This window comes from Sapajus apella, unplaced genomic scaffold (assembly GCF_009761245.1).
Source record: "Sapajus apella isolate SASKATOON/1434 unplaced genomic scaffold, GSC_monkey_1.0 scaffold69, whole genome shotgun sequence".
Taxonomy (NCBI): Eukaryota; Metazoa; Chordata; class Mammalia; order Primates; family Cebidae; genus Sapajus; species Sapajus apella.
Window position 1 is genome coordinate 10,136,073 of NW_022437009.1, and position 70,790 is coordinate 10,206,862.

General features: G+C 50.0%; 1 protein-coding gene across 2 annotated transcripts; it reads right to left on the minus strand.

Moving 5' to 3' along the window:
* Positions 1 to 22,126: 22,126 nt before the first annotated feature.
* On the minus strand, positions 22,127 to 42,344 carry CSF1 (colony stimulating factor 1). 2 transcript variants are annotated; one of them, XR_004260293.1, is made up of 10 exons: positions 41,944 to 42,344; positions 38,622 to 38,744; positions 37,327 to 37,389; positions 35,567 to 35,737; positions 31,056 to 31,203; positions 28,884 to 29,896; positions 28,245 to 28,297; positions 27,865 to 27,923; positions 24,078 to 24,234; positions 22,127 to 23,939 (listed from the first exon to the last, which is right to left on the minus strand). XR_004260293.1 is itself a non-coding variant. In XM_032249827.1 (9 exons), exons 1-8 carry the CDS (start codon positions 41,980 to 41,982, stop codon positions 27,878 to 27,880), a joined length of 1,656 nt encoding a protein of 551 aa, XP_032105718.1. In that variant the 5' UTR covers positions 41,983 to 42,344; the 3' UTR covers positions 22,127 to 24,234; positions 27,865 to 27,877. The 2 variants fall into 2 exon arrangements, 1 of the variants encoding a protein (XP_032105718.1); XM_032249827.1 differs by having other exon boundaries at positions 22,127 to 24,234.
* Between the last annotated feature and the right edge of the window lie 28,446 nt (positions 42,345 to 70,790).

Consider the following 70,790-nt stretch of genomic DNA (forward strand, 5'->3'; position numbering starts at 1 on the left):
TGGTTCTTTCAGAAGCTCTTGTAAAGCAGGCCTGGTGGTGATGAAATCTCTGAGTGCTTGCTTGTTTGAGAAACATTTTATTTTTCCTTCATTTATGAAGCTTAGTTTGGCTGGATATGAGATTCTGGGTTGAAAATTCTTTTCTTTGAGGATGTTGAATATTGACCCCCACTCTCTTCTAGTTTATAGGGTTTCTGCTGAGAGATCTGCTGTGAGTCTGATAGGCTTCCCTTTATGGGTAACCTGACCTTTCTCTCTAGCTGCCCTTAGAATTTTCTCCTTTATTTCAACCCTGGTGAATCTAACGATTATGTGTCTTGGGGTTGCTCTTCTTGAGGAATATCTTTGTGGTGTTCTCTGGATTACCTGGAGTTGAGTATTGTCCTGTCTTACTAGGTTAGGAAAGTTTTCCTGAATAATAACCTGAAGAATATTTTCCAGCTTGGATTCATTCTCTTCATGACATTCAGGTACACCTATCTAACATAAATTAGGTCTTTTCACATAGTCCCATATTCCTTGGAGACTTCGCTCATTCCTTTTTACTTTTTCTTCTCTAATCTTGTCTTCTCATTTCATTTCATTAAGTTGGTCTTCGACCTCTGATATCCTTTCTTCTGCTTGATCAATTTGACTGTTAAAACCTGTGCATACTTCGCGGAGTTCTCGTATTGTATTCTTCAGTTCCATTAATTCACTTATATTCCTCTCTCAATTGTCTATTCTCGTTGGGATTTCGTCAAACCTTTTTTCAAGGTTCTTAGTTTCTTTACATTGGGCTAGAACATGTTATTTTAACTCATAGAAGTTTCTTATTATCCACCTTCTGAAGCCAAATTCTGTTATTGGAACGCACTCATTCTCCATCAGGCCTTGTTCCCCTGTTGATGAGGAACTGTGATCCCCTGTAGAGGGAGAGGCATTCTGATTTTGAGTATTCTCAGCCTTTTTACACTGGTTTCTTCCCATCATTGTAAATTTATCCACCTGTCGTCTTTGTAATTACCGACTTTCAAATTAGGTCTCTGAGTGGACGTCCAACTTGTTGATTCCTGGCGCCGAAATCTGAGCAACCCACTGCGCCGGCTCAAATAGCGGCATTAAGATTCTTGGTGCTTTTCTGCCCAGGAATCTCCGGTCTGCCTTCCCTCTTGAGTCCCTTTTTCAATCAGCTGAATGGGCGACTCTGCCTTCCCGGAGCTCCAAACGTCGACCAAAAGGGGACCTAATCCTGTTTACTCTGCACTGAGAACTGTGGCGCCGGCCACAAGAGCCACACTGGTGACCCGTGGGGTTCCTCCACTGGGAATCTCCTGGTCCGTGAGCAACAAAAATTCATCTGAAAGTGTGGCGTCGTCTCGTTCTCTGCACTTTCGCTGGGAGCTACAATCCTGAGCTGCTAGTAATCGGCCATCTTGGATCTCTCTCAAGAATAAATGTTTAATAATCCTCAAGTTTTAGTTCCAAAGAATGCAATAATAAAGACATGCAAAAAGAGAAAAATAAAAATATAATTGCATTTGGATTCCTTGGCACTTTATTAACTAGCTAATTTTCAAAAGAGAGAAAATAGGGAAAATTAAATCATAAATGAAAAAGGAAAGCAATTTTTAAGCAAATTATATTTTTAATACTTGTTGAAAAGACAATCAGTAAAGTTTAATATGCATTCCTTATTAAATCTTCGCAATTTAGATGCAGAAATTTTTACACTCAAATGAGAAGAACAAAATATGCTTACTCCCAAGAACCAATGTCATAATTACTTGAGAAACATGAGACTTGCTTTTCTGGACAACAGAACAGAAGGCTCTCCCATGTCTATTTTTCTCAACATGGTATTAGAAATGCTGGCAATCGCTGTTTGGGAAAGGCAATAAATAATTAGGGTAAAAAAATACTACTCCTGTTGACATGATTATATACCTGAATGTTCCAAGAATAGCAACCCCTAAATTACTATAAATAATAAATGAATTCAACAAAGAAGTGAGCCAAAAGAAACCCATATAGAACAATTGCATTCCTGTCAGTGAAATATAGCTGCATATTAATAAAAACATAAAAAAAGAGAAAGATTCCATTCATAACCACAAACCAAAAATAAATTTGCTTGAGGATTTTCTTTAAGCCACAAGATTTATTCTAAGAAAATTATTACACTATGGCTGGAAAAGTAAAGGAGGATATGAACAAGTGGAGAGATATACCAGATTATTATTGGAAAAATACACATATAATAAATGTGACAGTGTTTCAAAGTTAATAAATTTCATGCAATACTAGTTTAAGGCCTTACAAAATAATTACAGAAGCAGAAAAATAGATGACAATCTTAGAAAATAAGATACAAAAAATGTAGGGCTTTCACGGGATTAGAAAATATATTACAAAAAATACATTGATCAGAACTTTCTCAGCACCACAGCCAGGGTGGCCAGGAGAAGCTGAATCAGACCCTGCCTTTCCTTCGTGCAAAACCATCCTAGACTTTTTATCTGCTTCTGAGTAAGCACTGCAGTCCTTACAATGCATGAGCTGGCCCTGCAAAATCTGCTCTCACCCTTCCATGTCTGGTCACCTCTCCTCTTCTGTCCCTCACTCATTCCACTGCAGTCACCTTGGCCTCTTGCTAGCCCTTGAATGCATTAGGCACTTTCCAGGTCACAAAATTTGATGTTCCTTCATACTTGTGGTTCTATCTGGAACCCTTTTTCTCCCACATATTTGCATGCTTGTTCCCTCCCCTCCTTCAGGCTTTGCTAAAACAGCATCTTCTCAATAAGGTCCTCCTTAAGGTTCCCAGAGAAAAGTTCAACTTTTCATTCGCATGCCTGGCTCCATATCACTTGTTCCTATCTTGTTTATTATTCATTTATCAATGTATCTATTTTTTAAATTGTCTCCACCGCCACCAGAATGATATAGCGCCATGACAGCAGGAACGTTTGTTTCATTAACATCTGTATCCTTGGCACCTAGAACAGTACCTGGCACATAGTAGGTGCTTAATACATATTTGTTGAATGAATGAATGAATTAATTAATTAATGAGATAGAACAGAAATTCCTGTGTCACTGCTATTCTATTTTATAAACTTAATTTACAACAAAGCAGAAGCAACACAACAATGCAGAAAGATTTCACTGCTTGCTAATTGTGTAAGCAATGGAATAATAGAGAGTTTAATATCTTAGAGTAATATATCACATTATGTGTAATAATAATACAGCACGGTGGCTCAGGCCTGTAATCCCAGGAATCTGGGAGGCACAGGCACGCAGGTTGCTTGAGTTCAGGAGTTCAAGACCAGCCTAGGCAAAATAGTAAAACCCCATTTCTACAAAAAAAAAAAAAAAACCCTAACAAACAAATTAAAAAAAACAACAACAACAAGAATTAGCCAGGTGTGGTGGCACACACCTGTAACCCTAGCTACTCAGGAGACTGAGGTGGAAGGATCACTTTAGCCCAGGAGGTTAAGGCTGCAGTGAGGCCAAGACTGTGCCTCTTCACTTCAGCCTAGGTGACAGTGAGACCCTGTCTCAAAAAATAAATAAGTTAAGTAATAATAATAATAATAATACGTTTCAGATGGATTAGAGTAAAACCTACACTACTTCTTAAATTTTTTTATTTTTTTTGTTTTTGAGATGGAGTCTCGCTCTATCACCCAGGCTGGAGTGCAGTGGCATGATCTCCGCTCACTGCAACCTCTGCCTCTCAGGTTCAAGCGATTATCCTGCCTCAGCCTCCTAAGTAGCTGTGATTACAGACGTGTGCCACCATGCCCAGCTAATTTTTTTCTTTTTAGTAAAGATGGGGTTTCACCATGTTGGTCAGGCTGGTCTCAAACTCCTGACCTCAAATGATCCACCTGCCTTTGCCTCCCAAAGGGCTCAGATTAGCTGAGATTATAGGCATGGGCCACCGTACCCAGTTTAGTATTTTTTTAAATGGGAAAAAACAATATGGTTATCTCATGTTTGAAGGCATCATAAACGTCTGACTATTGAAGAAATGAAAAAATGTATTAAGGACAAGTTAGGGAAATATAAACATATAGTTTTGTGTGTGTGTGTGTGTGAGTGTGTGACAGGGTCTCACTTTGTCCCTCAGGCTGGAGTGCAGTGGCACGATCTTGGCTCACTGCCACCCTGACCTCCTGGGTTCAAGCGATCCTCCTGCCTCAGCCCCAGAAGTAGCTGGGACTACAGGCACACACCACCGTGCGGAGCTAACTTTCATATTTTTTTGTAGAGACGGGGTTTCACCATGTTGGCCAGCCTGGTCTGGAACACCTGACCTCAAGTGATCTGCCTGCCTCGGTTTCCCAGAGTGCTGGGATTACAGGCCAAATATATAAAGATTTCTCTGAACTTTACAGTGGCTAAATACAGGACTAAGCTATAGAAATAGAAGATGTGAAAAATATAATTATTAAAAGCTTATCCCCAAACAGAAAAGAACAGGTGATAAAAATACTTAGCTTGTGTCTATTCCACTCTGTAAATCGTCAAAGGAGATGAATAGTTTATTCCCCCCAAAAAGGAAGAACAATTATCACATAGAAAAATTTACAGCCTTGAAAGGAATAAAGAGAAGCCAATTTAAACAACTTTAACATATCATTCTGGAACTATTAGACTAGCAAAAAGCTAATAAAAGTCACCTTATTCTAATAAATCCCATGTCCACAGAACTGTGGGGAAACAGGTTTTTATATGTTGCTGAGGACAATATGAGTTTGTGCAATCTCTTAAACAATAAAAGGATATGCATCAGAGGCAGTAAAAATGCTCATATCTTTCGAACTGTTTACTCTGCTTTCAGAAACTTATCTACAAGGAAGTTAATAAATAAACCCCAAATTAAGCAAACCAAAAGAACAATCTCTTTCATACTGTGTAAGAAACAGAAAAATTGGAAATGACTCAAGTGCCAAATAATAGAGGAATTCTAAGCAAATTTTCTTATAATAGCACACTGGACGACTAAGATGGAAAATATGGGGACTTTTTTTTTTTTAAATATGAAAGAACATGAACCTCAACACAGCAGTGCCACCACCTGAGATGCTGAAGTGATTTTTCTGTAATAAAGCCAAGAGAGGTCACCCCTGGGACCAGAATTCTAATCTTTGCAACAATGCACTGCTCAGAACTTATTTTACTAGGTAAAGAATCCTCTTATGCAGGGTTAAGCCAACCTGCCAGACTGAAAAGTCTAAGAAACTCCCTGGTGAGGCTTGAGGCTTAAAGTAATGATTTCATTTCACTTCATGGACACAATTAACTAGGCCCCACAGACACACGTGTCCTGCAGTAAGAGGAAGGGAGGGGCGTGCCCAGGCAGGCAGGACTGAAAGGTTCAGAGGCTGAGTCCAGCTTCATTAGGAACTGGGTGCCCACAAGGGAGGAAGGAAGCCTTAAGCCTCGCTCCTGGAAACTAGAGAACTTGGCAGGGAGCATTGGGCCAGGGAGGAAGTGCCTTTTAAGGCTGTAGGAGTGGCAGGCCTTGGGACGGGAAAATTCCAGAGTAAGGATCCAACGTGAGGGAAGCTTGTGTGAACCCCGAGCCTTCTGTAAATGCCACAGGATGCCTGAAAGTTCTAAACATGACACATGGCAAGATGAAAAGGAGCTATAATTTATTTGTCCAACTTATGATGCAGGTAAACAGGAAGATGAGATGTTTTCGCCTACCTGCATACCAGTCTGTCTGGCTTTGAATTCTTTTTTTTGGGAGGTGGGGGGATGAAGTCTCACTCTGTCACCCAGGTTTAAGTGCAGTGGCACGATCTTGGCTGACTGCAACCTCCATCTCCTGGGTTCAAGCAATTCTCTTGGTCAGCCTCCCAAGTGGCTGGGATTACAGGTGTGCACCACTATGCCCAGCTAATTTTGTATTTTTAGTAGAGATGGGGTTTCTCCATGTTGGTCAGGCTGGTCTCAAATTCCTGACTTCAAGTGATTCTCCTGCCTCGGTCTCCCAAACTGCTAGGATTACAGTCATGAGCCACCACACCCAGCCATGACTTTGAATTCTGACTCCACCATTTATTAGCTGTGTGACCTCAGGCAAGTCACTTACACACCTGAGGCTCAGTTTAGTAACAGTACCTTCCTGTTAGGGGTGCAGTGAAGGTGTGACAAAGCAGGAAAAGCTCCCACGCTGGGACTCTCATTAACTGCAAGCTCCTGCCGTTATTTTGCACTCAGCATATCTTGCCATGCAGGAAAGTGCCTGGTAGCACAGCTCAGAGAACAAGAAAGCCTGGATCAGGTCAGAGCATCAGGAATTTATAACCAAGAGTTACTGAACCCCGTGAGTATCTGGGAGGAGGAAGAAAGAAAGTCTTCTAGTCATTTACACTGGAGATGCTGGGTTGGCATGGGGAGGTCAGATGCTCTAAGCCTTCAGGTCTCAGATGGGCTACGAGGCAGGTTTCTCCCCTCACCAGAGGCCCTCTCACAGTCAGCCTCAGGGCCCTGGCTAGAGGCAGTTCTCCCTGAATTGCTTCTAGTGATGCAGGACTGGTCCCTGGGATCACTTGGCACTAGACCACAAGTGCCTTAAAGCCCCCACTGTGTGAAGATAGATTCCACATCCAAGAATTTAGGAAGGAAATAGTGCTTTTTTCTTCTTCTTCCTTCTTCTCAACTAACTGCCTGCCCATTAGTTGAGAGTGGGTAGTATCAAAATTAAACTCTGATGCATGTGCATTTTTCCTGGAAAAGTGATGGATTTGGCTGGCTGAGGCAGCGGATGGACAGGCAAGTGCAGGGACTAAGTGAAGGGGTCTGGAGGAGGGAAGAAATGTCTTCAGGGCCGTTTTAGGAAGCTTTACTGTGCAGTGTGTTGGGTAACCTTCTCCTCTATGTCCCAAGATAATTTTGCTGAAGACTAACATTTATTGAAAGGCTTTTTAAAAAACGTTAGCTTTAGACTTCTTTGGAAGGTTGTATTGTGGTGCTTCTTAAGGCAGAAGCAATAGAAGTCCGTAAGTATGGGATTGTTTATTCACACAATCGTTTTTATTAAGCACCTGTTGTATCTGAGGAGTCATGTCAGGAGATGGGAATATAGAGGTCGATAAGGTACAGTCTTTGTCCTCAAGTTGCTCACAGTGTCCTGGAGATACAGATAAATATACAAATAATAGGTAAACTGTGGGTATAATGACAATTGCGGCAGGCTGAATAATGTTTCCCAAAGAGTTCCAGCTCCTCGTCTCTGGAACCTGGAAATGCCATCTTACCCAGGTGGGCCCTAAATGTGATCAGAAGAGTCCTTATAACAGGAAGGCAGAGGGAGATCTGCCCACAGGAGGGAAGACGATGTGGTGGTGGAAGCTGCCATTGGTGTGTTGGGTACTGAAGATGGAGGAAGCTGGCACATCCCAAGGAAGGCAGGGAGCCGCTAGAAGCTGAAAAAGTCAAGGAAACAGATTCTCCTCGGGAATGTCTGGAAGGAACCAGCCCTACCCACACCTTGACTCTGGCCCACTAAGACTGATTTCAGACTTCTGGCCTCCAGATCTTTAACAGAATACATTGAATAAATTTGTGGGCAGTTTTTTGGTTTGTTTTTGTGACAGGGTCTTGCTCTGTCACCCAGGCTGGAGTGCAATGGTGCCATCTCGGCTCACTACACCCTCCACCTCCCAGGTTCAAGCGATTCTTCTGCCTCAGCCTCCCAAGTAGCTGGGATTACAGGTGTGAGTCACCATGCCTGACTAATTTTTGGTAGAGACAGGGTTTCACTATGTTGGCCAGGCTGCTCTCTAACGGCTGACCTCAAGTGATCCACCCACCTTGGCTCCCAGAGTGCTGGGATTACAGGCATGAATCACCACACCTGACCAAATTTGTGTGTGTGTGTGAGTGTGTGTGTGTGTGTTTTTCCTGAGACAGAGTTTTGCTCTGTCTCCCAGGCTGGAGTGTAATGGTACAATCTCAGCTCACTGCAACCTCCACCTCCTGTGTTCAAGCGATTTTCCTGCCTCAGCCTCCCGAGTAGCTGGGATTACAGGCACCTGCCACCTCGCCCAGCTAATTTTTGTATTATTTAGTAGAGATGGGGTTTTGCCATGTTGGCCAGGCTGGTCTTGAACTCCTGACCTCAGGTGATCCACCCTCCTCAGCCTCCCAAAGCACTAGGATTACAGGAGTGAGTCACCACACTCGGCCAATTTGTGTTGTTTTAAGTGACTGAGTTTACAGCAATTAGTTACATTGGCAATAGGAAACTAATACACCAGTGTTTAGTGAAATAAGAGGCACAGAATGGAATGGACATCCTAATTGCCCTGTTGATGTGCAGCTCATCCAGGTGTCAGAAGGGAATTCAGAGAAGTGCTGCTATTGACTCTTGCCATGAGGGAAGTTGGGAAGGACGTGAAGACCATCTTTACCTAGTACTGTGAGGTGTGGAGACGTGAAGGGATTGTCTGGGGTCATACATGTTCATTTATTGAGCATCTGCTCTGAACCAGGTCCTGTGTTGGTTTTGATGGGATGGGAAAATAATTAAGGCAGGGTTCTTGCCCTCAAGGAACTTATAGTCGAGCAGGGGAGACTTGGCATAAAAGCTCTGGGTTGTCCTGACTTTGGGCCAGTTACTTAACCTCTTTGGGTTTAGGGCCTTCTGTGCAAACCATAGAAAGAGCTGCTTCACCAGATGTGAGGACCAAGTGATCAAATACATGCCAACTTTCTTTGTAATCTGTAAGGCATTATAGAAATAAGAGGTGTTATTGTAATTAGGCATTAAAAAAACAAGACACGCACCTACGTAGCTTGAGGCATACAAGAAAGACATAAATGACATAGTGGAGATTCAGATGGAATGACACAGAAGAGATTAACTCAGCCAGCAGGATCAGGGCAGCTTTCTAGAGGAAAAACGTTTTAGCAGGTTGTGGTGGGACAGGAAGTAGATGCATCTCAAGAGGAGCAAGAGTTCAAGGAAGGGCAAGGAGGAAGAACTTTTACAAGGTGTGATTGTGAGTGGCTGGAGATGAGGTTAAATGGCTAAATGGGAGATTGGGCCTTGACTGTGAAGAGATTACCTGTGTTCTTTGTGGGTGACTTGAACCTCTGGATGATGAGGGATTACAGTGGTGTGGAAGTTGGCACCTTGATAGGGCTAAATCTTAACTTCTCCATAAGTCCTTCTCAATCCTGCCTCTACCACCTCATCCCAGCTCCTCATTAAGGTGCCCAGAACAGAACCCAGGTTGTGTGGCTCCGGTCAGTACTCCTTTCTCCATCAATTCTGTTTCAACACCAGGCAGAGCTAGGAGCTCAAACTTACTCGTGTTTTTCCCTTTAAAAAATACTGTTGAAGTTTTTTGTTTTGTTGTTGTTGTTGTTTAGAAAATTGCTCATGTTGGCCAGGTGTGGTGGCTCACACCTGCAATCCCAGCACTTTGGGAGGCCAAGGCGGGTGGATCATCTGAGGTCAGGAGTTCAAGACCAGCCTGGCCAACATGGTGAAACCCCAACTCTACTAAAAATCCAAAAATTAGCCAGGTGTGGTGGTGAGCACCTGTAATCTCAGCTACTTTGGAGGCTGAGGCAGGAGAATCGCTTGAACCCAGGATTCAAGTGCCCATTACACTCAAGCATGAGCAACAAGAGTGAAACTCCATCTCAAAAAAAAAAAAAAAGAAAGAAAGAAAGAAAAGAAAATTGCTCATTGTTAAATCATGCAAAGGATGAAGACAAAAGTCTCTGGGAGAGATGGACATTCATTGTGAGTCAAAAAGCCAAATGCTGTTTAAAGTACGTTGTACTCGGACCTCTGCTGATACTCTCATATCAAACAACATTGTGCTGAGAAATTGGTGGAGAATATTTGCACTAGAACAAAAATTCTGGTTCAGAGTTTTGTTCCTGGTTAAAAAATAAAAAAGAGAAATGATCAGTCTGGAAGTTGTATTCGTCTTCCCCTCTCATTTTGTTTTTTCCAGCTCCACAGACATTAACTGGACGCCTTCTCTCCGCTGGTCTGTGTGCTGGGTGGTGGGTAGGCCTGTGAATGGAGTTCAAGTCTGGTGATGAGGGGGTGTCACAGGACATTCGTCTACCTCAGTATTTGAACTTAATTCAAAGAGTTACGACTTTTAAGGAAGGCTCTAAAGTCCGTTTAAAATTTTTCCTCCTTTGCGTATTCTTTCCTGATAATTTGCTAGATGGACTCTCTCTCTCTTTTCCCATCCCTCAGCCTCTCTCCCTTCTCCATACCCTTTCTTATAGGTAGGAGTGATCTTTTATTCTGCATCTCCCAGGACAGTTAAGATTTCAAATATATTACACCACGATCCCTACCTTACAATGAAATGCAAATATTTTGACAACCAAGCAACAGCTTCTGAAATACCTGTGTCCCCCAAATAATAAAAACAACAACTTGCATGGTGCTATTTTCCAGGACAATTTAAAGGTAAGAACTATACTATCATCATCCCCAATTTACAGATGAGGAAACTGAGTCACGGAGAGATTAAATTATTTACCCAAGGTCACTTTGGTCAGATCTTGTGGCTCAATTTTTGGCTCAGAAAATATGGTCTGCAGGGCCGGGCATGGTGGCTCATGCCTGTAATCCCAGCACTTTGGAAGGCCAAGATGGGTGGTTCATGAAGTCAAAAGACAGAGACCTTCCTGGCCAACATGGTGAAATCCCAACGCTACCAAAATGCAAAAATTAACTGGACGTGGTGGCATGCACCTGTAGTCCCAGCTACTTGGGAGGCTGAGGCAGGAGAATCGCTTGAACTCAGGAGGAGGAGGTTGCAGTGAGCTGAGATAGCACCACTGCACTCCAGCCTGGCGACAGAGCAAGACTCTGTCTCAATAAATATATGGTCCACAGAACTGCCTATCATCTCTCCTTCGGTCCTGAGGCATACAAACTTTTTTTCTTCCCTGGCCTTGTCTGAAATCTTTGAATGTACAGAACATAGAAGGTAAAAGCTGTCTACAAAAAATTGTAGTGACATGGAAAGTGTTCATGATTATGACATTATGTAAAAAATCAACATAATACTATACATTCATTATGACATCGACTATGTAAAAATATAAACATACTATTAAAATACTGGAAGGAAATACACCAGAATGCTGACAGTAGTTATCCCTGAGTGGTGGAGTTAAGAGTGATTTTTTAAAATTGCATTTTAGGTTTTGGGGTACATGTGAAGAACATGCAAGGTTGTTACATAGGTATACATGTGGCAGTATGATTTGCTTCCTTCCTTCCCCTCACCTACATCTGGCATTTCTCCCCATGCCATCCCCCCACAACTCCCCACCCCCCACTGTCCCTCCCCTATTTCCCCCCAACAGACCCCAGTGTGTAGTGCTCCCCTCCCTGTGTCCATGTGTTCTCATTGTTCAACACCCGCCTATGAGTGAGAACATGCGGTGTTTGATTTTCTGCCCCTGTGTCAGTTTGCTGAGAATGATGGCTTCCAGGTTCATCCATGTCCCTACAAAGGACACCAACTCATGGTTTTTGATGGCTGCGTAATATTCCATGGTGTATATGTGCCATATTTTCCCTGTCCAGTCTATCATCAGTGGGCATTTGGGTTGGTTCCAGGTCTTTGCTATTGTAAACTGTGCTGCAATGAACATTCGTGTGCATGTGTCCTTATAGTAGAACGATTTATAATCCTTTGGATATATACCCAGTAATGGGATGGCTCTGTTGCCCAGGCTGGCGTGCGGTGGCACAATCTTGGTTCACTGCAACCTCCAACTCCTGGGTTCAAATGATTCCTATGCCTCAGCCTCCCAAGAAGTAGTTGGGATTATAGGCATGCACTACCACACCCAGCTTATTTTTGTATTTTTAGTAGAGACGGGGTTTCACCATGTTGGCCAGGCTGGTCTCCAACTCCTGACCACAGGTGATCCACCTGCCTTGGCCTCCCAAAGTGCTGGGATTATAGGTATAATCCAAACCCAGCTACTTGGGAGGCTGAGGCAGGAGAGCCTCCAAACCCAGCCAAGAGTGATTTCTATATTCCTATTTATAGTTTTCTGTATTTTCCTGTTTATCTATTATCAGCTCATGGTAACTTCATAAAAGGAAAAACAGTTTTAAAATAAATCATCCACTTAAAGGAAGACATGAACACCACGGAAGAGACTGGTTGACTGAATGGTCATCCTCGTGATCTGTGTTCTCCCAAGGGTGGAGCTGCATGATGAGTAGATTTGTGTATGTGACACATTGCTGCATTTAGATGGTCTATATGTGGGGATGTAGATTTAAATCATGACTTATGAATGAGGAAACAAAAAATGTCTCTTCTTCATAGAGTTTAAACGGTCTATGGACTTTGGAGGAAACCAGTCCAGGAAGATTCAAGTATTAGAGCTGCAAAGGGGCTTCAGAGACCCTAAAATCTAATCCGATTTTCTTACAGATCAGTATCTGATGCCTGCTTTGTTCAGGGTATTGACGTAAGTTAACACAGACCAGGAAGGAAAAGAAGTTTGAAAGCAGAAATGGAAACCTTGTATCTTCCTCTGTGCTGGTCAAATTTCAAGTCTGGCCTTGCTGTCCTGGTAGAAGGACCCTTGGGCATGCCTCCCATGGCTGCCACACTAGTCTAGCCCTCCCAGAGATCTCTGCTGCTGGAGGGATCATGCGTCTGTGGCTGTGTGAGTGATTTGGTCTCATGGTGAATGATTTGATGGAGGGCACAGGGCAGTGAGGCTGGGCTTTCTGAAGACTCAAACCTACCAGCCAGACCAGCTAAACCAAAGGATCTTCTTTCCTGGCCTTCCTAATGAACTCTTCTCCACTCTTGCCAGGCTCCCGTGACCAGCAGACTAATTTTTGTGACCAAAATAGCCACTCAGAGTCATCAAACAATCAGTGACCACTCAGCAACAGACTAGCAATTTCTTCTATGGCCACACTGTTTAATATGTTTAGATCTTGCTTCAAGGTAGCATTTTGCCATTCTGTGGGTCAGCAGTACCCAGCCTTTTTGGCACCAGGGACTAGTTTCACGGAAGACAATTTTTCCACGAACCAGGGAGTGGGGGATGGTTTCAGGATGATTCAAGTGCATTACATTTATTGTGCATTTTATTTATATTATTAAATTGTAATATATAATAAAACAATTATACAACTCACCATAATGTAGAAGGAGTGGAAGCACTGAGCTTGTTTTCCTGCAACTAGACAGTCCCATCTGGGGGTGATGGGAGACAGTGACAGATCATCAGGCATTAGATTTTCATAAGAAGTGTACAACCTAGATCCCTCACATGTGCAATTCACAATAGGGTTCATGCTTCCATGAGAATTTAATGCCAATGCTGGATCCGACAGGAGACAGAGCTCAGGTGGTAATGCCAGCAATAGGGAACAGCTGTAAATACAGATGAGGCTTTGCTCACTGGCCCACCACTCACTTTCTGCTGTGCAGCCTGGTTCTTAACAGTCTATGGACTGGTACCAGTTCCTGGCCTTGCTGTGGATGACTTCAGAAAAATCACAACTTCATTACAAAAATACAAGCTTTATAAAATAATTTTTCAGATTATAAAAGTAATATAAATGTAGTATTAAAAATTGGAAAATGTAGAAGGAATAAAGAAATTAAATAACCCATAATTCCAATCCTTTGTAATAGCCTCCATTAACACAGTTGTTTTTCCTTGCAATGAATGATTCCTTCTAATCTGTTTTCTATGTGCAGATACATGGTTTATCTTTTTTTTTTTTTTTTTGAACAGTCTTGCTCTGTTGCCTAGGTTGGAGTGCAGTGATGTGATGTTGGCTCACTGCAGCCTCCGCCTCCCAGGTTCAAGTGATTCTGCTGCCTCGGCCTCTCAAATAGCTGGGATTACAGATGTGCACCACCATGCCTGGCTAATTTTTGTATTTTTAGTAGAGATTGGGTTTCACCATGTTAGCCAAGCTGGTCTCAAACCTGTGGTCTCAAGTAATCTGCCCACCTTGGCCTCTTAAAGTGCTGGAATTACAGGCATGAGTCACTGCACCCAGCCCCATATGTATTTTTTATTCTCATCTATTCCTTAACATTAGATGATTAGCATTTCCTATATCATTCAATATTCTTTAAAAACTGTGACCAGTAATGATTGCATAAAATTCCACTGTAAATGATAAACTATCATTATGTGACTGTTCTCCTAGTATCGCACATTTAAGGCATCATGAGGGCAAAAGGAGACAACTGGTTCTAGATACCTTCTGACCAAAGTATACAGTAGCACCTATGAAGTGTTCTTATCAAAAAAACTGATCCACAACCTGATTAAATCTAGATTGAACTTCCAAATTTGTAGAAAATATAGGTGACAGGGGAACACGTTAGTGACACTTTGAGGCTGCAATCAGAAAAATTTAGATTCTGGGAAACTCTATAGGACAAATAAACAAGTTTTTCATCAGATAAACTGCTGAGGGAAAGAGATGAGGAGAGAGGGACCTATAGAGGAAAAGCATTAAGAGACATATTGACTAATTGCAATGTATGAATATTGGGTCCATATTCAAATAAACCTTTAAAAAATGGGGACAAATTAGAGAAATCAAAGTACTAACTCGGATATTTGATGACATTAAGAGATTATTACTTTTTAGTAATGAGTATTGCAGTTATGTTTTTAAAAACAAATCTTTGTCTTTTAAAGATTCATACTGAAAATGTTATGTTTGAAAAAGCATATGTGGGATTTGTTTTAAAATATGGAGTAGGGGCAGGGAATAGTGTGTGGTAATACAGATGGATGAATATTGGCTGTAATTGTTCAATACAGTTGAACATTTGATGAGTACATGGGGTTTCATTTTACTATCCGTTTACTTTGGTGCTTTTTTATTGAGACAGGATCTTGCTCTGTTGCCCAAGCTGAAGTGCAGTAGCATGGTCTCAGCTCACTCCTGGGCTCAAATGATCCTCCTGCCTCAGCCCCCCGAGTTGCTGGGACTACAGGCACACACCACCACACCCGGATAATTTTTGTATATTTTGTAGAGGGACACTTCATCACGTCACCCAAGCTGGTCTCAAACTTCTGGACTCAAGCAGTCTACCTGCCTAAGCCTCGCAAAGTGCTGGGATTACAGGCGTGAGCCACTGTGCCTAGCCGGTACACGTTTTATATTTGCCATCATTAAAACTTAGAAAAGAAACAAAGGAAAAGCAAGTCAGCATCTCTGACAGCGTGTGCTGAGCTGAGCCGTGGAAGAAAGAGTCCTGAATAAGATAGATGTCATTTTAATCCCAACTCTCACACTTGCTGGTTGTGTGTCCTTGAGCTGCTTACCTAACCTCTTAGAGCCTCAGAGCCCTCACTTCTAAAACCGATCTAAAGCCTGCCTCACCAGGTTGTTGTGGGGAGAAAACATGACACTTTCTGGAAAAGGGCTTGGAAAACTAAGGAATGCTGGATATTTTATGTTAAAGTATGAGTAGCGCGTAGGGCCGAGGAACCAAGAGGATGCGCACATTCCCCCTCCTCAGGGAGTTCAGGCGCCCCATTTTCTTTGCTGGTTGCTTGAGAGTGAAGTTTTCATTGAAAAATACTCTGGTGCACCATTTTAATTTTCTTATCATTTCTGTCATTTCTTTTATCGTATATTTTTGAGTTGTTTTCCCAGTGGTTGCCCTGAGGATTACCATTAAAAACAATCTAGTTCAAATTAATTCCAATTTAATTGTGACGGTACACAAAACTTTGCTCCTATTTGTCTCTGTACCTCCCCCTCCTGTATGCTGCTATGTTCACAAATTATGTCTTTATACATTTCTCCCATTGACCTAGATTTATCGTTAATACTTTATGAATTTTTTTAAAAAATCAAATAGGAAAAAATACATTTATACTGTCTTTTATGTTCACCTACATAGTTACCTTTACTGGTGGTTTTATGTCTTTGTGTGGATTCAAGTTACCGTCTAGTGTATTTTCAAGTTCTCCAGAAGGACCTTCTTGGTATTTCTTTTAAATTAGATCTGCTTGGTGACAAACTCTTTCAGTTTTTGTTTATCCAGAAGTGCCTTAATTCTTGCAACATTTTTGAAGAATAGTTTTGCCGGATGTAGAATTTTTGATTGACATTTTTTTCCCTTCAACGCTTTGCCTATGCCATCTCACTGTCTTCTAGCCTCTCTGGTCTCTGAAGGAAGATCAGCTGTGAGCCTTATTGAGCATTCTTTACATTGGATGAGTTACTTTTATCTGGCTGCTTTCAAGAATCCCTCTTTGATGATGGTCACCAGAGGCTGTGAAGGGTAGTCAGGACAGGAGTGAACAGGGATGGGTAATGGGTACAAAAATGTAGTTAGACATAGAATCAATAAGATCTAGTATTTGACAGCACAAAGGGATGACTGCAGTCAGCAATATATAGTACATTAAAAAATAACAAAAAGAGTATAATTGGAATGTTTGTAACAAAAAGAAATGATAAACACTTGAGGTGATGGATACCCCATTTACCCTGATGTGATCATTATGCTTTGTATGCCTGTTTCAAAATATCTCATGTATCCCATAAATATATACACTTACTATGTACCCATACACATTAAAAATGTTTTTAAAGTCCCTCTTTGTCTTTTGAAATTTTGATTATTATGTGTCTGTGTCTCTCTTTGAGTTGATCCCACTTAGAGTACATGGAGCTTCTAGGATGTGTAGATTAATATCTTTCATTAAATTTGGAAAGTTTTCTTCAAATATTCTTTTTTGTTTTTTTGAGATGGAGTTTTGCTCTTTCCCCCAGGAGTGCAGTGGCACTCACTGCAACCTCTGCCCTTCGGGTTCAAGCAATTCTTCTGCCTCAGCCTCCCAAGTAGCTGGGATTATATCACAGCCCAAGTGAGGACCCTGCTTCCACCACTAAGATTCATCAGCCCCTAGTCTTGGGTCCGTCTCCCCAGAATCACTACAGCGTATTGAGCTGCAGATGTCACACTTGGTGGTCCTGATCCAGCCTTGTCCATGCAACCCCAGCCCAGGCCTGGACAACCTCCCCTAGAGATCTGGCTAGCTGTGGGAAAGCAAATTTCTAGCCCTTTCTTCTGGGAAAGTCATAATCAGGCAACATAAGAATGATGCAGCCAGGCACAGTGGCTCACACCTGTAATCCCGGCACTTTGGGAGGCCAAGGTGGGTGGATCACCTGAGGTCAGGAGTTCGAGACCAGGCTGGCCAACATGGTGAAACCCCTTCTCTACTAAAAATACAAAAGTTAGCCAGATGTGGTGGCATGCGCCTGTAATCCCAACTACTCAGGAGGCTGAGGTGGGAAATAGCTTGAACCCGGGAGGCAGAAGTTACAGTGAGCCAAGATTATGCCACTGCTCTCCAGCCTGGGTGACAGAGTGAGATTCCATCTCAAAAAAAAAAGGAAGAAAGAAAAGAAAAAGAATGATGCCAAAGCCTGTTGCCAGCTGGAGTGATCAATGCTCAGATGTCATCTGGGCCAACAATTAACCAGGGGCTTGGGATATGCCCAAAGGGTGAGCAGGAAGAAAACACATGGGTCACAAAGGACTCAAGCCAAGAGAAACCAGAAGGAGGGACTGCCAGTCAAGAGAGGCCCTTCTCAGAGGCCCAGGCAGTGGACACACCACCCAGGAGAGGTTCATCTTTCTTTCCTGTTGGATTTAGGCATAGCAGCAAGACTGAGAAAATAGGAGTCTGTCATAGGCACCTTTTGCCCAGTTTCAGACTACACAATCCTTTTGAGGGGAAGAAGAAGGAGAATTCTAAGGCCCTGGGGACACTCAAAGCCCACCAAGCCCGCACAAGCTAGCCACTTGTGCAAGAAGCATTTGCTAAATGTCTGCTAGAGTGTGATGTTATGGTGTTGTATTTGAAAACAGCCAGATCTGGCTTTAAATCCAGGCATTTCTACTTGCCAGAAGCCATGGCCTTGGCTGAGTTAAGTTTCTCTAAGCCTTAGTTTCTACATCTATAGATGAGGATGTTAGCACCTAGCTTACAGGGCTATGCAGACTAGAATGAGACTGCATTTGTATAGAGTGCCTCACACATACCAGTAAATAGTAAATAGCCTTCCATTCGATCTTGTTGACAGCTCTGGACAAGGAAGAGAAACAGACCATGCCTCACTGCTTGTAACCCTTATACGACTTCCTTTGTCTTAATCTTCCTGAAGGCCTGCAGAGTCCAGCATCCCTGGGTCAGCTTCCCTATCAGGTATCTTCCTAATTCTGTTCATACTTTATGACTAGATATTTATCTGTGTGATTGTTTTACTAATACCCGTCTCCTTCACTGACTCTTTCATTTACCATTTTGTCCTCAGTGTGTAACGATCAATGGGGAAACAAATGAATAAATAAGGATGAGGCCCCTGCCTTCACAGACCGCACTAGATACACACACATGAAGAGGACACAATAGCAGAGTGGCTGGGGGAGTGTGTCCAAGACCTCAGAGCAGGGGCAGGGCCTGTGGCCCAGAGAGGTTAGAGTCCAAGTAGCCCTCCTCCAGGAATTCACTCACCAACTCCCTGACCCAGCCTTCTCTACTGCCCCAATCCATAACTTCTTCTGACTCAGCCGCCCAGTTGGTGAGCTGAGTCAGTGTGGACTCTAGATGGTGCCATAGGGGTCGACCTGTGGGCTTTCCTGTGGTGCAGCCGCTTCACCATGGGGCTTTCCAAGCTGGTGTGGTCCACCTTGCTCCCTCAGCAGTCCCAGCATTCAGGAGCAGAGGCTGGTCACCCCACTACTCCTCCTAGAGCCTGAAGAGGGAAACCAGCAAACAAAAGTGCTGCTCTGGCAGAGGAGGCCTTCACTGGCACAGGGGACATGTGCTCACTGGGAAATGTGGCCTTTTTTCTTCAGGGCTGCTTGGTCACTGCCCTCGCCAAATGACTTTAGTGCCTTATTCAAGGGGTCTTTGGACACTCACCCAGGACCCACATCTAGTCCTCCCACCAACCCCTTCCTTGCCACGGGCCACAGTCTGCACGAGGTTAACCTCAGGCTTCTTCCTGGTCGCCTCTGATTCACTTTCCTGTCTCTGGCCGGATGGTGGTTTGGGGTTTGGCTGTGGCCTCTGCTTATACAGTCCAAGCCAGAGTTCCTGACCCTGCTCACCGGCACCCGTAGCAACCCAAGGCCGCTTTCCACTCCAGTATTCTACCTGGCTCTTCTCGTCGGCCAGAAATCCCTGAGCCACAGGATCTCTAACTCCTCATCCCTGTGGGAAGCACCCGGCTCTGCCACCTTCCTCTGAGAACAGTCAGGCCCTGGCAGCACACTGGCCCCCCAAGCCTTGCCCAGAGGGGAGCGATCTGTTCGGCTTAGGCACTGTCAGACCAGCTGGCAGGCACAGCCTCAGTACACACTTTATTCAGGGGCAGCCCTTTGGAAGCCACAAGGTGCTTTTGGGTTTGTCATTTCACCTGAACTGCAGTCTAGGTATACCTGGACTAGTTCTATAGATGAGGGGAAATGTGAGGCTCAGAGAGGTTAAATACTCAAGGTCAAACAGTAAGAGCCAAGATTCAAGCCAAGAACCTACGTTCTGTTGTTTTTTGGTTTTGGGTTTTTTAGAGACAGGGTCTTGCTTCCTTTCCCAGGCTGGAATGCAGTGGCACAATCAGGGCTGACTACAGCCTCAGCCTCCCGGCTCCAGCTCTCCTCCCACCTCAGTCTCCCACGTCGCTGGGACTACTGCTGTGTGCCACTGCATCTGGCTGATTATTTGTTTGTAGAAATGGGTCTCATTATGTTGGCCATGCTGATCTCAAACTCCTGCACTCAGGTGATCCTCCCACCCCGGCCCCATCAAAGTGCTGGAGTTACAGATATGAGCCACCATGCCTAGCCAGTTCTCTGGTTCTCAATTCAAAGTGAATTTTGCTCTCTAGGTATGATGCTTCCCAAGCAGCCCCTGCAGCACATGAAGCCCAGGAAGGGCCTGCTGAGATTCTCACGTCTTTCTGGGGACTCTGGAAGGGCAGCTAAGGGGAAGGGGTTTTTTGCTCTCCGCATCACCAATCCTTGCTTAGGTGCTTTGAAATGTACATTCCATCTACCACGGCCCAGTGATCAGATAGGGCTCTAACCTAGCCCCATCTCCGTCAGAAGCCAGGAAGACTCTTCTGCTGAGACTCCTTCTGCTTGGCCATTGAATGGCAGTTTTTAGATACTAATCTCATTTGGTAACACCAGTAAGGCCTCTAGAAAAGGCCGCCCATTATGTCTGGTCAGAATTTGCATTACAAGGCCTTTGTTCATGCTTTCAGTACCAGCCTTTGGCACATAATTACTGAGCCCTACCATGTGCCAGATACTCTTAGGCACGAGGGCACTAGGCGCACATCCCCCTTGAATAAAAGGAGGGATGTAGCAGTGTCTGCCACTGATCATGGGCTGGTGGGACAGACAGACACACAGGCCCCAAATTCCAAATCTGTAGGAGCACAGGGGAGGAAAGAATTGAACTAGGGGGGCCTCAGGGGCTTTAATCAGGCTGGGAAGCTTCTCAGAGGAGGACTTTTTTTAGTTGGGCCTTGAAGAATAAAATGTAAGTTTCTTCAAAAATCTTTTCTGGGCTCTTTTGATAGAAAGGGAAGAGCCATCTTAAGAGAAATGACAAGGGACAGGGTGGCAGGAGTGAGGCCACAGAAAGGGGTGACTGAGACACCTGAACACTTAGCCCTGGCCAGATTTACTTGATGCCAATCTTGGCCCTGTAACCTTGGTTCCTAAGTCCAGGGACCTAATCTTTGGGATAGCACTGTCCAGTAGAATTTCCAGAGTGATGCAAATGTTGTGTTTCTGTGCTGTCAAGCATGGAAACCACATGTAGTTACTGAGGCCTTGAAACGTGGATAGCGTAGCTAAGGAACTGAATGTTTACTTTTACTTCATTCTAATTAATTTAAACTTAAATAGCCGCCCTACCTGACAGTGCAGTTATAGATACTTCTTACCCTGGATCACATTTGAATCACTTGAGATGTCTTTTAAAAGTTCTAGGTTGGGCACGGTGGCTCATGGCTGTAATCTCAACACTTTGGGAGGCTGAGGCAGGCTGATCATGAGGTCAGGAGATTCAGACCATCCTGGCCAACATGCTGAAACCCCATCTCTACTAAAAAACAAAAAAGTTAGCAGGGCACGGTGGCACGTGCCTATAGTCCCCACTACTCAGGAGGCTGAGGCAGGGAATCACTTGAACCTGGGAGGTGGAAGTTCCAGTGAGCTGAGATCACGCCACTGCGCTCCAGCCTGCTGACAGAGCAAGATTCTGTCTCAAAAATAAAAAATAAAAAAGTTCTGATGTCTGGTGCCTGAACCTCACTCCTAAGAGTCTGATTCTGTTGATCTAGGTTGGGGCTTGGGGATCAGTATTTTTTTTAAATAACCCAAGTGATGCTCCGATGAGCCAGTGTTGGGAACCACTGATCTGAAGCTGTCTACCACACCCTCAGGGATGGGGAGGCCCCGCTTGTCATAGCTTTGCCCGGGATGTGTGTTCGGGCCTTCAACTGCTCTAGCCGGTCCTAACACCCCTCTCCCCATGGAAAGCCACATCCTCAGTCTCCTCTCCAGCTCCAGTAGGAAGGTCGAGCCCTAATGAGGGCCCTCACACAGACTCCTGGCTAGCAGGGGAGAGCCCTGCTAGCCACATTCACTTCCCAGCCTGGAGACAGGACTCATTCATCTCAGAGCCTGCAAGGACCTAGCCAGCTCCCTCTGCCCTGGCCAGCAGGGCTCAGCAGTCAAGGACCCTTATCCTCGCAGGACCCGGGGTCCCTTGGCCAGAGCCCAACCAGCCATTTGCCCAGGCTGGGCTAGGCTAGGCTAGAGCAGGGGCTGGTGAACAGGCCTGAGGTTTGGCCACTTTCTGCCCTTTTTTCCTAGGAGCAGATATGCAGATGGATGTGTTTGGGACAGCAATAATACAGGAGGTTTTGGTAACAAGACTGAAACTTGGAGATAATCCTCCTCCCCTGTGTACCGTGGAATAAGGCTCTCTAAGCTGGGGTTCATCCAGCAACTGCTGCCTACCCACCCTGATTTTTGCCACCCACACCCCAAAAGCAACTTTTCCAATGACTCATATGGCAGCTTGTGCACTTCTTTTATTATTAAATATATAAGCAGCTTTCTATTTTTTTAAATAGATATTTAAATGACTTTATATAAAATAATTCACCACTTCCAAGTATAAAAACAAAATCTCACAGTACGGGAGCCAATGTCCCCTCTTGGCTTCTCAGAGAACAGAAGGGGTTCCTGAGCAGGTAGCCTGGGGAGACACCAGAGGTGGCTCTGGGGCTCCCTGTTCTCTGATGCCACCAAAAGCAAACAAAGAGCTTCTGCAATGGGTTGGATTGCTTTTTTGGCCTTTAAAATATTATATGTTTAAGGTAGAGGGATGAGGAAGGAGTGCCTTTTTTTGTTTTTTTCTTCCATTTAAAAATATGTGTTTTCTAGCATCAAATATAGAGGCTGTGATGAGAAGGCTAAGCCCCACGTGCAAGTTCACTGCCTTCCCTCAGTTGTCAGCATCAGGGCAGGGGAGGTGGGGCCAGAAGACCCTCACTTTCCTGGGCAGGAAGGGAAGGCCATGGGCCCCACGGCATGCCCAGTTAGGGCAGGGTCTCAGTGGAGGGCCCAGGGCCGCAGGAGAGAAGGCACACAGCAGTACGAAGGAACCAAGGGGCAACTGGCAGCCCTGTCGCCCGTTGGCTAGATCTCAGAGCCACCACCATGGGCTGGCCATGAAGTGGAGGCCCTCCAAGCACTGGAAGCTGAGGCCCGGATCTCCTGGTTCCTCTCCCACCCTGGCTTTCCTGGATAGAGGTGACAGTAGAGGGGCTGGATGAGGGCTGGAGGTCATCACTGCCCACTGAGGTCAGGAAGCAAGAAGGGCAAGAAGAGGATGGGAGCTGGGTGCCAGGCAGGTCGGGCCAGGATGCAGCCCAGCCCAGGGCTCCTGACAGGGACAACCTGCTCGGCTCCAGGCTCCTGGGGCAGCAGGAAAGGACCCTGGGCTGGGAGTGCAGACCCTCCCCTGGCCTCAGGGGTATACCTATATTTCAAAGGCCATCTTCAGTCAGCACTCACCCTGCAGCCTCTCTGTCGGTGCCCTCCCCTCCCTGGCTCTCTCCCACTAGTCCCTTCCCTCTTGGGAATATCAAAGTGCAAGATGCAGAAACCTGGGCAAACAACACAGCCTAAAGACCGGCTCTGGCTGGCAGTCCAGGCGGCTGTCCCACCCCACTCCACCCCGGGGAGTCAAAGGCCAGGTCAGGAGAAGGTCAGGGCGGAGGGGCTCCCCCAGTCAACTGGTGAGACCAGCTCAGTGCCGGAGACTGGGAAGAGGTTGGGGAGTGGAGGATGGATGGATGCTGGCTCATGGATCGATGGAGGCAGGCTTCAGCAGGCAGGTTCAGTGTTCACAGTGCAATGGCGTCCTTCATGAGGGGAGCCTCTGCTTGGCCTCCCAGAGAAGCTCTGGCAGGTGCTGGAGGGAGGAGACGCAGAGGCCAGGCCTTGATCCCCCTCTTGGCATCTTTGGCAGGTCAGGCAGGTCCTGAGGGCAGGGCTGGCCTCCCCTCTGCGCCTGGCAACCAATACAGGGCACTTAGGTGAGCTGAGGGTGTAGACCCCTCAGGCTGTCAGTGCAGACCAGCAGGTCCAGAGGCCTCCTCTTCCCGTCTCTCAGGCTGCACGCCTTTACGGGAAATCAGGCTGACACGGCCCGCCCCACAAACTTCAGAATCCTCTCTCTGGAGACAGGTTCCTGCCTGTCCAGGCCGGGATCCCTTGGCACTAGGCGGGTCCTCTGGGTGCAGGGTTCTTCCACTCCTTAGCATCCACCATGCTCTCCCACAAGCCACAGGCTGGTGGGTCCCTGGCCCAGGTGCTGACCTAGAGGGGGGTGAGAGGAGGGTGCAGCCCCTGAGAGAAGAGGGTTCTGAGCCGGACCCGCCGGCTCAAGCCCATGGGAGCCTCCAGGGCCCACAATAAATAGTGGCAGCACGGGGAGCACCCTCTGGCCTCTCTCACTCAGTCAAGGGTCTGTGGGTTGAGGCAGAGGGGCCCTGGCCTTGCTGCTCTGGTCCAGTCCTGGCAGGCAGGAGCTCTGATGGAGGGCAGACCACATTCCAGGTGGTGGATGCCCCATAATGTCTCCTCCCATGGAGAGACTGTCCTGTGCATCCAGCTGTGGGAGAGAAAGAAAGGCTAGTCAGCAGAGTGGGAGTGCGGGGAGGGTCACTGAGGACATGGGTTGGGAGGCGTGGCATTCCTGTGGGCTCCTGGCGGTGCTGCAGGCGGGACTTCCTTTCCTCCCTTCCCTGGCCTTTCCAGACGCCACAGAGAGACTGGGCGGCTTTCTCTGGCACCAGCCCAGGCCTCTGGCCAGACTGGCCTCACCTCCTACCTCCTCCTGGGGAACCAGGGGCCCCAGTGGAAGATAACGGAGCCCCGGGAGAGGTCTGGGCAGGGCTGGGAAGAGGGTTACTGCTCAAGAAGACAGCTGCGACATGGAGGGATGGGGCACTTGGACCCTCCTCAGGCAGAGTCACCTCATTGACCTTGGTCCAGTGAGCAAAGGGTTATTCCTGCTAACACTAGCAAAGAAGAATCTTTCATTTCTACCTCCACACCATTCATCAGAGAGGAGCATCAAAGATGATGTCCAAGACAATAGGGTGGAGCTAGTTGAAGAGGAAGAACAGGGCCAGAGAGGACAAGTCTGGAGATAGTGCTGGGACAAGGAAATTCCCACACTGCCATTTGGCATGCTGACCCCTAAGCAACCCAGCCCCTCCTGGATGGGCCGAGGGCTTTGCCTCCTGCATCACCCGTGGGAGTCAGGGCCTTGTCCTCTCCCCCTCCACACCCATCCTTGTCCTCTTGCCCAGCATCCTCAGGACACTTTGTTCCCAGAGCAGAAATCCCCTGGATCCCATCCAACAGTTTTTGACTTTGGACTTTGTGTGGAGCCTCCCTCCCAACATCCATAGGCCATACTGGGTAAGGAGGAAAGATGGAACCACAGCCTCTGGCTTCCTGCCCATTCCCATGCTCTGGAGGGCAAGAAGGGGAACCATAAACTGGACATGAGCCATTCTGGGTACAGTCAGGACACAGGCCCTGCTAAGGCCCAGGAGGAGAGAAGGACCTGGTGGGCGAGTTCCAGCCTGCTGCCCCATCTCCCAGCTGCGTAGGGATGAGGGGCTGCTGTCTGCATTTTCTGTGGCTCCAAGTCCCTATCTCAGTCTCTGCCTCTATGCTTCCCTCTCTCACTTCTCTCATCAGAGCAGCAGTCAGTCTAGGAGCTGGCACTCAGTCTCTCCAAGACCACTGGTGCCTGGCCTGGAGACCACTTCAGGGCTGGACCTGCTGAGCCAAGTGGGGTCTGGATGTAGTCCCTGCCCTGGGTTCCCTCTCCGAGTGAAATATTGAGAAGAAGAAGAGGAATACTTGGGACAGGACTGAGAATAAGCAAGTGGGGAAAGGAGGGTTGGTGGGTAGAGGGATGGGACAGAGAGCCAAGACCATGGCAGGGTGTCTGGGAGGGTGGCGACCAGTGGGGAGGGTAGTGTGGCACTGAGCCACCAGCCACCAGTTCTGAGGAGGCCTGGGTCATTTCACAGTCTTTCCAGTGCCCCAGCTGACCCATTCACCCATCTTAGCCCACCCCACTGACAAGGCAGACCCCAGGATTCCAGATATGTTGTTACTGCTGGCTCTTGTCTAAATAAGTTCCCTGGTTTTGAGCATTTGCCAAATTCCCTGTCTCTCTAGAAGGGGCCCAGACCTGTCACTCCACACATGGGAGAGCCCTGTGGCACTGGCTTGCACTTGGTAAAGGTTGTGACTGGAAACTTGAATGGGCCACCCCAGCTAGTCAGCCAACCAACCAGTCAGTCAGGCAATCAGCCAGTCAGTTGGTCAATGGGCTCCCCAAGCAACAGCTGGGCAGTTAGGCAGTTACCAGATGGTTGGTTGGTTAGTCAGTCACCCAGCCAGCTGGTCAACCAGTCAGCCAGAGTCAGTCAGGTAGCTGGTTAACTGGTCAGCTAGAGACTGGTCAGTTAGAGACAGCTGGCCAGGGTCAGTCCGTGAGTCAGCCCTGAAGCACTCAGTCAATATTTATTGCATGTTTGGCAAATATGGAAAGGCCTTCTCTGTAGTAGAACCCAGGATGGACAAAGAAACGCAAAAAAAGTGGAAGATGGTCCCTGCCCTCAAGGGGCTTACAATCTTAGGGATGTGGAATGTACATACACACATAAAATAAGATTTAAAAAAAATATGAACACAACATTCAAATAAGTGCAAATTAATATACTATCAGCCAAATACAAAAGGGCAGGAGGGGCATGACTGAAAGGAGCAGTCACAAGTTGTGGAGAATCCAGGAAGGCTTCCTATTGGGTGGCTGTGGGCTTGGGTGGGAGGGAGAAGATGTGGGCCAGCTCGGGTTGGGGGCCAGGGGTGAGGAACAGTAGGGTCACATCTACATCAACAACATGGGCAAGGAGAACGGCAGCCACTCGTCAATGTGCAGGAGCCACAGCTGGGATGGCTATGAAGATGACAGAATTAGGATTTCAAACAGCTTCAGTAGGCTCGGGTGATGGCAGAAACCAACAAGGTGGCTTTAACAAAGGTGAAATAAACTGCACTTTGGTTAAAAAAGTTAAGTTGTCCAAGTACAGGGTAGAGAAGGTCTGGCTTGACAGAGATTTATGAGAAATGAAACTAGGGGTTTTAATAGACTGCAAGCTCATCATGTAACAGTATGATGCAGTTGTTAAGAAAAAAACTAACGCAATGTTAATCTGCACGAATAGAAGAATACTGTCCATATCAAGGAAGGTAAGAGTCCCACTGTACTCTGAGCTGGTCAGACAACATCTGGAGTACTGTGTCCGGGGCTGGGTGCCACATTTTCAGAGGGACATTGACAAACGAGTGTGTCCAGGATGGTGAGGGGTCTGAAAACCATATCATATAAGGAACGTTTGAGGGACTTGGCTACACTTGGCTTAGAGAATTCTCAAAGGGGACATGGATACCTGACTTAAATATCTGAGGGCTTTCATGGGAAAGGAGGGAAGACCAGTATGGAGGGGGCAGGGAAGCCAGTTTTGCCTCGAACGAGGAAGTTGTTTCTCCCAGTCTGACTGGAAGATGGCATAGGCCGTGGCTAGCACGGGGCTGGCCTGGAACTGGGAGTGTGTGACAGGCAGCTGGCTGGCTCCCTGTAGGGTACATGGAGAGGGGCAGCCCCTTTGGGGTGGAACCCAGGGCCAAATGACCCCTGAGAGCCCTTCCAAGATTCAGGTTCTCTGTCAACATGATCCTAAAAGCAAGGAAGCAGGACTGACCTTGGCTTGGGAGGAGGGCCAGATGGGGGAGTGACCTGGCAAGCCACTGCTGTCAGAGGGGCTTGGCAGCCAAGCTAAGAATGTAGGGCTTGCAGTGGCTGCCACGCAGAGCTACTGAAGATTTCCCCAGGGGGATAAAAACCTCATAAAAGCCACATTTGAAGAAGGGGGGTGTGGTTGCTCTGGGGTTAATGGTGGCAGCAACACCAGAAGCCCAGTGCAGAGGTAACAGTCTCTGGCCTCAGCAGGGTGGATGGAATGGAGGGGTAGAGGAATAGCTGAGGACCTGGAAAGGAGAGGTGGCTGGACCTAGCTGGAAAGGGAACTGGATCGCCCAGAGGAAAGGGAGTCAGTGTGGGGGCCTCAGGGGAATTGGTGTCACCAGCAGGTAAGGGTGACTGGAACAGGGTATAGCTAAGTTTTAGGAGTGGAGATCAAAATCAGAATCTTACCTTAGAGCTCCCTCTACACCGGCAGTTCCACCTGTCTGTCTTCATCCTGAGTCAGGGGGCTGCAGGCAGAGCACAGGTCTGGCATTAGACATCAGCAGAAGCAGGGCAGTAAGGGGACCTTCGACCCTGTAGTTTACCCCTAAGCCCCACACATGCTCTAGGCCCTCTCAGATTGAAAAGACCCAGAACTGCCTAACTCTAAGGAGAAATCAGGAAAAAGCCCAGATGTCTGGGAAAGGAGGGAGCCCTTCTTCTCTACCCACATCCTGTTCCATAGCTCCGTTTCCTCAGAGCCAGTGGGAGAGCCCCACCACCAAGAGGGGAAACAGATCCCAAGCCAGGTCCCCAGTGCCTCCCAGAGCCCTACCACAAGCTCTCACCTGCCCTCTGGCTGCTCCAAGGGAGAATCCACTCTCTGAGGCTCTAGGCGGCTCTGAGAACAGCAAAGAGCATCTCACTGAGGAGTTGGGGAAGGATGGAGATGGGGGTGACCCCATCCCCAGTAAGGGCTGCCCCAGGTATTAATGAGAGGGTTGCAAGAGTCCTCCCAGCTACCTGAAAGTGGGGATCAGTCAGAGGCCCAAGGGAGATTTGTGAGGTCTCTCTGCTGATGGTGCCCCCTCTCCTCTCCCCACGCCCTTGCAGGCTGTTTCCTCTGGGTCCTTCTGCCCCAGGCTCTGCAGAACTCCCACTCGGGGCCCACCCTGACACAGTAACAGGGCGTTGCTCTCCTCCTCCAGCTCCCTGACTGTCTGGTTGTCATCCTGCTGTCAGCCCAAGAATATTCTCTCCCACTCCCTGCTGCTCCAGTCCCTTCCCGTTGACCTTATATCTTAGCCTTCCCAATTCTCAAAGCAGCTCTCCGTTTCCACCTCTGATCCTCTCTGCTGAGCCAGCCCCTATCTCTCTGCATCTGAAGAGCCCAGGCCATGCCCAAGCTGTCCCCCGACCAGCACCCTCACCAGCCTCTGCCCCTGCCCTAAGGGACTGCCTCTTCTTCCTCATGGAGACTTGCTCACCCGCCGCCTCCGCCTGTAGAACAAGAGGCCGCCGACAGCCAGCAAGACCAAGGTGACGCTGGGCACCAGCAGGCCGAAGACAGACTTCAGGAGCTGCAGGCTGGAAGGTTCCTTGGGCTGCCTCTCACGGCCTGTGTCAGTCAAAGGAACAGAGTTAAAACGGGCCAGGGGCCTGGCTGCCCCATCACTTGCTGGTCCTCCTTCCAGCTCTGCCGGGCTCCTCCGATCCCTGGTGCTCCTCCTGCTCTCTAGCCCCTTAAGGGACAGCACGCTGCCCCAGGGGTGTTTTCTGGAAAGCCGTGGCTGAGCAGAGAGGGTGGAGGGGTTGCTGGAGCCTTGGGGGTGTGGTGATGAAATCCTGGGAGAGCCTGGCTCCGGTGGGTCTCTGAGCAGGGAAGATGGACGGTCTGTCTTCTGGGGGGTGTGATTCCAGTCCTGGTCAGTGGGCCTCACGGGCTCCACTCTGGGCAAGGCAGTACCAGTTACATCTGCCAGCTGTTGGCCGTTTGCTGATGCAGGGAGTGGAAAAGATGCTGAGAAGTTGCTGGATCTGGAGGGCTCTGCCTGCATGCTGTCCCCTCCTGGCCTGGAAGGGGAAAGCTCTGTCCCTTGGGGGACAGGACTCTCACTGGGCTCTCCAGAGGCTTCTTCTGGGGCCCAGTTAGTACCCAATGCAGAGTCAAGAATATCCTCCATCCTGGGGTTGAAGGCCCCGACAGAGGGATCAGGCTGTGGTGAGCCACTGATGGTCCCGTCCTTGATAACTGGGGTCTCTGGCGGCTCAAGGCTCTGGCAGGTGTTCCTGGGTGGTCGCTCCTTGGCACTGTCTGGGTCCACCGTGTGCAGGGGCTGCTCGCCAGGCAAGTGGGAGCTGCCCTCAGAGTCATCCCAGGTCAAGCCAGCCCTAGGGGCCGGGGAGGGGGCGAGGGGCTGATGAGGGGAGACAGAGGCCAGGTCACTGCTAGGGATGGCTTTGGGGTACAGGCAGTTGCAATCAGGCTCGGTCACCACATCTGAAAGAACCATAGAGAGAGGGAGAGAGAAAGATGGGGAGAAGATAGAGTCACTAGCATCCAGCACAGCTTTCCCAGAGTGGGGCAAGAGGGGGATATGAGTCTGGGGAGCCTCATCTCCTAGCTCAGCCCTTGGGCTGAGAAGAGGATGGGACTAGAGTGGGCGCTTATGACACAGGGAAGGTGCCGTATGCAGGGTCTCATGGGCAGAGACAAAGAGCAGGGTTGAGATGCACACACTGGGGGTGGGGGAGAAGGAAGACAAGAGAACAGACCGTGCCGGGGTTCCCGCCCAGCCACAGGCCAAGCTAGGGGTGAGCAGCAGCCCGGCCAGGAAGTTGAACAGTTGCCTTCCGGACCAACACAAGACAACCTCAAGCCCCAAAGACACTGGTGTCATGCATAGCCAGGAGCCACACAGCCACAGCCACAGGCAGGAACGGGCTGGGGCTAGAATGCAGCCAAGGCTTGAGGCCTTGGGATTGAAGCAACGAGACTGGACTTGGCCACTGGCAGGTTGCAGGGCCCTAGACGCTGCCTTGAGAAGCAAGGTTGAAGGTAGAAGGGCACGTGTGGTGCGGGACGCAGAGACGAGGACACGCAGTGTACACATGTATGCAGCTGAGCCAGCCCTGGGAGTTCGAATGATGCTCAGACTTCAAATCCAGCCTTGTCCCTTGAGGGAACGCCCAAGGCATCCTGGGGACTTCTGGAGCCAGGGTGTCCCGGTGATTCTCAGCAGAGCTCCTGGTGCAAGGGCCCTGACTCCCAGATGGGTGTCAGCTGTCTCCACAGAACCCCCCACACGTTCAGCCAGCCTGCAGAACCAGTGGGGAAAGCTTCCATACCTACAGGGCTCCCAAGACAGGCTCCCGTTTCCACTCCCTAATCTCAAGGCACCAGCATGCTCCTTCCTGACACCGCCACATGCAGACATATTGTAGGTGTACATGCACACACATGCCAGAGAAGACATGTGCCCAGGACCAGAGGTACATGAAGCCACATATGTACATGGGACAAGCACATTCATGCACACAGGGACACAAGTAGAAGCCAGGCTGCCTCCCCAGGGGTCCCCCCAGCTTCACATCTCGCCGCCCAGTCCCCGCCCCATATGCACCACCCCTGCACACTTGCCGGCGCCTTCCATGCTTACCTTGGCTGAAGCATGCAGCAAAGCTGTCGTTGCAGTTCTTGCTGAAAATATTCCAGTCCTCGTCAAGGAGATTCTTTATTTCATTAAAGACATTCCTGACCTTCTCCAGCAACTGGAGAGGTGTCTCATAGAAAGTTCGGACGCAGGCCTGGAAGGAGATCAGGGCCCCCTTTCATGAGCATGACCATTGGCCCCATGTCTCCATCTTGTCTGCCAGATTCCCTTGGCCTTTTTCACATCTGTCTTCTTTTTCCCTTTTGTTTCCTCCCTCCCCTTTCCCGTTTGCAGCAGATCGAGTCCTGAGGTTATGAGATATGTCGTTCATTCACAGACCCATTCAACACATGTTTATGTGCCAGGCATATGGTAATTACCTGGGAATCATGCAATGAACAAGAGAGAGGTGGTTCCTGGCTGAGTTGGACACTGAGTCCAGCAGGGACTAAACACATTCTTACAAGTGCAGTGAGTCCTGTGAAAAAGTACTGGGCCATCCGATGGTGTGCAACAAGGGGAACTAAACAGGTCCAGGGAGAATTTCCCGAGGAATCAACTAAAAGATGAGCCAGAAAGAGATGGGATTGGAGAGAGCTGTCCAGCCTGCAAGAGCTGCATGTGCAAAGTCCTGAGGCAAGGAAGTGCAGGAAAAGTCCACAGACCAAGAGAAAGCTGTCATGGCTGCAGCACTGCCACCAAGGAGGGGCGTGACAAGAGATTTAAGTGGAGAGAAGTTAGCAAGGGCAGGTCTTGAGGGCCTCAAAGGCCAAGCCCAGATATTTTAGTATTGTCCACAGAGCAAACGGAAAACACCTGAAGGGGTGTTAGGGAGGTGGGCGGTGGCACGATAAGAGTTGAGTTTGAGAAAAATCATCTAGCTGTAGTGAGGCAAAGGAAACAGGGCAGCCGCCAGGGATGCGGGTCCTTTGCTGGCATTGGTGTGTCTTGGAGGGAGGGCTGAGGAGGTCCCAGCGCTGTCTTCTGTGCTGCTCAAGAGACCCAGGCTTCCTACACTTGCCAGAGATCTGAGAAGCTGCACCATCCTAGGTCTTCTTCCACCTCTCAAGCTGCCCCTTTCGTCTCCTTACCAAGCTCCTCTTCTCCTGATGTCCAAATGCTGCCATCCCTCAGGGCTCACTCCCAGACCCACCTCTCCTTTCCTACCAGGCCATGCCACCCATGCCCACAGCTTCATCCAGGGCCTAACTGCCACAGAATCACAAATACCAAGTTTTCCCTTAAACTGAGCTTCACAGGGGAGAACCATGGGCTTCACTAGGCTGTGAAGTCCTTGAAGGCATCAGCACATACCCCTGGCCTGTGCACAGTCGGCCCTTAAGAAATGTTCACCAGCTAGATGTATGAATGACAAGACTGGGCTTAGCTCCATCGCTCACCAGCCAGGTGCCAGTGACCAAATAAACAGCCAGTTTGGGCTAATTTTCTCATCTATAAATTCAAAACAATAACTTCTTCCAGGCTCTCCCCAGGGCTGCCGTAAGGAAGGTGAGTTGGCTCTCTTGCCTCTTTCTTCATAAACCTGCCTCCCTCCCAGCCCACCTCATACTTCACAGAGAACACAGGAGTCCTCCGACAGAAAGCTCTCCCTGATACCCACCTGTCTCAAGGGAGGACGTGCCTTTCATCCTCAGGAGCTCCAAATCCCTCCTCTGTCTTCTAGAGAGACTTGCTAGGGGCTAGCTCCTCCAGCTTCACCTGCCTCTCTCTCCTGGAGCCTGCCCCTCAGCATTCACACCTGTCTATGGGTGAATATCCAAGGGGTCATAGCCATCAGTGGACAGCTGCTTAAGATGCAGATTCCTGGGGTCACTCTGTTTTGGTTTTTTTTTTTTGAGACAGAGTCTCATTCTTGTCAGCTAGGCTGGAGTGCAGCGGCACAATCTCAGCTCACTGCAAACTCCACTTCCTGGGTTCAAGTGATTCTCCTGCCTCAGCCTCCTGAGTAGCTGGGATTACAGGCATGTGCCACCATGCCCAGCTAATTTTAGTATTTTTAGTAGAGATGGGTTTCACCATGTTGACCAGACTGGTTTCAAACTCTGGACCTCAGGTGATCCACCTGCCTCGGCCTCCCAAAGTGCTGGAATTACAGGTGTGAGCCACCGTGGCCAGCCCTACAGCCTCTCTTAATTCAGTGTACCAGGCTCTCTAGGGTTGTGTCCTGGGAATACACATTTCAACACATTCCCCAAGTGACTCTTAGGATCTTAATGTTGGAAAACTGCAGATTTAATATCTCTCTTATTAAAATATTTTTTCCTGGCCAGGTACAGTAACTCACATCAATAATCCCAGCACTTTGGCAAAGGCAGAGAGATTACTTGAGCCTGGGAGTTTGAGATCAGCCTGGGCAACATGGCAAAAGACTATCTCTACAAAAAATAGCTAGGCATAATGGGGTGTGCCTGTTGTCCCAGCTACTCAGGAGACTGAGGTCAGAGGATCAATTGAGCCTGGGAGGTTGAGGCTGCAGTGGGTCGTGATTGTGCCTCTGAACTTCAGCCTGGGTGACAGAATGAGACCCTGTCTCAAAAAAAAAAAGTTCTCCTTCAATCATACACCCCCTCTAGCTGCATCTCATTTTCTGCCCCTACTAGGATTCAGGTTCTTCCACAGCGGTGCCTCTACTTCCTTTCTATTCACGCTGATCCGGCACCTGTGACGCATTGCCAAGTCCGATGGACAATTCCAGCCCGCACCTTGCTTGAGTTCTCAACCCTTCTTTATGAAGTCCCATCACTTTTTCCATGCCGGAACCCAGTGTACCAGCTCTGCACTCTCCTTCTTTCCCTCCCAACTTTAGGCTGCTCCTTGCCGGGTCCCCATCCTCCGCCTGCCCTGGGTTCCTGGGCCTGCTTCTCTCCTCACAGTGGGCAGTGCTGTCCAGCCCCATGGCTTCACAGAGGAGCCACACACCCATGCCTCTGAGATCTGTGCATCGCCGGTCACACTGAAGGCCCGCATGTCCGGCGGCCTGCTTGATGTCTCCGCTCACCATCTCATGAGCACCTCACGTCTGCTGTGCCCCAGACTGAACTCCCGTCTTGCCTCAAACTTGCTCTGCCCACAGATCGTCCCCATGTCAGCATCATTAGAATATTCAGGTGCTCAAGACAAAAACCATCCTTGGCTCTTCCTTTCCCTCAGCCTCTCACATCCACTGCACATGCCAAGTCTTGTTGATTCTGCCCCCAAACCCATGTCCAGTCCACTTGCCTCCACCTTCGCTGTACCACCCTGGTCCAAGCCGCCAATATGTCCAGCCTAGACTCCCACCTTCTGCTGGTCTCTCAGCCTCCCTTCCTGCCCCCTATGGTTTATGCTCCACACAGCAACCAGGTCAGTCTTATAACCTGAAATTAAGCCAAGTGCCTGTTCACAGTGGCTTCCCTCACACTTAAGACAAAATCCCACATCTCTAAGACCACAAATGATCTGGCTCCTACCATCTCTCCTCTCCCTCCTTCACTTCCCACACTCTGGCCGTGCTGATAACCCTTTGGGTCCCTGAATGTGCACTTTCCTGTTTGATCACCTTAGGGCTTTGTGCATAGCTTTTCCTGTTCCAGGATGTTCTTCTAGCCTTGTTGCTTTCAACTCTTACTCATCTTTGGAGCTCAGATTAATATTTGCTGACTCAGAAGCCTTCCTTGTCTCTGTTTCCCCAACTCCGTGGAAGTCCGTCTTCTTAGGAGACTTGCTGGGGGTTAGCTCCTCCAGCTTCACCCGCCCTCCCTCCTGGAGCCTGCACCTCAGCATTCACATCTGTCTGCAGGTGAATATCCGAGAGCGTCATAACCATCAGCGGGACAGCTGCTTAAGATGCAGATTCCCCGTTGCTTTCCCTGAGCCCTGCAAAGTCTTCCTTATCTCTTCTTCCCCAACTCCATGGAAGTCTGAGTTCCCGTTGCGCTCCCTGAGCCCTACAAGCTTCTTGTTCCCAGCTCGCTCCTCCACCTCTTCGGGTCATCTCATCCCTGGTTTACTCTTCTCCAACGCAGTTACTGCCATGCTACATATTGTATATTTTACTTATATATTTTGTTAACTGTCTCACCCCCACCCCCAAATGTAAGCTCCGGGAATGCAGGGATTTTTGTCTGTTTTGATCACAGCTGTTTCCTGGTGTCTAGAACAGTATCTGGTACACAATAGGCACTCAATAACTGCTTGCTGTTGGAATGAACAGTCCTTATAGTTTGCAATTCTATTTACTGGTGTCATGGTTTGTTTAACAGCTGCCAACCTCACTTGACTATAAGCTACATGAGGCAACACCAGGTATTTGTTGCTCACAGTGACATCATCAGGATCCAGCATGATGCCTTGTGCCTCCTGCCCAGTAAAGGTTGGGGGCATGACACATGAATGACAGTGAGCAGGCAATGGCATGAGGCGAGGTGAGCGAACGTACTCTCTGCCTGTGGATAGAGCAGCACCTCCACAGCCGCCTCTGCCCTCACTCAGTGCTCTTGGCCCCAGGGCTCTCCTACCTTGTCATGCTCCTCATAATCCGTGGTAAAGCAGCTGTTCAGCCTCAAAGAGAGTTCCTGCAGCTGCGTGACGGCGATGGCATTGGGGGTGTTGTCTCTGAAGCGCATGGTGTCCTCCATTATGTCTTGTATCAGGAGAAATGCCTTCTTAAGATAGCACACCTGATCTTTCTGAAAAACAGCAAGCTGGGCTTATGGCCTGGCCACTGTGGCCTGGGAACCCCCAACCCCAGGTAGATGGAAGGCTGCAGCTTGGCTTCCTCCTGCTCCCAGGGGAGGGACCACACCACACCAGCAACAAGGAGAATGCTGCCCTCGGCTTGCCCGTCTCTCTCTCTTTGGGATCCAGCACTATTGGAGATTGGGTTACAGTGAAGGAAACGTGGATTCTGATTAGAGAGTCCTCTGGGTTTCTAGAATATGAGGCTTTAATCAGGACGGATGTACATAGGGAAGGTGGACTCCAGGGAACTCTCCCACCCCGCCTTTTTTTTGGCCCCTCTTGGCTTGCTTTCACAAGTCTTTTACCATATGGCCCCTTCAAATCCTCTGGGACATAGGGGTGCTGAAGATTATCTCATGGTCCAAAGAATAACCTCTGTGTTTTGTCTCCCTAAAGAGCTGGTGATTGCCTTGAAGACAGACTCTGCTTTAGCTCCCTACCCCCAGCACCCAGTCCAGTAGGTTCCTAGAAAATGCTAGTTAAGGCATGAGCGTTAGAGCAAGCGAGTGAGTGAATAAAATACTGAGGTTATTGTTTGGACCATGAGGTGTTCTCCAGTCCTAACAGAGGTGCATATGGGTCCGGTATGTGGAAGCTCAGAGACAGGAGCAACTTCTGGGTACCACAGCAGTTTTGCATGAGGCATAAAGATGAATAGATGTGGAATAATGATGAGGAGGCAGTTGGAAAGGCGTAAGAGTCATTGGGAAGAGCTTGTGCAAAGGATGCGAGGCAGGAAGGAGCAGGGAATGGGGAGGTGGTGGACAGGCTTGTGTGGTGGAGAATGGCTAGGCCTGGTGTAACCCAGACTAGACAACCTTGGCTTTCTTCTGGAGTGATGGGGGCCCTGATGTTTTTGGGTGAGGGAGGTAAAGGCAGCAGGTTGTGGTTTCAGGAAATTCCCCCTAGTGGTGAGATGAGGAGTGAACCGGAAGCAGGGAGACCAGTTAAGAGGCTCCTGAAATTGTCCAAGCAACTGATTGAGGGGTGAAGGTGGGGATGGAGGAGACAGAACCCAGAGATGCTGGGAGGCAGAACCACCAACGCTTGGTGGCTGGTTAGGTATGGGGCAAGTCCAGGAAGGGCTGGACTGCCTCCCTGCCTTCTCATTGGCCTGGTGAAGAGAAGTGACATCCTTAAGTGAAGCATGAGACTCGGAAGAAGTACTGATTTGCCTCAGGCCCTACAGCCAACCTGCCTGGATTCACATCAGACCTCTACCACCTGCTAGCTATGCTCTTTCACCTCTCTGTGGGTAATAAACAGTATTTGTGTACCACATCGTGGTACTGTCAGGACTAAATCAGAAAAGTGCTTGGCACCTAGTGAGCACTTGTTATGTATCAGGCCAGGAGAAGGGAATGGCAGGGGACTTGAGCCCTGGATCCCAGCACCCTATAATTGAGCACCCACAGATCCTCACACTCTCACCCTTTCCAGCTCTAGGCATTCTGCTGCTTTCATGCTGCCCCACACACCCCACCCTGAGAGGTGCATGCAGGCTGGTGCGTGGATTCTGTAAACAGCCATCACTTACCAGCTGTTCCTGGTCTACAAACTGAAAGACAATTTGGCATGAGGTCTCCATCTGACTGTCAATCTGCAAGAGAGAGCAGGCCAGCAATTGCAGGATGTCTATAGCTTGACTCAGCTTTCGTCAGAATGGGACCTTAGCTTCTGGGTGGATTAGGGTATCAATACCATCCCTGCTAACCACATGTGGAAAGACAGAGTCAAGTCTAGAAGACCAGTGCCCTCCAGATGCCCAGGGGAAGGCTGTAGAAAAACAAGTCTCCTCCTTCCACCTATCACCCCAGGAAATCTGACAAATGCCAGTTTGTTTTAAGAAAGAAATGTCTATAGGAGAATACAGGATATAATCTTGCCTGGGAGGTAGTGAGCACCCTGTCATTGCAGGAATTCAAGCAGAGGCTGGATAAGCTCTGGGGGTTGAATATCTGTAGGGGTTGGAGCTGGATGCCCTTAAAGCCCTCTTTAGCCCCAGAGCAGTAGTTCTGTGTTTTAAGCCTCAGAGAATGTGGGGCTCTTGGTCTCCCTTGGGTTGCTATAGCAGCTGCATGCAGGAGAAGTAGTGTTGGGGCAAGAGAGGCAGAAGGCACAGCCCACAGAAGCTCAAGCCCTGGAGCTGGCCTTAGCCAGTGATGCCCCACCCTGCCTGGCTGGCCAGAGGGATGGTAAATTCCCGCTAAGCAGGACAGCAGCCATGACAGCAACCTCTGTCTGCCTGGCTGGACCACGTATGAGCCTGATTAGAATGAGATATGGGCTCCTTCATGGCCCAGATGAGCAGGCTATCCCAGCCTCAGGGCATGGGCAAGAGCCAGGGAAGTGAGGGTGGAAGGCTGGGAGTTAGGCAAGAGCCTCTTCTCCAAATCTGGGTGGGGCTCTGATGCCAGACTGGCGCCACATATGAGCATCCAGGAGCTGGATGCAACATCTGGACACAGCAGGCTGACTGGGCTAGCTTCCCAGAGGAGGTATCCCGTTGAGGGACAGCAGACCTCAGACGCCTTTTCAGAGTCAGTGGTTGATGTTCCTGGGCAATCACTAATCCAGGCAAGCAGATGGAAGCCCACCCCATTCACTGCCTGCAGGGCAGTCAGAGAGGGCTTCAGGGGTGGGGAGACCAGAGGTCCTAACTTTGGGAAGGTTAGCAGAAGGTCTCACCAGTGGAGCTAGTGGGAACCACAAGCAATGTCCTGCACTGCCCTACGTTCCTGCCTGCAACCCCTCTCTTTGACCTGCTCCCTGGCTCCTGCCTCCATTTCCCCAGTGGGGAGATGGTTGAATAAAGCATGGCCACACACTCACCAGCTGCTGCAGAGACTGCAGGTGTCCACTCCCAATCATGTGGCTACAGTACTCCGACACCTCCTCGGTGATACTCCTGCTCGCCAGGAGACAGACCAACAACAGCAGGGAGCCCAGCCATGTCTATGACAGAGAGGGTGTCATTTCTCCCCAGATCTCACTCTCCCCAGTTAAGCCCCATGCCCTGCTCAGAGCAGAAAACAAAGGCCTCATACCTACAATGCTGCAAGCTCTGCCCCTTACCCCAGGATACAGCATCCCCCAAATCCAGCTTTCCCAGGATTTCTAACAGTCACAGCACAATCTTGTTCTCCCATGAAAACAACCCAAATGTCACCTTCTCCAAGAAGCCTTCTCAGATTAAGCCAAACCTAACTATACATTGAACTAATAGTGACACAGATGGTGTGCCTACCAGTTTAAATTTTAATTACACAGGAAGCTCGAGGGGAGGACTTGCCTCTACCCATTTTTTCCTTCTCTGCAACATCAACACTGAGCCAAGCAGTTTTTGAACTGCCCTCAAGTTCACGTTCAGGCACCCGCTTTCAGATGGCCAGCCAGAGACAGCTCCCCTGGGCTCAGTACTTCCTTCCACCTGGTTTCATGCAGATCTGGCTTTGCCACTGGAAAAACTGTGGGATCAAACTCAGTCTCACTGGGATCAAACTCATCCCTTGCCAGAGACCTCTTGGAGCCCTGGGTGTGTGTTTCAAAAGGAGCCCAACTGATTAATCAGAGGCACCAGTGCCAGTTCTGGGCCATCCCTTGCCTGGCACCCTGTTTGAGCACCATCAGGCTTTTCCTCCAGCTAACTGCCTTTTATGATGGCAGGGAAGTTTTCTGAGACCCCTCTCCTCTCCAAGCACCCACGTGGCCCAGTAGTTGCTCATCCCCAGAGTGATGGAACTGGCTCCTAACGCTCTGTCTTTCCCCTTCCTTCTTCTCTTCCTCCTCTTAAATGAGGTCTCCTCATCCCTATCCCTGGCCCTATTGTCTCTCCTTCTTCAGCCAAAAGCAGAGGGACTCGGCCTTTCTTTCTTCAGCTTGAGGTTGCCTCCTGAGAGCTCCCAAACCTCCTGGAAGCTAATGCCCTCAGATTCAGGGAAATGATGGCAGGGTGGGGTTAGGCTTGACACTTTCCTGGACTATGGGCTTTGCCTCAATAATCCAGATGATGAGACAAATACTGCAGATTAGTAGCTCACTGGAAAAACACAAGGACGCTATGAAACAGCCCACAACAATGTGCTAAGCTACATGTCACTAAAAGCCCAAATGCTGGCCAGCTGTTATGAGGAGGAGAGCCCAGCTCTGGCTGGGCTATCAGGGAGACTGCAGAGAGCAGGGACCTCAGTGAGGCCTTGAAAGATGGGGAGAAGCTGATGGCAGGAGAGGGGTGGGAGGCATGGAAGGAAGAGGTACAGGTTGGTTTAATACCAGTCAACACAGGGACTGTGAGGTCCTGGCTGATCTGAGGGAGGGAAAGTGTGGAAGAAGGGGACAGTCATGGGGCTGGGGGGACTTCAGGCTCAGTTGGGGAGGTTGCCCTGGGTGGGAACAATGGCCCAGGTTCTCAGAAACCTTAGGTTCAGGAACGATTGGATGAAACTGGGCCACTAGGGTACATCTGCCCAGGCTGGCTGCCACTGAGGCTCTGGAGTGAATGGTATGGACGAAAGGGACTGCTCGGGAAGACAGCCTCCCTGGAGGCACTTCCAGACACTGATGCTTGAGGATAGCAAGGTGAGGGCCATGCTTAACTCCAAGGGCTGCCTGGTTTTGGTGACATTTCAGGCATCAGTTGGGGGAGAGCGCAGCCACCACATGAGAGGCTGACTTTGAAAGTGGTCAGTGGGGATCCCCCTGGACCTGGGGCCTCCACTCTGCTTCCAGAGGATCTGGACAGGCAGCAGGGGGACTAACACTCTGGCTTGCATCTGGCTGAGCAGGCTCTCCTCTGACTGCTTCTTCCTCCCATCCCTAGCCCTGGCCTGCTCCCTCCCATCCCTGCTCCCTGGGGAGCAGCCCTCTGAAGGAATCTCCACTGCAGGTTCAGAGATGCTAGGACACCTCAGCCCAGCTGTCCAGCCTCCTCTGCCACCCATCCTGTTCCAGTCCATCTTACCCGGAAGCAAGGCCTCTGGAGAGACCTGGCAGGACCCTGCCCTTGGACTTCCCCTGTCTAAACACAGCCCCCTTGTCGTCCTCTTCTTTCCTCATGGTCTCCCCTTCAGCCCTGAAGCTTTGCTTCACTGCCTATGGCTAACCCTTCTCCTTCCCCTCTCAGCCCTATCTCCCCTCTCTCAGTGGGGCACGGTCCCTTATGGACCCACTCTTCCCTTTCTCTCTCACCTCACCTGCAACCCTTTCTCCTCTACCAGCAAATAATTCTCTGCTCTTTTTCCCCCAGGTTTCTCCTCTCATTTTCTCCCAGGGCTCCCCAGAAGCAATCCCATTATGAGCCCCCTGGCTGGTCATTCACAGTGCCACCCCCACTTTCTATGGCCGAAGCTGCTACTGACACAGTTGGGAAGGGCATCCCCTGCGCAGTCAGGAGCAGACCCCGCCCCTGGCCACAGCTCTGCAGCACCAAACCCTCTCTCCATTCCTCCTGCACAACAAACCACCACAAAGCCCAGGATCTCCCCAGTCGCTGAAACCAGAATTTGCAAGATAAAGGGATTCTGAGCTAGCCCCAAGTTACCCCAGGGGGGCAGTTTGCTGTTGCAGCAACCCCCTCGCCAACCCCCAAACAGCCACCCTAGTCACCTGCCTGTGGGCTGGAACAAGCAGTGGTTTGCCCCCTCCATCCCTCTGCCAGCAAGGCCCTGGCATTCTATAAGTTGGTTGACCCCCTGAACTTTCCCCGTCCAGAAGTACCCACTCCCCAGCAGGGCCTTGGAAGCACGTGTGTGGCCGTTGAGGAAGGTGCCCACGGAGGAAGGCACACACTCAGCTCACAGCCACTCCACCTCTGCCTTGGTGGTGGTGGGTAGGGAGAGAGGCAGGACATCCTGGCTGAGTGGGGCCTCCTGCCTGCGGGTGGCACAGCGTTCCCCTCCGTGCAATGGGGGTGAGCAGCCTTCCCTTTCCCAGGGAAGTCCGGCAATGCCGGGTGCAGCTGCCGGGACGCCACCAGCCTCCGCCCAGGCGCCAGGGGCCCAGTCCGTGCACAACGGCGGTTCGTCGGCGGCAGGAACGCTGAGCCAGTGTAGCCGGTGCGCCCAGGCTCTCAGCTCCAAGCTGCCGCTCCCCCCAAGCTGGCCGCCGAGCCCCCGCCCCAGTCCATCCAGGGCCCCACGCCGCGGCAGCCGCTTACCGTGGGAGGGCAGTGCCCGGCGGCACCCGGCGCGGTCATACGGACAGCTGGGTCCCGGCCGGGGGCGTCGTCGCCCTTGCTCGCTCGCTGGCCGCTGCCGAGTGGGCGCCCCGGCCGAGGGCCGCGCCGCTGTCCAGGGATGCGGAGAGCGGCTCCCGCGTGGAGAGGACCCAGGCGAACTTTCACTTTCCTCGGGCCGAACTTCACTAGCCAGCCCTCGGCACAGCCTTTTAAGTCGAGCGTGGGGGCATGTGGTTTATGGGAAATCACCCTGGTCAGGCGCCAGCGCAGACACACACACGGACTGAGACAGACACACACACGCACTGACAGTGACACACATACGCACTGACACAGACACACATACTCCAGAGGCCCACTCAGCAGCCACCCCCACCTTCTCCCTCCGCCCCCCACCCTCCCGCCGGCCGGGCAGGCTCCCGAGTCTCCCCAGTCACCGTCTGTCTTCTGCGCAGCCTTTCCAAGCCTTCAGCAAAAGAGCGCGGGCTCCACCGAGTCCCCACCCTGCCTTCCCCGCGCCTTCCACGGATCCAGCCTTTCCTTCTGCGCTCTCCAGGCCACCCTGTGCTAGCTCTCTATGACTGTCCCGAGGGACTTTCCCTCCAGGCCTGAAAATCCCTAAATCTTAGCAGCAAATGGACTGAGAGCAGGGAAAAGTACTGAGAAGGGAAGGAAATCCTTCCAAGACGCCCTCACCCCATTCTCGGAGCGCCGAAAGGAGTCCAGCGTTACTAGCTCCTTCGTGGAGCCTGAATCAGCAGGTTTGCAAGCAGACCCCATCTTCCTCTGCAAGCAGCCTGCCCAGCCTCTAGTCCCATTATGAGAGGGAGGCCAGCTACATGGCCAGGAAGGGAGCAGCTGTGTCCTGTGACAGCAAGCTGGGGGGCTCTTCCCTGAGTGCCACCAGACATTTCAAGGTACCTGACCTGCGGATGATGAAAATGCTGGCTTGTACCCATACTCCCTCCCGGAGGCAAAATCCAACTCAAATTGGAAAGGTCCTGCACCTAGGCTCTAGACTTCCCTGGATGTGGTTTGGAAATGCACTTGCTGAGGTGATTAATCACGTTTTGTCTCTACATGAGAATGAGTCTAAGTGAGGACTAGTGGGATGAGCCAATTAATTATAATGTCAGCTTCAGGAGGTTTTTCTTTCTTCAATTCATTATGACTCAATTCCTCTGTGAGTCTGCCCCCTTCCACCCCCTGGGAAATAAAGAATATGTGGCCTGCTCTTGAAGAGGGGTCTATTGTCAGTTACACTACACATCCCTCACTCCAGTCCTAGGCAATAATTTTACACCCGAATGCCTTTGCTCAGACTGGTCCCTCTGTTTGGAATAGTCCTTTCTCCATATGGCTGAAGACAAAGTCCTCATCCTTTCAGGCTGAAATCGCATCTCATCCTCCAGCCGCCTTCACCCGGGTGCCAGGAGCCCAGTCTGTGCGCAAAGGCAGTTCGTCTGTGGCGGGGACGCACCTTAAAAGGAGAGATTGTGGCTCTGCGTGATGTGGACACGTTTTGTCACCAGACACAGGGAAACTGAGGCTGGAAAAGCTGATGGCTAGCCTGAGGTGACTCACCTGAGTCTCCTCTGCTTGCTCCTGCCCTGGGGCTGATGTTCTTCCCTCCACTCTCCACAAGCCCCCAGCCCCACTGTGACTCTCCTCACAGAGCAAAGGGTCTTTTTCCCGTGTTCCCACTGGTGTTGGCTCATTCCTCAGTGGTGGCTCTGATAAGTCGTTTGCCAACCATTCATTCTCCACAGTACTTTTTGAAGTGTTTAAGGTGGTATGGTACCAGTGGTTACATTCCGTACCCACCCTAGACTGAGACTTCCTTCAGGCGGTACCCATGCTCAGTTACCTCTGGATCAGTGGTACCTAGCACATAATAGGTACCCAGTTAATGATGATTGAGTTGAATGAGGCGATTAGAGAATATTTAGTTCATTTGACAAATATGTGCTAAGTGCCTACAAGATGCTAGGCAGTGTGCTGAGCCCTGGGGATACGGCAATGAATGTGCTGACATGGTCACTGTACAATAATGATTTAAGATAACATGTTGACACTGCAGTTCTTAAGACTGATAAAAGGTTAGAGAAAGTAACCTGAGAAAGATACGCTGTAGACTTGTTGAGAAAGGAGTCTGGTTTTACTTGCTCCCTCCTTCACCAACGCAGCCCTGGCCCAGGCTCATTGAGGCTGGTGTTTGAACTTCGCTCAGCCTCTGGAGGAGCACAATCATTCTCTGCACGGGTGCAAGGCTTGAGGTCCTCATTCCCTCCACTGAAATTCTTTATATACCCTGGTTTGAAACTGACTCCATTACTTACAAGTGATTTGACCTTGGTAGCTCTGCCAAGTCATTTCTTGTATGACACTGAACAAACTTCTCTCAGTTCCCATGTCTATAAAACAGAGATGTAAATTTCTCTCTCTCACCAAGGCGTGATGAGTATTGAATAAGACAATGCGTGTGAAGTATTCAGCACAGGGCCTGAAGACAGTAAGCGCTATTGCTATTACTATCTGTTTACTCACAGAGTTCTAAAGCAATGACACCACAATGGTGCAGCACACTTGGTAGTCCCAAGGCCAGATTTTAGTCTCAGCCCTGCCATTCATTTGCTGTGTGACTTTGGACAAATCCCTGAGCCTTTTGAGCCTCTCTTTCTCATTTGCACAGTGGCAATTTTAAGACCTTCCCCAAGGAGTGGTCCTGAGGTCAAATGGGCTGACATATGGGAGTTCCTAGGGCAATGATCAACGCAAAGTAGGGATTCAGTTATGAAAGAGCTCCCTGGAAGTGTAGGCTGTGGGGCTCGGGAAGGCTCTGCCTTCACGTTGTTGCAGAGGGCCGCGCAAGATCCTTGAAAACCAGAACTCTTCAGTAAGACTTGCAGCTGTCTCTTCTCTGTTACCTTAAAAGGAGAGATTGTGGATCTGCTTGATGTGGACACATTTCCGACACAGGGAAACTGAGGCTGGAAAAGCTGATGGCTAGCCTGAGGTGACTCACCTGAGTCTCCTCGGCTCGATCCTGCCCTGGGGCTGATGTTCTTCCCTCCACACTCCACAATCCCCCAGCCCCATTGCGTCTGCCTGGCTGGCTGGGAGGCTTGTGGCTGGCAGGTCCTAGCTGCATCTTAGGGCCAAGCCAGCAGGACGGTGTCTGTCTGCACATGGTGTCTTAGCTCTTAACATCCATGCAAGCTGTTTGTGCCCATGCATGGGCAAGGAGTGATGGGACCACAGAAATAGATATTTCACCACATGTTACCTCAGATGAAGAAATGGAGGCCCCGACATGATAAGCCACCCTCTCCAGAGTCACACGTGAATTGGCAGAGTTGAGGGTGGGGACCTCCAGAACGAGTCCCGGAGTAAGAGGACTCAGCTCTGCGTGCTCACCCTGGTCAGCATAGCTACTGGCCTCCCTGCTGACTACCAGTGGAGTCATGTCCCAGGCCAGCTTCTGGGGCAGGCATTGGGGAATTGGAAGGAAGCATCTGAGATTTGGGGTTTTGATTTCTTAATGTAGCATCATCAAGAAAGCGGTGCTCAGCTGACCCCAGGGGAGGGTGGAAGGGAGCATGAGAGAGACACTATTTGCCAGAGGAGTGAACAGCTGGAGGAGGAGACTGAACAGAGGGAAATGGAGATGGATGGCAGGAAGTGGGAGGAAGCCTCATTTGCTGGTTGTCCAAATATCATTTCCTTCAAACTATTTGACAGCCAATTTCCCCTAAGATCTTCTCTAGGGAATTGCCTATTATCACAAATAGCTTGCTTTCTTCCTTTCTCTTGCTTTTCTTGTTTCTGTTTCTCTTTCCCTTTATTCATGCATTCCTCCCTTCCTCCTTCCTTTCTTTTTTCTTTCCTACTTTTCTTTCTTTTGTTCTCCCTTTCATCCTTCATTTCTTTCTATTTCTCCTTCCTTCCTTCTTTCTCTCTCCCCTTTTCTTTTTTTTTCCATTCCTTCTCTCTTCCTTTCTTTCTCCCTTCCTTTTCTCCCTTCTTCCCTCCTGTCTCTCTTTCTTCCACCTAAGTGAACTTGTGACTCTTTAAGAAGTAGACTAGGGGTGGACAGCAGCTACCTTGGAAACTGGGGCTGCAGAGAAAATGCTGCTTTCTTGTCCCGGTGCTACAGAAAGGGTCAGAATGTAGGATTCCTGGCTGGCCAGGTTTGGGAATGGGACATCAGACCCAGAGGGTCCCATCTCCCAGCCACGCATCTGTGTCCTTTGCACTGCAGCCTGCCTTTTCAGTCATGTCTCCTCCCACTTTGAAGGTAGGGGGGCAGCATGAAGGGTGGTCAAGCAGCCACCACAGAGGGATCTTGGACTGACTGTCCCATCAATTAAATGGGAACAGCAGCTCCTGCCTGCCAGCTTCCTGGGGCTGTTATGAAGTCTTTGTGTTGGGCAAACTACTGAGAGGCAAGCTTCGGTACCTTGGAACTATTGATATTTGTTGAGACCACCCCATCCTGTGGTCAGTCCCCCTTGTCCCAGAGTCACAGAAATACATGCTGGCTTCAGGACTTGTGCCACCCTGGAGGGCAGGCACTGCTGCAATGCAAGACTATATCAGCAGCCTGTCCACTTTCCTCTCCTGGAGCTGCCTGCCACAGCCAGGCCTGGCACCAACTCCTGGACCTCAGCAGGAATGGTTCTTAGGATGCTCTCATGAACTCCTTGGAGCTGATAAATCGAACCCAGAAATTGACAAACAATTTATCCACAATGAATTCTGGCTTCGCAAGTGCCCTCCCTAACCCCTAAAGTCACAACCCCTGAGCTGAGGGTCCTTCTAGAATGAAAGTTTCCAACCTTCATCGGAAAAAGAGGATCACGAAAAGGATGATGTGTCAGCTGGTGCCCAAGCAACACAGTAAGCCCACTTCCTATCTTCACCCTGTGTGACTTCAGAGCAAGCAAGGGAGAGAATTACCTAGAAACAGGAGGTGAGAACCTACACCATCTGCAGTCATCTGTTAGTGCAATAGACATTTTTAGTGCCAGCTGCATGCCAGGCCTGTGCTTGTGCATACTTCGTTGAATTACATGGCCTCCCTCCTCACAGACTGCCAGGGACAAACACATCAAGGGGCAGTGAGTGTGACACTGCAGAAATGTTCCAGTGCCCCAAAGACCCAGAGTAGCTTGACTTCAGGAGTCACCTGAAGGAAATCAGAAACCTGAGAAGAGATTGGGAATTAGAAGAAATCAGGTCCCAGATACAGCCAGAGAGACAGACCCTCTATTCCATGTATGTATGTGATTTAAGGCTGTTCCTTGTCTTAGTTCTCTATGTTGGTTTGCCCAGTATCAACTGGGAGGTCCAAGGTGATGCCTGGATGCTCTGCATGGAGGCCAGGCTGGGCAGAGATGCGGGAGGCCCAGAGCAGGAGAGTTAGAGGGGAGAGGACACCTTCCTAAGGTCGCCCCATGTGAGGGGAGGAAAGGCATGGGTGACTCCAACTACAACCAACAGTACTCACTCATTTCTGTGGCTGCCCTGAGCCCCAGGCTAGGGGCCCAGCCCCTGTACCTAACTGTTCTGTGCCTCAGTTTCCTCATAATGGTGCCTTAATCACGGGGTTGGTATAAGGCTCGGTTAGGTGGTTATGAATAAAATGCATAGACATTGCTCAGGGTATAGTGGGTGCTAGATAAGGGGTAGAGTGGTCATTGTTGAGGGGCGAGTGAAGCCAGGAGGGCACTGCATTCATTGTTCTGTCAATGGCACCTCAGGCGTCATTAAAGGCTGACTCCAGAGTGGCTGTGCTAACGCCTCAGTCAGGGAAGAGTGGCAGTACGGAGTGGGGGTGGTAGGTGGCATATGACCAAGGCTGGTTCCACGCAGGAAAGCCCCTTCTGGGTCTTGTCATGGGGAGAGCCTCTGCTCTGGGGCTGGGAGGATGTGGAGGTGGGCTTAATTCTGGAGTGCAGAGGAGTGAGCAGGGCTTGTGCTCCCACTTCTTGGTCCAGAACTCTCTTGGAGTCACTGACAGGAGCAGGAATGCAGTGTTCCTCCAGGAGCTCCTCCCTTCCCCTAACCACAATTGGCCCACATAACCCGCAACCGCCAATTGGTCCATTCACTAGAAAGCCTGTTTGCTGGAGCCCAGGCAGAGCGCTCTGCCCCTCCCACTCCCCACACCCGTCAGCACCAGCGCTGGGCTGTGGGTCTCCAGAGCAGCTGGGCCTGGAGTACACACCTCTTCTGTCCTCCATGGGTAGGCATGTGGGGAAGAGTCCAGGCAGGGCCATCCATGGCAGGGCGCCCGGGTGCTCTATGGGGCTGTTAGTCGATAATTCTGCCTGTCAGTGTGCAGCTCTTTGCTGGAAGCAGCTGAGGGGCCAACACTAGATGATCCAGTCCTTGCCAAAGTGTAGCAGAAGAAATGCAGAATTTGGCTTCAGCTCAGATCTTTTTTGGATATATTATTTACCAACAGGAACCTTTGGCAAGTTGCTTGAACCCTCCAAGCCTCAGTTCTCTCATCTGTAAAATGCGGATTATAATTTTGGCCTCCCATGAGTAGTGACAGGTTCAAATTAGACATTTACTGGAAAATGCTTTTAATCTAAGAAGTAATCTTAGAAGACTCATGCAGCGTTGGCTATCATTAGTGAAGGACTTTGGGGTTGAAATTGGATCATCTACATTCAGTTCTCAGATCGCTACTTTCTAGCGTCGTGACCAGGGGCAATGTAAGAACCTTTTATGAGCCTCAATTTCCTCATCTACTAAGTGGAAATCATAGTACCTGTCTCAGAGTGTTACAAAAAGTCAACAGAGCATATAACCAGGCCCTTGAATATAACCAGAGTGGGTGCTGAGTGACTATCAGCTACAATTACTCATAGAAGTAACAGGAATGATATGACCAGAAGGAGCTCACCATAGAAAGCAAACCAGGTTCACATGCATCTTATTTTCTGTTCAGCTGTAGCTCCCCATGCTGTAACCACTCAATAAATATTTGCTGATTGATTGAGGATGATTGATTCTGGACTCCAGTGCCAACATTCCTGAAAACTGCCTGGCCCTGGGCCTTTTGTAACAGAGATGGAACAGCCTGACATCAGCCTGACAGTCCCTCTCTCTCCTCCCTTCACCCCTGATTAGGTCAAATATTTGCTTCCCTTGAAGCTCATAAAGCTATTTCATTAAATTGTGCTTTCAGTTATGCAAAAACAGGGTCATGCTGAGGCTATTTTACTGCAAAGAAAGTAGAGAACCATAGAAAATATATTTTTAGATCATGACAATAGAAGTCATACTCCAGTTCTGCCCTGAATTAAAAAGAAATCATGGAGCATATGCCTAATTCTTTAAGCCAACTTAAAAGAAGGATTGGCCGGGCACAGTGGCTCATGCCTGTAATCAGCACTGCGAGGTGCCGAGGAGGATGGATCACCTGAGGTCGGGAGTTCGAGACCAGCCTGATCAACGTGGAGAAACCCTGTCTCTACTAAGAATACAAAAAGTAGCTGGGCTTGGTGGCACATGCCTGTAATCCCAGCTACTTGGGAGGCTGAAGCAGGAGAAACACTTGAACCTAGGATGTGGAGGTTGCAGTGAGCCGAGATTGCACCTTTGTACTCCAGCCTGGGCAACAAGAGCAAAAATCAGTCTCAAAAAAAAAAAAAAAAAAAAAAAAACGCTTTTCCAAGAGCTGAGTTTGGGGGAAACTGGACTATGGGCTCACATCTTCTTGGAGACTCTGTGCCCCTAAGGAGTTTTACCACTTTTTGCAGGTGGGACCCAGGACTCAAGAGGAAAATTGGGCATATGCCTCTGGAATCACTAGCACTTCTCCCTGCATTCCTTAACTTGCTCATTTAATGAACATCTATTGAGCACCTACCTAGGCACTAGGGCTAAAATTATTGACCAGGACCACCTTTTACTCCCAGGAAGGTCACACTGTCTTGGGAGAAGGAGACCCTTGAGCTGCATTGAGAGCAAAAGTGCACCTCGTGCAGAAGTGGGGAAGGAACATTCGAGAGAGAGAACAGCATGCACAAAGCTCAGGAGAGGTGAGGGCAGGGTAGTGGTTTCTGGGTAGTATAATTACTCAGGAATGATTGGAGCTGGGGAGGAAGACTAGAGGAAGTGAGAGAGAGGCCAGGCCAATCTCATTTACTGGGCGTCTGTAGGTCACACACGTGACAATTTGCCCTTACATTGAGGACCACTGAGGATGCTAGGAGATGACAGGATTAGATCCATCCATTCAGTGAATGTTTTCCAAGCATAGGACACTGTCTGATGGGGTCCATGAAGAGGAATATCCGGTGCTACCTGGACTTGTCCTTAGCAAATGCAGCATCTCATTAGAAAGTGAGGGCTTGGGGGAGTGCCAGAGACTTACACAGGTTTATCAGCTAAAGGGAAGGGACCCACAGAGAAGAAGCTAAGGGGATGGAGACACAGGGCCACTGAGGGAGCAGGGTCCTGTGGATAGGTAGGGGTGAGATCAAGGACGTGAGGAGAGGGTCTGTGCAGTCAGAGAAAGGGACATTTTGCCTTTGAGGTCCAAGATGTGGCTTTGGCAGAAGGAACAGACCTCAGGAGACTAAGTGCTGTAGAGAGAGAGAAATTCAGGTGATCAGTGGTGGGTCCAGGTGAAGAGAGAAGGAGGGCCAGGAAACATTCACTGTCTCATTAACAAACAAGATAAATGTTCACTGAGCACGCAGCGGGGAGCAGGGGCAATTAGGAACCAGACTGCCATGGTTCCCACCCCCAGGAGCTCATGGTCTCCTGCCATCTCTGCTTGCCCTTCCCAAGTCTTCTTGTTGGAATCCCCCTGTACTCATCTTTAGGGCCCATCTGAAATGTCCCCACCTTGGGAAGCCTTCCCTCTTGCTCTCAACAGGAAGCTTCCTCCCTTCTCTGGCCCCTGGTACTTTGGTCTCTGTGTCTCTCTTGTGTTAATGTGCATTTCTCACCCTTCATCCTACTAAACTATGAGAGCAGAGACAGCCTTTATCTCCCACAGAACCCACGTATACTAGGTGCTCAAGGAAGCTTTGTTGAATGGATGAATGAATGAGTGAATGAATGGATTTTAGGGAATCCAGGTCCTTCCCCCTGTTGGAGGCCACCTTTTTCCCGCCCCTGTTTCTGAGCTAAGCACCACCCCTTCATCCCACTGAGCCCTGTCCCAGTGCTGGCTGCTAGGTCACATGCTTGTCATGGGCCCTCTGCACTTGGGTGAGGTCATGGGTTCTGGCAGGATGCCAGAGCTGCTGCAGGTCAAAACTCGCTCTGTCAGTGTAACCCAGGTGCTAGCAGAACCTGGGATGCTTGTCCAGGCTCTCCAAAGGCTGCAGAGACCTGCGTGCATAGAGGTTGCTGGGGCACCTGTTAGACCTTTCTTGCTCTCCATCTGTCCTTGCTCTGCTCCAGCCCTTGTGTGGCATAGCAGTCCTGCCCGTGGACATTGTCCTCCCAGCTATGGTCTCACCTAGTGCTGACAGTGCTCCACACACACAGTGTAAATGCTAGCACCCTTGACTGATGCCAAGGCCTTCCTCAGGTTGGTCCCAACCTTCTGCTTCCATCTTGTCTTCCATTATACACCCCTACGCGTAACAAAAATTGGATAGCCATCTACTGGATAAATCCTTATTGAATGTTTTCTATGCACCTGGCTCAAGGCTAAGTGCTGGGATTTCCAAAGTAGAAGACAGCCTACTATCAGTGAGCTCACGGTCCAGCAGGCTGGAGGGGTGACGCTGGAAGCAGCCAGTGACAGCATCCCATTAAGGCTGTTGGGAAGGAAGCCCAGGTTGCTCTGGGAGCCTCATGAAGAAGGTCCAGGGTCAGGCGCAGTTTTCAGGGGTGGTGACAGGTGAGCCAAGAAAAGGAGAGAAGGGCGGGTCAGGGAAGGAGGTCCCAGGCAGAGGGAGCAGCAAGGGCAAAGGGGAGAGGGGCATCTGGCTCAACGTGGTGAGTGTGAGTGGCAGAGAGTTGGAGGGGAAGAAGGCTGGCAAGGTTGGCAGAGGCAGAGCCACAGAGGTGTCATATGCCTCCATCCCTACCTGTGGAAATAAACCCCCTCAACTGCTCTCTCCACCAAAAAGAGTTCCGTTTCCCCGGCCCACATGGTCTCATCCTCCTCAGAACCCCGATGGCGCTTTACATCTGTCTCCTAACCCTTGTCCCTGTGCCAGCTTATTTTCAGCTTCCATCTGTGCCTGCCCTACACCTGTACCTGCCCAGCGCAGAGACATGGCATTTCAATATCCTGCACAAATACTGAGTGAGCACCTACCCCGGACTAGGTCTTGGTCCTGGAACACAGCGGAGAGTGAGACAGGTGAATTTAAATACCTCAGTCCCCAGCCAGATGACCCTGTTTCTCTCAGGCTCCCCAGTGAATCATCAGGAGGTTGTTCCATAAGTAAGGAATCTGGTCAAAAGGAGGGCCGTCATGTCGTGCCACTTACTGTGTGACTCTTGGCAAACTGTAAAACCTCTCTGATGGGGATAGAAGTAACCCCTCCCTCAGGGCCTTGTCATGAGTAAATGTGATAGCAAATGTGGAAGTCTTGGTAAACTTCAGAGCAGCCTCCAAAGGCCAGAAGCTTAGGGGCAGGGATGCCTTTCTACTGCTTCTCCCCAGAGCACACCTCCCAGGACCTGCCTCCATGGCGGAGCATGTCAGACCAGGCCTCTGCGTCAGGACGGAGCTGACCTACTCAGCTCAGCTCACTGCTCCTTCCAGCTGCTTGTCCCATCCTCCCCAACACCTGCCGTTTGTTTTTTTTTCTTTCTACATTTCTTATCAGTAAGGAAAAGCTTATAGCACTTCTAGGAGGCCTCATGTGTACAGCTGTGATTTTCAAGACTGCAATTTTTCTTCTGATTCTAGAGGATTTATTTATTGCTGTTTTTTGTTTTTTTTTTTTTTTTTTTAACCTCTGAGCTGAACTGCATTCAAATTTCAACATCAGAGGAATGGGAAGTTCTCAAACATGTTTAAACTGTGGAGCCCATAGAAGCCAGATCATTCTTTTCTGGAACTACAAAAAAAAAAAAATGTTTGTTTTTTGAGATGGAGTCTTGCTCTGTTGCCCAGGGTGGAGTGCAGTAGCACGATCTCAGCTCACTACAACCTCTGCTTCCAGGGTTCAAGCAATTATCCTGCCTCAGCCTCCTGAGTTGCTGGGACTACAGGCGTGAGCCACCACACCCAGCTAATTTTTGTATTTTTAGTAGGGATGGGGTTTCACCATGTTGGCCAGGATGATCTTGAACTCCTGACCTCGTGATCCACCCACCTCGGGCTCCCAAAGTGCTGGGATTACAGATGTGAGCCACCTCACCCGACTTCTTGTTAAGTAACAGTGTGTTCAACCTTTAATTCCCCTTACCTGTGCTAAATCGGAGACCACTGGATCCTTGTGCTTGCTATGGTTTTAACATGTCCCTCCAAAGTTCATGTGTTAGAAACTTAATCCCCAATGTGACCATGCTGGGAGGTGGGGCCTACTAAAAGGTGATTGGGACATGAGGGGCAGTCCTCATGAATGGATTAATGCTATCATGAGAGTGTGCTGTCACCCATCAAGTCTGGCCCCTGATGCTTCTCTGTGTGTGTCTCACATGCTTGCTTGCCCTTCTACTGCATTATAACACAGCAAGAAGACCCTAGCCAGATGCCAGGCAGATGCTGGAGCCATGCCCTTGGACTTCCCTGCTTCCAGAAATGGGGAAATAAATTTCTTTTCTTTATAAATTACCCAGTCTCAAGTATTCTGTTAGAGCCACAGAAAACAGACTAAGGTAATTCTCATGTAGACAACTCACAGCAGGGCTCAAAGGTTTAAGGAAAATGTTGAGACATTTTCCCTCAAGTCCTAAGTAAGGAATATTCTACACTCAATCTTCAGATTGCGAAGGTTGGGGATGTTTATGTATATTTGGGGGTAGGACTCCAGCTCTAGGAAACAGAATTTGAGAGCTCTGGGTCCTGGAATCAGGCCAAGCCTCAAAAACAATAACCCGAGTCCCTCAGGGCTCTGCTGGGCTCCCAGCTTTCCTTTCTGCTGCGCTGCTCCCCTGAGGCGGATGGCCAGTCCATCCCTCCCGCCCCACCTACCATCTCCTGATCATTCTTAGAAAGGGAATGACGCTGGTAGCTGACTAGTAACATGGGCTGGAGCAAGACTGCCTGGATTCAACTCCAGCCACTGTACTTACTAGCTGTGTAACCTTGGACAAGCCCTCTGTGCCTCAGTTGCCTTATCTGTAAAATGGAGATAATAACAGCACTGACCTTAATGGTACTGGTGAGGATTAACTGAGTTACAACAAGGGTCTACAGATCTTTCCTGTAAAGGGCCAGATAGTGAATATTTTTAATGTGCGCCATTGCATACTCCTATGCCTGACAAAAATCAGATAGCCATCCACTGGATACATCTTTTTTCTTTCTTTCTTTCTTTCTTTCTTTTTTTTTTTTTTTTTTTTTTTTGAGACCAGGTTTTTCTCTGTTGCCCAGACTGGAGCGTAGCAGCACGTTCTCTGCTCCCTGCAGCCTCCACCTCCCAGGTTCAAGCAATTCTCACAGCTCAGTTTCCCAGGTAGCTGGAACTACAGGCACCCACATCATACCCAGCTAGTTTTTGTATTTTTAGTAGAGATGGGGTTTCACCATGTTGGCCAGGCTGGTCACGAACTCCTGACCTCAAATGATCCTCGTAACTCAGCCTCCCAAAGTGCTGGGATTATAGGCATGAGCCACTGTGCCTGGCCAATAAGTCTTTATTTAATGCTTACTATGTGCCTGGCTCAAGATTAAGTGCTGGGATTTCCAAAGTAGAAGGCAGCCTACTGTCAGTGAGCTCACAGTCTAGCAGAGCTGGAAGGGGTGAGCCTGGTAAGCAGCAAGTGACGGCATCTCAACTTTGGTGCTACGGGGGAAAAAGTCGAGGTCGTTCTGGGAACCTCACAGAGAAGGTCCAAGGTCAGGTGCAGATTTCAGGGCCGATGGCAGGTGAGCTAAGGAAAGGAGAGAAAAGCAGGGCAGGGAAGGAGTCCCAGGCAGAGGGAGCAGCAAGGGCAAAGCGGAGAGGGGAGACAGGCTCGGCGTGGTGAGTGTGAGTGGCAGAGGGTTGGCGGGTAAGCAAAAGCTTCTAGCACTTCTAGGAGGCCTCAGGCTCTGTCACAACTACTCTGCTATTGTATCATGAAAGCAGCCATGGACAATATGTATGCGATGGGCATGTGTTCCGATAAAATGTATTTAAAAAAACAGGGAGCTGGATTTGCCCTGAGGCCTATAATTCACCAACCCATGAGTTAATATGTGAAATAAGTGCTTGTCATGTAGTAACACTCAACAAATGTTAGCAATTACTATTCATTCATGAATCAGCTAAATATTTGAGCACCTACTCTATGCCAGGCCCTGTTGTGAGTGCTGGGTACGTAGCCAGGAACACAGACAAGGTTCCTGCCCTCGGGGAGCTTCCATTCTAGATGGGAGAGACAAAAATAAACAAGGAAACAAGAGAAAAGACCAGGTCATGGTAAGTGCTCTCTCAAAACTAAAGCAGGGACTGTGATAGTGACATCAGGATGAACTACATCACTGTGGTGGCCAGCAAAGGCCTCTCGGAGGATGTAACATTCAAGCCAAGACCAGCATGATGAGGCGCCAGCTCTGCGGCAACGGAAAGAGCAGGAACCCAGGCAGGAAAAACAGCCCAGGCGCCCACTTCTGCTCTGTCCTTAGCCCAGAGAACCAGAGACAGTGTCTGCCATGCTGGGAGGGCCAGGAGGAGAGGGGGACAGCAAAGAGAGGAAAGTAAGGAACATCTGGGATCTTTCGACTCTGGGTCCTGCGCCGGCTGTGGGAGGGGGTGTTTCTCCTCATCCTTCTGATCCTCGGCCCATCACCCAGGATGCATCCCTTTTCTCAACATCCCGACCCCCAGCCTGGCACCTTTCTCTCCTTTCTGATGCATTCCGCTCACTGGCTGGCTGAAAGCCCTCAGCCTCGGCATGGCAACATCCCTGCTTCTCACATGTCTCTGAGTCCCGGGTTTGCTCGAGCCGGTTTACCCACTACTTAAAGCCAGAGGTGCCACCCAGCAGGCGAGAAGGAGGCTCTGTAACTGCTTCCTCCTGTACAGGGGGTGTTTGGAATTCCATACACAGAGAATGAGGTGGGCTTCACTGGAACCACTCCCAGACACAGGTTTGCTTCCCTTGTTCTCTGATTCAATGCTTCCTAAGCTCTTTTCTGACTGAGCAAGCACCTTTGTGTATGTGGTTTCTGGCCCCTGCAGATGCTGCAAGCCCCCCCTCTTTCCTGCCCTCCACCCGCAATCTGCAGCCTTCGCTTATTAGTTGAACACTGTGGCTCACACAGAATTCTGCAGGATGGCCTAGCTTGGGAACCGGACCACACCAATGATGTTGCTCTTCTACAGGGAACAAATCCCCAACTCCAGCAGCTTCTGGAGCCGGAGGCAGCCTGCCGACCTTCCTACCGCAGCAGTTTCCCACTCGCAGCTTCTACACCAGAGGGACACGTTTCCTGACCTGGCCCCGGGCTCTAGTTGTGCCCTTCTGGGTGCTGCTCTGTCCCTCCTTCAAATCTCACTTCCTTTAGCCACCTTCCCAGACTGTGTCCCCAGTTCGGATGCCCCCTGGTTCCAGCATCTCCCTCTGGATGCGAACCTCAGAACCAGCTCTGATTGGCATGTCCTTCTCACCCCGACCTGTGTGGCACAGGGGGGCTGAAATGGCACCTCCTCGCTCTGTTTCCCTCACATCTCCACAGCTGGCTGTGAGAAGGTTTCCAGGGTTGCCTGACTCATCAACGACTGACGCTGTCAGGCTGGCTGTCACGTGGCTAGGTGGGTCCCATGGCTGGGTGGGCAGCATGGAGGGGCCGGTGTGTCCTCCAGCCCATTTGGGAGGCCTCCCCCGCCCCAACTCTTTGTTGTCCCTTGTTGCTATCTTGGTACCCAGGAAGCTGGCTGGAGAAGGGAAAGTCTGACCCTTCTTCCTGTCAACAATGACTTTCTGCTTGGAGCTGACCCCTTTGGGGTGAGTCACCAGGAAGGGCAATCCGCCTCTGCTGATGGGAGGAGGAAGCCCGGGAGGGGAGGCTCAGTGTTTGGGTCACTGAGGCTTGTGGCTACACCAGGGTCTTCCTGTAGAAGGGGCTCAGAATAGGCTGCCTGCTGACCCCCAAAAGTGAGGGGTGGTCTCCAAATCCTTCCCCTCACCCTCCCGTCCTGCAGTTTCACCTGCAGTCACACCAGATTGATGTCCTTAAACACAGCTGTGACCATGTCACATCTCAATTATAATCTTCAGAGGCTCCTTGTTTCCTCCAGAATAAAGTCCAAACGCCCTTGCTCGGCCCCAGGCTCTTCTCTGACCTCATCACCCTCTGCTCCCTCATGCCTTCTGCTCTGTCAGGCTGGCGTCCTTTGCTCCTGAATGTGACACAGCACACACGGCCATCTCCACACTTCTGCCTTCACCACGCCTTTCTCCATTGTCCCCCTCCCCTTGCCCTTTCTTTTCCAGATGCACCATTTCCATTTTCCTTCCCACATCACCCTTCCATCTATTCAAAAAGTATTTATTGAGCAGCTTCTATGTGCCAAATTTAGTGCTATGAGCGGACGTTTCTACCTCCAGCGAGCTAGACAAGTACTCATAGGCCTGCCAGGCTTGCAGAAGGTAAGAGACATACTCAGACACTTGCAAAGTAGCACCTGGGAGGGACACCTCACCCATGTTGAAATCACAGAAGATGGCTGGAGGAGGTTGCACCCCTGATGATTTCCTGGGGAGTGAGTAGGAGGTAGGTGGGTAAGAAAACCAGGACTGGAAGCTGGAGGAAAGAATGTGTGGGCCAGAGGAACCAGAAAATAGGAACGCCTCAGTCAAGAGTCAGTGCATTCTAGGAACTGAAAGTTGGTCACCAAATTTGGAGTAGAGGGTGTGAGGTGGGTGGTGAGAAGAGGCGGGGAGTGACCAGTGGCCCCTCACAGTTTGATCTTTATCCTAAGAGCCGTCGGAAGCCAGTGAATGCTTCACAGCAAAAGTCCGCACTGTGCAAATTTATACCTTGGGAAGTCCAGTGTGACTGGAATGGGGACCACAGATTGGAGGAGGGTGAGCTGCAGGCGGGGAGACCTTAGACGGGGACAGTTTCCATGGTCTGGGCCAAGGTCATGGTGGCATGAGTCGTGTCCCCCTCACCCTGCAGCCGCATTCGCCTTCTTTACAAGCTCATTTCTCACGCGGGGCCTTTGCTTTTGCTCTTTCTTCTGCCTGAAACACTCTGCCCCCTGACACTCACATGGTTTATGCATCCAAATAATCCAGGCTTTTGTCTGGAGCAGCCCCTGACCCCTGTCACTCTCACTGTGCTTACCTTGCTTTAATTTCCATCTTGGCCTCTATCACTCCCCAGCGGATATGTCATAGGCTGTGCATGTGTTTTTCTACCTCCGTCACTAGCATGAGACCTCCCTCAGGGGAGGGGTTTGGTCTGCCTGCTTCGCCTTCACTTTGGAGGTGCCTGAGGCATGCCCAGAAATGGACGCCCAGTCGACCCTGGTGACAGGATGCAGCTGGGACCATCTGACTCACCTGAAGCACCATGGCTGCCCCTGGGGCAGGGAACGGTATGGTGGGGGCAACAGCAGAACCGCAGGCAGAGTGGGAGGGGTGTGGGACAGAGCCCGAGGTCTGCAACACCTCTGCCTCAGGTAGAGGAGAGGAGCCCCCAGAGGAGGAAAGAAAGGATGGTCAGAGAGTGGACCTTAAACGGGTGTTTGCTTTGTGTCCCGATGGGAGCTTTAGGCTGTGTGGTGCAGCACCGAGGTGCCAGGGAGTGGAGATTCCCAGCAGGAGCAGCGGGCCAAGAGCAGGCCAGCCTCAGAGAGCTGGGGGCTGCCAAAGCCCCCTGGGGTAGGCAGTTTCCGGAGGGAGGGAGTGCAGGGACAGACTCCAGGCACAGCAGGGAGGAAACAAGGAGCTTGGCGGAGGAGAGACAGAAGAGGGGGAACACTGTGGCGAATGATGACCATGGCCTCTTGACTGCTCTCCTGGCCCCGCTTTGGCAGCACATTCTCCATGCAGAGTCATCTTTTAAAAGCACAAATCAGATCATCTCTTCAAAACCATTACTTAGAATAAAATGCAAGCTCCCTAAAGTGGCAAACAGGACCCTAGGGGACCTGGCCCTACCTTGTCCTCTGACCTCATCTCCCCAGAACCACATCCTGCTCCCTCCGCTCCTGCTCCTTGGACTACCTGCCAGTCCCTGAGCAAGTGGGTCCCTGTCCCCAGCACTGGCTCGTGTTGCTCCCTCTGCCTGGAAGGTCCTCCCTTCCAGGACATTGCCACCTGGCCCTCCCCCTCATCGCATTCAGGCCTCTGTTCAAATGTCACCTCCTCAGATGCTCCTCCACCTGGAGCATCCTAAGATGGAACTCTCCACCCTCTGCCGCCTTAGCTTATGTTTCTGCATGGCAGACATTTATATTTATTATGTATTACATGCTTGCTTATTTGCCGGCTTACTTCTTGCCCATCTTCCCTACTAAAGTGTGAGCTCCAGGAGGACAGGGGTTTTGTCTGCTTTGTTCACTCTCCGTTCTTAGCCCACAGCACATGCTGAGCACACGGTAAATGTGTTCAATGGATGTTTGCCTAATGAGCAACGCTCTCTAAAGCAAATGTGCAGAGCTTAACATACAATGGCTCAGCACCACAGCTCTGCAAAGGGCATCCCGGTTTTACAGAGGAGCAAGCCTGGACTTGGAGCAGTTGAGTAACTGGGCCACAGACAGAGCTCACAGGACTGCAGGCTGTGAGCACAGACCAGCTCTTCTCATCCAACTCGGGGACCTCCTCAGACAGGAACAGTCTAGGCCCTCCTTCCACCTTCTCCTAGACTCGGTGGGGAGACAAGAAAACAATGATGGGAATGAAGAAGTGCAGGGAGGAGCACTGGGAGGAGAGGGGGAGGATGGGCCCCGAGGAAGAGCCGGCAGCTGGAGGAGAGGATGTCTGTCTTGGCTCTTGCCAGGGCCTAAGGGAAGAGGCTGCCCAGTGAGTGAGACCTGAGTGCCCTACACCCCGGGCTAAAGGGCACCTTGGATGCCAAAGCCCACTTCTACCTTCAAAGGATAAGCAGGGACTTGCCTTAGGATGGGAGGGCCGTGGCTAAGGGAGTCCTGACCCTCTGGAAACTTCTCCCTTCCCACCTCCCCACCACCCACTGCAAGCTGCTGGGAATTCCCCACTTCCTGGTGGGAACTGTAAAGCCCTGGGGAGACTTGCCTTAGCCCTGGAATTTAGGACACTTTCCTGCTTTTATGAAAATATCTTCACCCTCTGCATACCAACCCCTCCCCAACACAAATTGGTGACGGTGGGGCGGACGAAGGGGGTTCCACTGGAGAACACTCCCTTACCACCCAGCCCAGGAGCAAACTAGTTTTTCCCAGGGCTCAGAAGCTGCCTGTCAGCTTCTTGTTTGGGGTTCACACTGAGGGAATAGGGTCCCCCCGTTCTTTATTTGAGATGAGTGCCTCCATGGCTGACACCACGACTGCTGAATCCGCAGCCTCCAAACCCATGCTGGGGTCCAATCCCCAGCCAGGGTAGGAGGCATTCTGCTGATGCCTCTCAGTGTGGCTCTACGTAGTCCTGGTGAGTCACTCCAGCCTGGTCCCTAGAGTTCTTGCCCGTGTCTCTGCTTGCTGGAAGTGTCCCTTCCCTGTCCCTTTCCTGGCTGTGTGTAGGAAAGAATGATGGACAACAGACCTAGACTGGGAGGTCTTGTCAGTCAGCCAGCCTCAGAGAGCCCAGCTGGCATGAGCATCGACTTGTTGGCATCTGGGGTCAAGACAGCAGTCACATGAGTCGTGCGCACTTGTCTAGTCTGGGACACATCCCAGGCCAACTATTTGCTCATGAGCTCCCAGAGCACCTGCTGCTTCCAGGAAGCTCTCTCTTAACTCATTTCAGCAAACGCCCAACCTGCCAAGGCTTCACTACAAGGCACTGGAAGGGAGAGATTCAAAGAATGGAGAAGACATAGCTCCTGCCTTCCAGGAGTCTAGAGACCCGTCCTAACAATCATCACATACTGTGCTTTAACACGTGCCAGGCTCTGGGCTGAGGCGTGGGGACTCAGCAATAAGTAAAACACTTCTCTGAATTCCAGAAATTTAGACTGTAGCTGAGAAGAGAGAGCTACAATAAACTGGTAATTCCACTACGTGGTGGAATTACCTGAAAAGCCAGGCAGCTCCTCCCTCCAGCCTCAGCAGAGATGTCACCTTCCCCTAGGAAGTCTTGCCTGACCCTCATCTGGGTAGACATCCTTCAAGCATCACCACATGTACCACTGAGCTGTGTCATTGCCCTGGAGCCCAGCAGCAGCCCCCGTGCCCCCATGCCCCCATGCCCCTGCCACCAGAACATGAGCACTTTGAAGGCAGGAATTGGCCTTCTGTCTTTGTGTCCTCTGAGTCTCACACAACTACACGTATTTATAGATAAGCGTTACACGAATGACTTCTAAACAGTTGACTCCGATACAAGGCTGACAATGTATGCTAAATAGAGATTTGGCAACATGCTGGCTTTCTTGTAGAGAAAGGGCTGATGAATTCTGAAGGAGGACGATAGAAAAGGCCCCAGAGAGAAGGTGTGATTGCTGCTAAGCCCTATGGGTTGCACAGGCTCTTGCCAGCGAGAGGAACAGGAGGGCATGAGTCAGGAACACACATGGTTTGTTACAGCTAACATACAAAAGCCTGTAGGGACTGGGAGTGTCGGGAGGAGATGTGGGTGGCTGGTGAGGAGGAGTCTTGGTACTATGCTAAGCAAGGAGTCTCGTCTTTGTTCTGTAGACACAGAGACCCTCTGAGAAAGTTCAAGGCCAGAAGTCATCTAACCTGACCCGCATTTTGCAGAGGCTCTGCTGATGGCTGTGGGAAGGGTATATTTTGGAGAGTGCATTTCTAGGAGTGTCCTCTCCTTGGCCTCTGTCCCCGGGAAGTGGGAGCTGGGAAAAGTTGGGGGGAAAGGGTGGAGCAGATAAATCAGTTAAGAAGAATGTAATGTTAGGAGACTGATGGCAATAGCATGGATCAGAACAGGCACAGTGGGAATAGAAAGAGGTAGAGTTGGTGACCAAATGGACACGGGAGTAAGACTGAATTATCCATGCAGAGTGGCTGAGAGGAGCAGGCTCCAGGAATCGGGGAAGGGGAGGAGGGCTTCCATTCTGGGCTGCCACTGGCATGTGAGTAAGGGAAGAATCTTAGATTTTCTCAATCCTGACTCATCTTGATAACAAGCAATGAGAGGATTCCGAGGAACCCATTTTGTTCAAAGCTTACACAAGTGATGAAACCTCTTCCTATTATGGAAATATCTCACAGAGCCCTCCCGGTTTTAACTACCACCACCCCACACACACCCACCATCATAGCAACCCATGCGGCTGAGACACAGTGGGGTGTTGCCAGGAGAGGTAAGATGTGGGGGGCACAGGGAGCCCCTGCCATCATCGGGATGACTTGATGTCCGTGAGAGTGGCAGCCCACACCCTAACCTCTGAGCTGCTGGCTTTCCCCATCTCTGACAACCGTCTGTCCCACTGTGACTTGGCCACCCACTGCCATCACCACTCCTGGGACTTAGTCACCATCCAGCACTGCCTCACCACTGAAATCACTAATCCTGATGCCTTCTCTAAACTCTCAGCTTCTCCACTCCATCGCTTTGTCTACACCTGACCTCTGCCCCCATCAGGGGCTCCGTGCACAGACCCCTTTGTTTTCTTTCAGTCCAGCGGCCACTTCCTCCTGCACTCTTTTCTCACAGCTGAGAGGCGCAGCTCAGAGTTTTATTCATTCTCCCCTATAACATAAACCCCCCTTGTTGCACCACGTGCCAAAATTCCACCGGTGGGTGAAGCAGCTGTCCTTTCCTCTGAACTGCACTGGCATGACAGGTGATTCTGCAGGACAAGGCCACAGCAGCAAGCTGGCCAGGTCCTCCAGCGCTGTGACCACCAAGCGCGGCTGGGTCGTCAGCGCTGCCTGCCATGCGTTTTCTAGTCTTGGAAAAACCACCGTGGTAGACCAAACCTTCCACATGTTTACTTCCATCTGAATTCTCAGCAGATGTTATCACTCACTCCTTCCAAAGATGAAACAGAAGGCGTGAGGCAGTGGATCTTGGGCCATCCTGCCGCTTCTCCTATTCACCGGCCTCTCCACTTTGCCTCCTGATTTAATTGGAAGGCATGCAGTCCTCTAACCTGGCCACTTAGCTTTTGGATCCCAACCATTGCTGCCATCTCGGGGATGCTGCCTATCCCCTCTTTTCCTTTATCTTCAACCTCTCCCCCTTTACTCTCAGCTCCCCATCATTTAAACACATTCAAGTCTCTAATGTTAAATCAGATCCACCCTTGATTCTCTCTCTTCCTCCAGGGATTACCCTCCCCTTCCTAGGAAAACATCTCAAATACTTTGTTTCCTCAACTCATTGTGATAGATTTTTCCTCCCTCACAAAATAGAAATTAACTGCACCCAAACCTCTAATGACCTTCTCCATACATTCTGTGAACACTTCAGCCCTGGTGTGTCTGATTTTTCCACTGAGAGTCACTTCTTCTTTCTCACACCCTTGGCTTCCGTGACACTTTCCTGTTTATCCTCCTCTACCCAAACTCTAAGTATCGGAGTTACTGAGCCCTCCCTAGGCCTGTCTCCTCTGCGTATTGCCCCTAAGCCATGCCCTGCACTCCCGACGCTTCAAGTGCTGCTCTAGGCTGGCAGCTGTGAAGCACACCCCTCTGTCTGGACTGTTCTGGAGCTTCAAATCCATGGGTTCAATTGCCCATAGGGTTGTCAGATTTAGTGAATAAAAACACAGGATGCCCAGATAAATTTAATTTTGGATAAACAATAGATGGGTTTTTTTTGTTGTTTTTTGTTTTTTGTTTTCTGACAGAGTCTTGCTCTGTCCTCCAGGCTGGAGTGCAGTGGTGTGATCTCGGCTCACTGCAACCTCCGCCTCCCAAGTTCAAGTGATTCTCCTGCCAAATCCTCCTGAGTAGCTGGGATTACAGGCACCTGCCACTGCGCCTGGCTATTTTTTGTATTTTTAGTAGAGATGGGGTTTCACCATCTTGGCCAGGCTGGTCTCGAACTCCTGACCTCATGATCCACCCCAACCTCAGCCTCCCAAAGTGCTGGGATTACAGGCATGAGCCACCATGCCTGGCCACAATAGATGCTTTTTTAGTATGAATATGCCCATGTAATAGGACAGATTTATACTAAAACATGATCTGTTGCTTATCTAAAATTCAGATGTAACTGAGAATCCATGTTTCATCTGGCAACGCTGCATGACTTGACGCCTTTATTTGAGGCCCCACCAGAAGCTCCACTCAGTATATCCACAGCTGACTTCCCATGGGACAAACTCAATTACCCATTTCATTTGCGTTGGACAAATGAAAAATGCTAGGTTCACCTTGATTCCACTGTTCTTCTTTAGCTCCCAAATCCTCTAAAATATCCCTAAAATCTGACCTCTTCTCTCCAGCAACAGCCATCATGCTAGTCAAGACCACCCCATCTTTTACGTCAGCAGCATCCTTGCTGGTCTCTAGTACATGATTGCCACAAAGAGCCCAATGGTCTTATTTAAATTCGCATTCTAGCACGGCTGCTACTGGTTTAAATTCGGAAATCCGAAATCCTTACGAGGGTCTCGATATGCCTAATGCCCCTTTGCTCACCTCTCCCTCCTGTTTCTGGGCCATTCTTCCCCTTTCTCAATGCTGCACAGCCACACTAAGCTTCTTCCAGTTCCTCGAAAGTGCCGCTCTGGCCCTGGGTCTTCCTGCATGCTGCTCCCACTCCCCGGAACAATCCTCCTCTCCCTCCTTTCCTCTTAGCTAATGGTAATCCTTTAGCTCTCAGGCCCTGTCCTCTGCTGTCCTCCAATCCTATTTTTCCCTTGTGGAGCACTTGCCACCCTCTCATGGCCTGGCCAACGCCTGGCTCTCTGTTAGACTGTGGGGCTCACAAGAGCAGGACTTTGTTTTCTTCCTGGTTTCCTCAGCCCCTAGCATAGTCACTGGCACAGACAAGGAGCTCAATTCATGCTTCAAGTATAAATAAGGGAGCAGCCTTTCTCCCCATGCAGCCACGGAGGTCCCCTCTTATCTTCCTGTGAGCTCTCAGTGCAGAGCATTCGTCAAAACTGAACATTTTGAAATAGATTTAAAATTTACACATCAAATGATTGCCCAAGTCGGGTGTCAGTCCTGCAGGCCCAACACCAATCATTCAGCCAGGGTTATCTGAACCCCAAATGTCAACAGGGAAGAGCAGAAGGCGGAGTGGCCAGAGACAAGAGGGAGGGACGGCAGCCTCCTGCGGGGAGATGGCAGGGCTGATGCTGATGAGCAGAAGAGAACGTACAGCAACACAGGCAGCTGCATCTCCAGGCCTGGCTACTGAAGAGTGGCCTCTAGCAAGGCTCTCCCAGGTCCCTTGGAAGGCACCACCACAATGGGTGTATTGAGCTTAAGGATGGTGGAGGGTGACCAGTTGTACCTATTCAGCAGGCTGTTACAAACGAGGGCCTAGAATTGAAGGACTGATCGGGCTGAAGGTGTAGATTTGGGATTCGCCATCAAGCAAGTGACCATCAGAGCTGCGTGAGCGGTGACAGTCCCTAGGGAGAGCATGAGGTTGTCCCAGCAGAAGGTACTCATGATAAAACTTTGGGGACACCTGATTTAAGGGGTTTAGGAAGAAGGGTAAACCAAACCAGAAGTGGGGAAAGGAGAACTGGAGCCCTCGAGGGAGAACCGTGAAGGTGCAAAGGCCGGAAGCCAAGGGAGTAACGTTTAAAGAAGTGAAGGTTGAGCAACAGGGTCAACTGCCCCAGAGGGGGTGAACGCAGAAGTAGTGCCCAGGGTTGGAAAACAGGACGTCAGTCATGACCTTTGAAGAGAAAAATTAGCTCATTTCTCTAGTCCAGCTCTTTCTACCTTCCCTCTGATAGTCCCTCTGTGGGCAGGGGCCATGCTGCCCCTCCCAGCCCATTTCTACAAGTGGAAGAACTGTTTCTGATTTGGGGAATAGCCAGGAAGACAGATAAAGTCAATTCCATTCAAGCAAGGTCACGGCTTATATATCCAGGTTCCGGAACCCGAGACTGTGATGAGGAGGGCCGGTCTGGTCCCACCCTTCGGAGGCTTACGGGCTCCTGGGGTCTCCAGGCACCGCTGCTGCTTGGTCTTGCCCTTCTTAGACCAGGGCTCTTCCTGGCTGACTCTGGGTCCTCAGGGCTCCTGCAGGCTGCATCCTTCTCTGTACCCCCTCTTGCCATCACCCACACTTCTGTCTGGAGTTTGCCTCCCACCTCTTCCTGCTTTGATCCCCAGATCCTGCCTTCAGAGAGGACCCCCAGTCTCTCCAAATTCATTCTGCCTCCCAGGACAAGCCTACAACATGCTTTACTCACATGTCCTTCAGGGAAACAAACAGCAAAACAAGCAGAACTTGCCCACCCCAGAGAGGGAGCAATGAAGCCTGACACTCATCCAAAGCTCCTACAGCTAGATACAGCTCCTGGCCCTGATCCGGATGCCTCCTGGGGGCCTCAGTGACCCATGGATTTGTTCCTGAGGGTAAAGCCCCTTTCTCTTCTCCACTGTATCTCAACTCCTCCAAGTGGCCCCCTCATCTCCAATGGGTACCCTGTTCCTTGGAGCCCTCATGCATAGGGGAACCCCATTCCTCAGAGCTTCAGAGTTATCCAGGAATGTCCCACAGGAGGTATTTTCTCCCAAAAGGACGTAAGACAGATTAATCTTTTATCATACTATTTTGTAAATATCACTTTATCTTAACACTTTCATGCTCAAAGCCTGTGGCCTGGAAACTGGTGAGGGGAGGGGCTTCTTCACTGGTGCTTCAGTCCCTCAGTGTAGGCTCAGAGGGAGAAAGTGCTTTCCTTTGAGAGGAGAGTCTACCTGTCTACCTGCCTTGGTGCTCCCAGGACACCCTCCTGGACCCTCAGCACAGGAAGAATGACAGTGGACAGCAAGGAGAAAGGGTGTCAGAAAGCAAAGAATGAGCTTAGAAGATCTTTCCGTCCTGCCTTAGATCCTGCGTGGCCAACTCCAGATTGCGCAAGATTAGGTACCAACTCAGCAGCCGAATGCCCGAGGCCCTTCTGAACGCCTGGCCCCAACCTGTTGCTCAGGGGTCAGGAAGCCTGAGTTCCCACACTCCTGCCAATAACTTCACATACCTCGGGCAAGTTCTTTTTTCCCTAGCGTTAGACTCCTCAAGTTAAAACAAGGAAACTAGATTCCACGGCCCATTCCTGCTCGGTCATCCTACACCTCGATGAGTTTGCTTTTCTCCTTTCCTCCATGGCACAAACGTTCTTTCTCCTTTCCCCTGTGGCCTGATCCATTTTCCTATGCGTTCCTATGCTCTGGACCACCAGGACAGATAGCCTGATTCCCACTCGTCAGTTCTGATGGATTGGCAATGGCTACAGTGAGTCAGGGGGGAAAAGTGCATCAAGAACGTCTGCCATGGACGGGAGCTAGAAGAGGGCTGGCGTGCGCCGTAGATATGCCCGAATCTTACAGCCTCCACCCTTGGACTCAGGCAATTGTCCCCTTCTGGAATGCTCTTCTTTCTTCTCCACCTGTCCACATTCTTTCACAGTTCAGATTCTTCAAGAAGCCGTGGTATCTCCCAGCACTCGGAAGCATCTTTCTCCCCTGAACTTTTTAAAGGTAGTGACTTTTGAAGGATATGTGGTTTGTTTCTAGTTTTAGAGATTGTGAATAGAACTGCTATAAACAAACAGAATAAATAATAAACAAAGCAAAACAAAGAAGGCCATGATGCTTCTGCTCATTGGACTTTGGCCCCAGGCTGCCTTGTGGGGTTAAGCTTGTTCAGGTGAGGATCTGTATTCCCTCCCTAACGAGACTGACCGTGAACTTGTAGGCAGCAAGGCCTGGCTTGCCCCACTATCTCCCATTGATGTAGCCCGGGGCTAGGCCTGGAGCTGGCACTCAGAAGGGATAACTGAGTAGAAAACTTGTGTAGACACAAGAAGGCCCCCCGAGTCCGATCCTGGCCCCTAGAGACTGACCATTGGACTGCCTGAGCTCAATCGACAGAGCAGAGAAGGTCCAACGGGCTTAGTGAGGCGTGAGATCTAGAGCCGCCGGTTTCCCTAGAAGTCAGTTTCAAAATTGGGGAGGAGCTTTTGGTTGAGAAGAGGTGGGGAAGTTCCAGCTGTGGGGAAAGTGTGAAGGTTCAGAAGTGGGAACCAAAGAATCTGCTCTGGGAAAGTCACTGGAGAGCTGTTCTAATGCTTTCCCTTCTTCCTACAGGAGGCTGCTTGCTGCATTTCGCCAAGTTGCTCTCTGCTTTTTCCTGCCTGTGTGCCATCTTTCTACAAACCGCCAGCACTGGCCGCCCCGCACAGCGATCATCAGCCTGTCAGTCAATAAACTTAAGACACTGGTGGTGCGCTGGGGTTGGTGGCCAGCAGTGAGGGCTATAAATTCAAGATGAGAACTGAGATGTTGCCAAGGCTTCATAGAGTCCCTGATTTGCTAGGAAATTGTTTCCTAGCCTCCACTGCTGGCCCTGTTATGCAAGGGACTCTGTGTGGGCTGGTGGGGACCGTTGAAGGAAAGACAAAGAATAAAAGACCAGAAGCCAGTGTTTCGGCTCAGTAGATAGGACATCCCCACCCCATTGCCTTTGGTCACCTGTGGGCTGCTCTTTAACCTGCCTTAACCACGGTCCAATTTGCATGTGCTTTCTTCCTTTCTCCAACGGTTTTACAGACCCCTTGAAGGCAGACACTGGCTCATATTTCTGGTGTCTGCCTCCACCACTCCATTCCAGGGTTCTAGCACCACGCTGGGCTCCGGGGAAAGCCGACTGATTAACTGGCTGAATGGGGAGGAGGAGGGGTTAATTAATCCTAGAAAGAAGGCCTCCCAAAAAAGTCCCCCCTGCCTGCTCCCTGAGGGCAGAAAACCTCCCCTTGGCACCCTCTGCCAGCCCAGGGCCTCCTGAGCCTAATCCTGCCACTGTGGGCTCTAGGCTGGGCCTTCCTCCTTCAGCCTCTGGGGAGAGGTTGCTGGCCTGCAGTTCTGAATATTTCAGTTGGCTCTGTGTGCGGGGCCTGCTCCAAGGCCAATCTGAATGAATTTGGCTACCTCCCCGTTTTACAAGTCCCTTTCCTAAGCTGGAGCCTACAAATATCTCCCCGCCTTCCTGCACAACGTGTGGCTCTGTTTCCTCAGGGACAAGAGAGTCTGAACCGTCCTGAACCCGTTTCTTCTTCAGGCCTTGGCTCGTCTCTTCTCTTGCTGAGTAAGAATTTCCTGGGCCCTGTCCCTGGGTGTGGGTGGGGCAGCAACCTGGGCAGCAGTAAGAGAACAGCAAAGGAAGACCTCCACTCTCCTGGGGCTCCCAGCTCATTAGGGGGACCAGAACACAAGGCTCATTGCGAAACCCGTCGAGGCCACGTTTGCTCGATAAGCACCACATGTGTGGAGAGACAGCTCATCCCAGCCCAGCTTGGGCTCTCCTGGGTGGGCTGGGGTCTGGGAGGAACCCACAGAAAAAATGGGAAGCGGGTGCTTCCAAGAGCATGGAGAGCCAGCTCGGCTACTCACCAGCTGTGTGACTTTGGGCAAATTACCGATCATCTCCGGAGGTAGGTTCTTGATCCACACACCGACGCTGCCCGATATTCTAGGATTCTGATGGGACATGGCACAGAGCTGCATCCTCATTGCTACACGGCTATGAGAACACGCTGGGCTTGAGGCAGAGGCCCGAGCCAGCAGGGAGGGGCCTGGGGCCTGTGATCCTAAGCACAGCTTCTCGTGATCCCTAGGTGAGAGGGGTCACACCTGAGAGACCGGGGGGACAGAACCGAATCCTTGAGTCTGGAGATCAGGTGCCTCAGGCCTGGGCTTCTACTCACCCCGTCCCGGCTTCCCTGGGTCCACGGCTGCAGCGCGCAAGATAAAAAGAACCCCAGATGGGGGGCGGGGCAGAAGCCATATCACCACCAACCAGGGCAAACAAAGATGAGCTGTCTTCGAGGCTTGAAGTGGTTCCTTTCCAACAGTATTTGAGTTTCCACTGTTTCCCGCCTCCTGGCCAACAGAGGCTATCTGTGCACCTACCCTGCCCCCTCTCGGGCTCCGTCTCTGGCCTCCACAGGGGCCTTCTGCAGGTATGAGTCCCTTGCTTTCCTGCAGCGGCTCTCAGACGTGGAATCTGAGGAGAGGCAGCATCCAGACACGTGGTCAGTGGTGGTTAGAAGGGAGCTTAGAAGGGGGATACTCTGGCCGTGGGGATGCCCAGCAGCATGGTAAGTAGAGAAGGTCTGTGCCTATCACAACCCAGATCGCTGACTCTGATCACAGCTCAGCATCCCCCTCCCCTTCCAAACTTCAGGGCCAAGACACAGAGTGGGCCCTGGTCAGTACCCATCAGTCCTGGAAATTTAGAGTTCCAAGAACCTCTGAATTGGACTCGAGGTCCTGAAGCCTTGAGCCCAGTACAGCTCATCTTCCTGACGTTGATAACGTCAGGGGCAGGCTCTATGCGACGCATCCCTCCATGAGGTCAGTCAACCCCTTTCTAGCAGTTCTTTTGGGATAAGCACTGTCTTATAGGACCTCATCATGCAGGCAGCTGCATCA

Bases quoted from the DNA above. Each gene is read 5' to 3' on its own strand.
- CSF1 (XM_032249827.1), bottom strand. From the start codon at position 41,982: ATGACCGCGCCGGGTGCCGCCGGGCACTGCCCTCCCACG. The intron at 28,298-28,883 runs GTGAGCAAGTCT...TGCTGTTCTCAG, and splicing joins TCTACAGGCGGAGGCGGCGG to AGCCGCCTAGAGCCTCAGAG. The intron at 27,924-28,244 runs GTGAGAGCTTGT...CTCTGCCTGCAG, and splicing joins TTGGAGCAGCCAGAGGGCAG to CCCCCTGACTCAGGATGAAG.